The 72,089-nt window shown below is 37.9% G+C and overlaps 1 protein-coding gene across 1 annotated transcript; it reads left to right on the top strand.

The window, feature by feature from the left end:
• Positions 1 to 16,023: 16,023 nt before the first annotated feature.
• Positions 16,024 to 55,854, top strand: LOC146004131 (uncharacterized). The gene is made up of 3 exons (XM_083142799.1): positions 16,024 to 16,157; positions 18,250 to 19,396; positions 55,738 to 55,854. The coding sequence occupies exons 1-3, from the start codon at positions 16,024 to 16,026 to the stop codon at positions 55,852 to 55,854; spliced, it is 1,398 nt and encodes a 465-aa protein (XP_082998925.1).
• Positions 55,855 to 72,089: the final 16,235 nt, after the last annotated feature.

The raw sequence follows: 72,089 nt of genomic DNA, 5'->3' as shown, positions 1-72,089 counted from the left end.
GAAATAAATAGACACCGAAATCGGGAACATCAATTTGACTTACTCTAGATCAATTCCATAGGTAACAGACAGACACTACAGAATAAATTTTATTTATACTTTATTTCATGAAACATACAGAGTGGGGTGAAAAAAGGTAACCGAAACATGGAAATGAGACAGGACTTTGGTTACCTTTTTTTGCCCCACCCTGTATAATGAAAAAATATAACCCAGGAAATTTATAAGAAGTAGTCGTCTTTCTTCTTGAATAGTAAAATTTCTTCAAATATATTCCTCCAGTACTATATAAAAATAAATTGGAAGCACATTGACACGATTGGCAATCTATGAATCGTGATTTTCTTAATCAAAGTTAGTGTAGTAGGGTAACTTAGGGTGAATCGGGTCAAAAAATAAAACAATGTAAATATTTCCTATAGTTTCATTCAAATGTAAAATAATCGGGAATATGGTAATAAGGCAATCCTTTAACTATAATTTCCAGATTTGTTAACTTCGCTTATGTTTGTGCCAGAAGCATTTAAACCAGGGAGTCGTAACGTAACGAAATGGAACGGTATTTTCAATTACGGTTTCCGTTACGTTACAACCAGAAACAGAATAACTTTTTTCGTGAACAGAAACGTTACCTCAGGTATATGAACATTACGTTACAGGTGTGCATAACGGTACCGAACCATAACTGATCTTTAAAGAAGTAGGTCTTCACGTGACACTTTAACGTTACATCCATTGCCGGCAACCAGTAACGTTACAGGGTAAGAAAGAGGTTCGTCACGTATTGACTAGTAACTTTAGTGTGTGTGGAAAGTGATAGTAACGTTACAATTAACCAGTAACTTAATTGAGGTCACTACTGAAAAAACGTTACACTCCTTTTTTCAAAGCAACAACGTTATTTATAGCTGGTATCATACAGACGTTCCGATGTGCAATACCGTGTCCGATGCCGTGTTCCGGAGAGAATAACATAGGTCTCTCGTATAATTGTGCTCGTTACTTTTGTAACGTTACAGTTCTTTTCCTCCACAAAAGTCTGTTTCGAAAAAGTGATACACATATCCGTTACGAATAGCAAATACCGTTATCGAAGGCGTTTTCGAAGAAGTCTCATAATTGTTTGATTTTGATTTGCTTTATTTGACTTCGCTTTTTTTTTGCCACTTTTGGCTAATTCTCGAAGATGGAGATTGGTGATAACAATATGAAATTGATGAATGCACACTCACAAACATCCACGCCCAGGCCGGGATTCGGACCCGGGACCCGTAGCGTTCTCATAATTGTGATCGGCAGCATAGTAACATTACAATATTTTGACACCTTGAAAGTCATTAAGTTATAATACGTATTTTCGTTTTGGATGTCAGTGAAAACATTAAATTGTAAAACAAAACGTTTCATTCGGCGTGACAGAATTCTGGTTATCGGAATTTACTGACTAACTATGTATTTATCACAAATATATTTCTTTTCTGCATACTTAATCACTTTACGTGAATTTGTTCTAATTTGAATATCTATGCAAGATGAATTTTAACATGTGCGTTCACTTTATACAATAGGAAAACAAACGTTTGTTGAAGGAAAACGTTTCTATCTATCTATCTATCTCTCGCTCTCGGTTTACATGTGTTACATCAATTAAAAAAAAATACATTATGTTTTTCGATGAGAATGATTCGTTCTTAGATTAAAATGCTGAAGGACGAAACATAAAGGACCAACCATGGTCGAGCCAAAAAGTCATCCGTGCCACGCGTTCGTCCACATAAGCGAGAGGCAAGCTTTTTCCTATCGGAAGACGAAAAATAATTGCTTGCTGCGCGACCTTGAGAAGGCGAACCGAACTGATAGCAGCAGCACCACGCAAATCGGAAAATCTGAAACTTTGTACACGTGACCTTCGATCACGAAGCATCCGAGTAGACAACGCCCTGAGGCGATATGAAAGGCACTTTTAGCCAGTGGCGGCCGGCGGGTACTGTCAACGTGATCAAGAAATCGAAGAAAAAAAACCTCCGCAATGCCTTGGCCCCCCTCCTTGAGGTTGCCCCACTGGCCAAGATGTATATCCTTGTTTGGTAACGTGGAAAACAGTGTGTTTAAGTAATAACACACTAATACGATTCATCTTCACTCACTAACCTATCTTTAAACACTACAGGACACTTCACTAAAAACACAATTACAAGAGGAAGGGAAAGCAAATCTTCTCACCTTCTCCTCCCCCATGCACACGTATTCCAACTGGACGTTGAAAATATTCTACATTTGATGTAAAAAGAAATTGTCGAAATGCCAAAGGAATTTTTACTTTTATATTTTTAAAAAGTCTGGATGGCCCTCTAGGCGCATCTATCTATTATCAAAATGTTCATTTAACTTCGGAAAAATACTAGGTTCGTTTCTCCAAATGTTGGCAGAAAAGTAGATAGTACCTTTTTCACGAATTACTTCCCCAACGGGTCGTACAAATCCGTCGTATTTAGCGACTTATCTCTGAAGATGGCAACGGTGTCAACACTGAGAAAGTTCCCTCGCTGTGCTAAACGGGCACGGCTGGTGTCTTATGGGCTAACCCCATTGGCTAACACCACCCCCTGCCACCTTCTTCCCGGCTTATGGTGCAAAGGTTACTCGCTGAGACTTCACCAACCCTCTGCACGCGTTTCAACTTGGTTAGGCCAGCTCTTGGGTGGCGCCGACCGCTGCCTCGCCGAGGATACGAAACAGCTGGCGATGCAGTGAGGAGGTTGGGGCGGTTCATATCTAGTCTGTGGTTGGGGCGGTCGTCACGTCAGCTTGACCGATTGAAAGATTCGAATCTCATTGTCTGTAAACTATCAATGTATTAATTTAACAATACTTGGGCTAGGGGCTAGGTATGCATTTCTTCTGAGGGTAGTGCCATGGCACGGCGGCTCTCCCCCTTGAGCCGCCGCTGCTTTTAGCAAGTAGAAAATACGTATAAAGGATGGAATTTGTGTACGAAACAAATGAAACCGCGTTTGCGCAACTGGTCTGTAGCTAGACAGGGCCTTTGGACTCTGAAGTAGGCAACAATTGTATGGAGAGTGATTCTCAAAACTAAGCGAATAAAAGGACAGTACACGTATTTTACAAGGGCCCTCATCTGCTTACAATTTTGAAAATTACTTTCAGTAATTCGTGCCTTTTTGGACAGGAGATGAATTAAACTTTTTGGTGTAGAAACAGACAGAGCGCCTACCACGTTTGAAAGAAGAGCATAGGCAGACATTAAAGTAATTTTCAAGAATGTAAGAACGACAGTCGACATGGACATTGAGCAACGTGTGACTGAGAAATACAATCGGAACAAAGGACAAGATTCTTCAAGAAACAGTAATTTTATAAAACTTCCTATCATTAACTAAGTTCATCCTTTTATCCTCTTTTGTTTCTTCTACTTTTGTATTGTTCTTGTATCGCTTTTCTGCCACTTGTAGATAATCGCGACTATGAACATTAATGATGATCATATTAAATCTATGAAGGGATGGTTACCAAAGAAAACGCTCATGCCCAGGTGTCTACTCGAACTTGAAATGTTTGGTAGAGAGTTTATGAGTGGATCACTCAACGACTTCGGCTTCGAGGATACTGTTTCAGTTGCAACATGCAGTATAATTACGTTTCTACTACTCTCAATTGACCCAAGCATGTGGTATGTGTCCTTCATTTTACTTAAAAAGCCCCCTTGATACATGAGATACTGCAAATAATTTCAGGCATGCCGTCGAATTCACATTGCCTGGCACTTTTTTTAAACTAAGTAATGAAGTGACGTGTATATTCATATTACGACTAGCTCGAACTAAAAACTCTTGTGGAATACTGTGTATATGTTGTCCTTGTTGAAGTGAGGAACTTCATATTTTGCTAAGAAAATATGTATGAAAAAATATGTTTGTAGCTACTAGAAGAATTCAAATTATTATGATGGAATTTCAACTTGCGTATACTCTTCATATAACGTGGTATATAGTTATCGCAGACGAGGTCTTGTTTCGCAGTCAATTTATTTTTAGTTGAGGAACTCGAGAGTAAGTTGCAAATATTTAATGACCCACGTTGTGGTGTGCTGTTCGATTAAGCAGAATTGGAGTGAGAGAAATCATTCAACACGTCAATTTGTAACTGTGAATGCAAGTTTTCTTTGATTTAGCGGGAAATCAGTCTGCTATTGTTGTAAGTAATAAATGGAAACATATACATTTTCTGCTCGAGTAGGAATCCACAGGCGTTATCCAATCAATCAGTTTCTGTGTTTGAAACTTCTGTCTAGGAAAGCTACATAAAATTTGCTTTTAATAACAGCAACTTCAAAATAACCTATCCATTCTTGTCATGCCAAGTAATGTTTGATTTTGATTTGTTATATTTAACTTTGGTTTTCTGCCACTTTTGGCTAATCGCGAAGACGAGGATGGGTGATGAAATTACAAAATTGACGAAAGGACATCACAAAGAAAAATGAAAATGATGCATAGGCTGGGATACGAACTCGGGACCTGTGGCGTCGTATTGCGATGTGCTAACCGCTCCGCCACGGAGGTCTGCAAAGTTGTATTTGACCATTGTACATTGTTAATGAAATAAAAACATTACATATACAGTGGCTCACATTAGTAACCGAAACGTAGCATTTTGTTTCATTTCTTCACAATATTTCACAATTAACAACATGTACATAAATATAATCCATTGTGAAATATTTATACGCATTTATTAAAGCTATATTCCCTGTTACGTTTTTCTTTTTTTTTTTTAATTTTGGGTGTTTCAGCACTTAGGCTATTTTGCACCCGCCACGTTATACTGGGTCCAGCCCCTTACCACAACAAATAACATAACTGTAAGGTCGCATAACTGAAATATGAAAATATTCTGACTTAGGTTAAAAGCTGAGGCTGTAAAGGGGCACTCAGCACACATGACAAAAAGCAGGAGAACATACAGAATTATACTGGCCAGTCGCCAGAGACTTGTTAGTCAGCAAAAGGCAGCCCAGGGTGTACTACGTGGAACTGATTTTGACGATCGGGTGTATGTACTGCGTGGAAGGTCACCCCTTACACCCCTGTTACGTTTTCAAATCTGAAATTAGTTATTTATATTTGGGTGTGAAAAAAAAGATCACTTTAATATTCAGACAAATCTTGAAAGCCTTCTGTTACTGTTACATAGATTTTTACCGGTCAACTACAATGCGGGGAAAGAACAATTCATGCTACTTCCTGACTACATCTGTTATGAGTAACTGCATTGATCCCTGACTGAAGTACGAGAAAAATGGGTAACAAAACAAAAAAACAACATTTGACGAACGACAGCTATTTATATTTGCCGTATCTAACCAAAGGGTGTCGGTACGTGCAAGGAAATTGAAAATGTTAAGTACATGTAAGCGTACCGTGGGTAACGCAATAAAACGTAATGAAAAGCAAAATGAGGTAAATTCCGTATCTCAGAAAATTCAACCAAGATAAATGGGAGAAAGAAATGAAGGAGCTTCGGTATGAAAAATCAAGACCCTTTCCTCACCCCCACCCCCTTCTCAAACCAAGGGCTCTGAAAGCAGCTGTGCAACTTGGAGCAGACATTGGGACTGCTTTACAGACGGGATAAAATGAAATGTACTTCCGTTTTCCTACCAACTCAGAAGCGAGTTGGAAACTCTTCATTGCTCCTGTATAGATAAGAAAGTGGGGGAGGGCAGTAGCAGACAAGGCCACCACGGAAACTTGTTTCCAGCAAGCTTTATGTTGGAGTCTTGGCAGTTTGTGGAAGGATTTTGTGTTCTGCCTTCCCCCCCTCATCTCTCTCTTTGGATTGAAAAACAGGGTGCGACGATTATGCGATGAAATACGGTAATATATAACGATAAAGCTTTATTTGATTGAAGATGATGATAATAATAATAATAATAATAATAACCCGTGACGCAACGGTCCGTGAGGGCCACGTCCTACCTACCGACTGCCGGCTTCACTTCCACCTGCCGAGGTTGGAATTATGGGGTGACGCGTGGTTAACAAGACAAGTCTTCAGCTAATCTGTGGTCTTCAGTCTTTGCAGGTTTCCATGGCCGCGTCACGCTACTAATTTGTAGCTCCTCAATTTCCTCACGACGGTGGATGGCCACCAACCCCATACACAGGCCGAAATCTCAGAACCAGGGGTTCCGGGTTCGAATCCTGGCCTGGCCATGAATGTTTGATCTTTGCAAATTAGCCAAAAGTGGCACAAAAAGCGAAGTATAATAAAAGAAAATCAATCAATAAATTGTTTATTGTTGGTTGACGTGAATTGTTAATATGCCTAAACTATTAAAATACTCTAATATCAGGTTTTCTGTTGCAAATTATTATTTGAATTTTGAGGGCATCCATGACGAAGTGCTTTGCATACTGCTCTATGAAACCGGAGACCCTATGATCGATTGATTGATTGATTTGCTTTATTTTAATTCGCTTCTTGTGCCACTTTTGGCTAAACGCGACGATGAGGATGGTCGATGAAATGATGAAATTAATGAAGGGACACTCACAATGAACACCGAATGAACACAATGCCAAAGCCGGTGTTTAAGCAAGCTGTGCTAACCACTCTACCACGGAGGCCGGAATCCTTCTTAATGTATAGGAGAAATCGTTCTTTGACATCGAACTAAGAACAGTTAATATGCGTCACCTCGGAGTTATATTTTAAATTTCGAACAATCAATTGAGATTTATTCTTCACCATTATTTTGTCCACATCAAAACTTCCACACAATAAGATCAATTACACTAAGGACAACAGCATTAGAGTCTATGCTTTAAGGAATGATTAAGCACACAACGATGACGGAAAATAATTCACATGATTAAAGTGATGCATTACATCAGTGAAACATAAATTTTCGGTCATGAAGAAAGATTGAAAAACGCAGGGACACAATAATCGATGTGTTTATTTATTTTATTTCGCTTTTCTTCCACTTTTGGGTAATCACAAAGATAAGTATGAAAGGTGTGTTAAGATGAAATTTGTGAAAGGACAACTACAAACGTAAATGGATAGGACACAGTCCAAACCCCACAGACCATTATACTGACCTTATGTCATGACGCCAGATCCTCGTTAGTGTGCAAAATGCACTCCATGGTCACAATGACGTAAGCATTCGTAGAATTGATTTGTATATCATTCTTTCTTTTTTTCAGAAAAACGCGAGCTAAACTATTGCGCGTTCTGTGATATGTTCATTACTTCTCAGGAACACTCGCGGCCTTCAACCAGTTTTATCCTTAAACAAAATTGCGGGTTAGGATGTTAACAGATACTTCAAAGACAATATCCAAAAAATTACTTGTCACATACGCAGAATGTAAAACATTTTTATTTTCTCGTTTCTTCTACATCCTTGGGGAGTAAAGACGGCTGGAGCGTGGTGCTGGTCATATGACCTCCAAAATGTCCGAACTCGAGAATATGCGACACCCTACTGCCACAAACCCTTAAATGTGCCTTCATGGCACGGTTCTATACGCACGACGAACTTTACCTTACCTTTACTACTACTAAGTACTCATGCCCGGAATTTTTGTATTTTTGATCCCTCATTATGTCTCCATTGCTAACCTGTTTCATTTCCAGTCATGACAGCAATTAGTCGATGCAATAAAAATACGTCAAACTTAAAATGAAACAGGTGTCGGCGCGCGCACACACACACACACACACACACAAACACAAACTCAAGGAGAGAGAGAAAGGCGGGGTTGGGGTGGGGGAGGAACACAAAATCCTTCCACAAACTGCCAAGACTCCAACAAGACGCTTTGCCGGAAACAAGTTTGCGTGCTGGCCTTGTCTGCTATTGCCCTCCCCCACTTTCTTATCTATACAGGAGCAATGAAGAGTTTCCAACTCGCTTCTGAGTTGGTAGGAAAACGGAAGTACATTTCATTTGATCCCGTCTGTACATCCGAAATGGTAATCTGGCGGTTAAGAAAGCAACGATGAGTATGAGCGACGAAATGGTGAAACTGATGAAGGGACAATCACAAAGAACACTCCTGCACAGGTCGGGATTCGAAACCGGAACCCCTGGCGTCGTAGCGTGCTGTGCCACTCTACCACGTAATATTTTTTATGTACTCATTTTTAGCTACTTCCTTTGTTCCTTATTTTATTAAGTGTATCCGAATATTAATGTTGCTGCTATGTAAAGTCCAACGTTCATAATTTAATATCTGACTAAATTGTATTTTTTCAAAATTGTTCCACTTTGTATCACACATCTACGATACCGAAGATATTTTTTTAAAAAAAATTCTAACGTTCCTTCATTTAAAATGTGTCTGACATGCCTTAAAATGAAAACGTCTTATCTGGCCAAATATTCGAGAGTCTACCTATTTAGCGAAGCGTTTTTCTGTTGTTTGCGACGTGAACAACGTAACGTCTCGAAGGTAGTGAAGTATAAAGACATTTGTAGACATGTGAGCACTTTTGTTATCATATTCACTGATTGTAAATGTCAAATGATGGGGAATTGCAGAATTACGCCTGTTTATTTGATGGAATTCTAAGTGAAAAAGAAGAGAGGAAATGGAGATATTAATACTAACATTTATTGAACGTTTTATCCTGGATGCGAACCCGGCTTCTTAAAGGTAAGTGATCTCACTTTGTATTTGTTGAATATGTATTTAGTGTACACATTTGTGCCTAATAAAGAAGTCCAAGAAAAATGTATTTTTTAGCTAATACGTTTTAGAATTATTATTTTTTTAAGTATTTGTAGGTGTGTTTTACAACAAAAGAGCATTTCGGTATCAAAGCAGAGGGACACAAGAAAGAAAATGCAAGGGCATTAAATGAAAACTCCTTAACTTCATTAGGGGTAACATCTGAAATAAATAAATCAATAAATAAATCTAAGCGTACATATGGTGAGACATGAATCCATAGGGACAAAAGTATATTTTTGGTGAAATGGATTAGAATCACTGCGTGCACCCTAGAAAGTTTGATAAAACACCTCAAGTGTTTTTCTTAAGAGAAGTGTAATACTACCAAATAGGACCTCTGGCAAGAAATCGCTAATAGGCGGTGTGTGCCAAACAAAGAAGACGACGACAACCTATCTCCAGTTCTCAAGGGCATTTAGTGGAATGAGTGATTATAAAGTTTTATTTTGGATTTGTTCAGTAATATGGTGCAGGCGATAATCGTTCAGGTGTGTATATGTATATGATTAATTGAATTAGGTTATTTTTCTTACCTTTTTGTCATTTTAGTATATATATATACTAAAGCAAGATATATATATATATATATATATATATATATATATATATATCTTGCTTTAACCCACGGAAATAACTATTTCTGCTTCTGCATTTTTCAGCAGTGTACAAATACGCCACAAGCTGCTTCTACATGGAGCCAATCAGATTCGCAGTGTTCGATTTAAGGGAGGGGTAGGAGGTTAGAACTACATTTTACAGCGGAGGTAGATGAAGAAATTGGGATCCTTAAAACTAGCGTGAATGGGAATCTCGGTCTTTTACGATTGGTTACAATGGAAGGAGAAGGTTCTTCGCTATCCAAGGGAAGAAAGAGAAAAAATCCCGTTCGCATGTTTTTCTCCTTTGATTACATACGACGAGAATCTCACTGTCTTATTCCGGGCTGCGGAAAGAAAGTTGCGGTAAGTGCAATCTTCGGGCAGGTTGAAATGTTTCAGTTCTCGCCGTAAATTCCGTTATTTAGGATTTCAGGATGGGACTTATCTTAACTTGTCGAATCTCATAGCCGTCCTAGACCGAAGCCACCTTGATCGTGTTATTACTATTTAAACATCATAAGTGTTTTCTATCTTATAAGTTACATTCTTCCTCTCAATTGTTCTGCCAGTGAGGGTCAACGTAGAGAACGTGGTCTCGAAAAAGGAAACTGAAAACAGCTCGTCTAAATGTCGGAGAGCCTTAGTTTAGAGTGCAATGGGGTTATACGTCGTATAGAGCGACCACAACGCCGAAAAGTGTACGCACAGATTTTCCTTCTTCCATTCAGCTCTGGCCATAAGAAAGCATGCTTTACTGTGCCCCTCTCCTCCACGCGAGAGTACGGTGCACGCGAGCCGCGAGTCTGCTCAGGTTTATATCCTTGTGGTCCCACAGTAGTTTCTGTTCATTTCTGCAGGAATTCAATCTTATCATAAAAAACTAACTAAACTTTTTGCTCTGATTGTCGTGGATTAAAAAAATGTTAGGATGCAGGCGAAAGGAAATGGAAAATAATTAACGTTTGTAAATTACACGTAGGATTGTGCACGAGTGCACTCTTGCTCACACATCACATTCTGCTATGAGCCAGCGTATTTAAAGGTGCTTGAAGACTATGGGCAGATCTTTTCATGTCTGCAGGTTTGCCTTGGGAAAATTCAAATGCCTAGTTTCAATACATTAATTAATTTAACTTTATTTGGGATTCTATGAAATTATTTGCATGGAGGTGCATATAGAAACGTTCATTTCATCATGTTAACGTTTGAAAGCAACTGATATAGTCTGACCGTGGGCAATAGTTGCTTCGGCATTTCAAAACTCGGCTCCATATGCATGTGTGGGGGGTAGAGGAGTATTTTATTTCCTATTTCGGCAATTTTACGTAGCTTTCCTACCTCTTCAGTTATTTACTATGTTGAGGTTGAATAGATATTGGGACAAACTCAATGGTACGTCCATACCTTAGCCAGGGTTTCAAATAGCAGCTTAGCTGATCAGTCACGGAGCAGGCAACGACTTTAGTCTTTACGGTGTTCTTCAAGCAGCAATTTTAGTATGGTGTCTTGATACTAATTTTTTCATGGCCATTATTTTGTTGGCCGTGACGATATAAGTTGTTATTGAACATTGTATCTAAAACTCAAAGTTTGCTGATTTACGTGAATGCTGAACTCTTACTCCAAATTGAAATGAATGCAATACTCCTTGACTACTAAAAAGTGATAGCGATACTTGAAGTGAAGGTCGGCTTCCCCGATGTCGCAGTGGTAGCGTCGTCGCCTTGTATTCCAGGGGTCCCGGGTTCGATACCCGGTGGAGGCACACAGTGGTTCGGATCCAATTTTATAAACTGTAGGTTCAGTTCCGATTAGCCTTACTGTGCATAAAGTCTGACTCTTAAACGTGACTCAGTCTTACAGATAAGAATTAGAAGTGGAAAAATGTCGATTTACTTCAAATACCCTTCAGAGGATTTTTTTTTTAACAAAACTGAAAACCGCATTTTTGTAGTTACGTTCGTCTGATTCCCGTAGGACGATAGGTGAAATACGTTTCCCGAGAAATATTTGAAAGGAGTTGTGTTAAGATGTCAAGCATGTAGCCCACAGCCATGCTGTATGATGAAAGCATAGAGGATAAGCCCCACACTTAATCTAGGTTCACAACAAAGATAGCGACTGAGAGGCCTAGCGTAATGAAAGGCAAGGAAAACTGTTAATCATTGGAAGAGACAATGAGTTTCATGTTTAGATCATTCTATCATATGTATAATTAATGAAATTGCTTATAAAAATAAAAAATGGTACAAAATGCTTCAAAGTAATTGAAAATATCGTCTCCAGGAAAAACCGAGAAAAGGAATACGCCCATTCAAACTGCAAACCTCGATTTGCATACTGTATAGAAGGAATTTCCACCACATACTTGAAATTAGTTTGAGAAAATCTAAAATACGAGGAATCCCTATTCTCGTGTTGCTATTTCCTGTCAAATAAGAGGCTGTTGCGGTCTACTTCCGCGCTATACATTGAAGAAACAACGCTTTATACTCCGAAGTAGATACCAATGGTTCATGGACGCCCGCATTTTTTTTCAGGGAAGGGCAAGCAAGGTAGTTTTTTCCAGGGGGGGAAACAAGGTGCATGTCCTACACCATAAGTGTTGTCTTTTAAAAAAAAAACATTACTTTAATTTGAAGTTATGTTCATGCAATAATTAACATATATTATTGTAGCTGAAATGACATTATATGTGATATATATATATATATATATATATATATATAATTTTTGGTTGACTTTCATTTTCCAGGGGGGTCGTCCACCCCTTGCCCCTCTTTCGGACGTCCTTGCAAAGGTTCTATTTTTATTTCGCGTCTACCACTGTTAATCGCGATGATAAAGGATGCGATAGATGATGGAAGTGGTATAAAGACAATATCTTCTAGTCCAGGTTCTAATCAGACTTTAGACTTCGCATTGTATTACGCTAATTAATTTGCCACGGGATCGGCTACTTTGTGTTTGTCTGCTCATCAAATGATTAATTAGTTATTCAAACTCTATAGGTAGCAAAGCGATATAAAATAACGAAACGGAAAAAATCCACTTGACGTCTTGTAGTACTATCATCAACCTACAATTTCATGCTCACAAATCCACACAGGAAACTTCTTGTGGCATTAGTTTTGCGGAATGGCCTTGGGAAATAAAGATCGCCCATTTCCTTGTTCAGCTCTAGACAATTCAGGTGCCTTATCGAAGCTGCTCTTGAGCACGCAGGGTTTCTAACCTACTTCGCCGTAATTCAGTTGTTGTATCTTGATCAATATGCTGCATTGAACATTCCACTCAGAAATCCCATCCTATTCAACAGGGCGAGCTCACTACCATTCACGATTTTCGTCTGTATAAAGTTTGAAAAAGAAGAAATTTTCAGAAAACTCGTGTCTAATGTATTTCATTCTTTGATGTTTGTGTACAATTTGTAATACTATTAGTAATTGTAATACAGCGCGTCATTTTACTAGATATTCAACTAGTCTCTGTAGAAATAAGACAAAAAAGGAAGGAGGCTACTTAATGAAAAGGTGCAAACTGCTAATTTATAAATCTAAAGTCACGAAAAGAGTTCAGTCAAGGTCACGCCGCTCACCTAGTCTTGCCAGTAAGTAGACACATCCATATTTCGTTTTTGACGAAAACACGAAATGTGAAATGACATGCTGTAATGTTAATTTTTCATGTTTCTGAAAGGTGAGGTGCATTTTCCTACCCTGTTTCGTAACGAAATGATCTGCAAAATAAGAAATACTCCTAAACACAAAATTAGTTTATTTACCGATGCGATACTTTCTGAAGTTTGAAATATCCTGAGTTAGGTAATTCACGGAGAAATGATTAATTCTGCTGTAAATATTTGAGAAGCATAAATTGACCCCTTTATACAGAATAGACTTAATACTCTCGTAACTACATAAATGCGTAGCGTTCCAACAGAACTGATATGCTACGAATGTACTATAAGGGATATACTTATTTTGTGTAATAAGTGCAGTTTTTTAATCAAATTTAGGATTATATTCAATTTGTCATTTTATGCACCACTTTTGATCAGATTTTTCACCGCTATAACAACGAATTTTTATTTTATTTAGCGCATTTGAACCCGAAAATTGTACCGAAATTTTGTATTATTTACCAAAAATATATGCCTCTTCTACCAATAAGCAACAATTTCAGCTGACGCAATCAACCGCATACGTACAGTGCGATGCACTAATATTGCTCGGCAAATTGTCCGACTATTTTCGTTATTTTTCTCGTACATCCTATGTGTTTTAAGCGATGGATTTTTATGTATACTGGTGCAGAAGTTGTCAACAGCTTGTTTTGAGTTTTCTTTTAATTCTTGAAGCTCTTATTGGGTCAAATAAAATGCACTAACATGGTGATGGACAATTTGCACGGTAATACTCATGGATCCCACTGTACAACGCGCGAAGTGTCGACTGAGCAGCTAAGATGTGTGGCAACCCTGTAGGACCAGGGGTGTGGAGGAGACAAGGGGAAGCTCAGACTTTGACTGGACTGTTTTCGTGGAGAGAGCAATCGTGGGAAATTCCTACTATCCATTAGCTAGTATATCCATATAAAATTGCGGAGGATGGTTACATTCTAACATTCCAAGTAGGACCTTTATTCCATCACTTGAATTGTTTAGTAAAATTTATTATTTTAATTCGTATATGCAAAATTGGACTAAATTGATCAATTTGATGGAGTGGTAAGTTAAATTTTACGTTTGGTACATACATTATATTTCGTCAGAAACCAAATGCTTTATTGATGGCGTTGCGGGCCAAAACTGAACGTATGAAAATATTTCAGATCAAATTGTGACTTTACTGGAAAGACAAAATATCAGGTTCAGGAAAGATTTCCGTGGGTTGTAGTTTATAAAACACACACCTCTGAATGGGTGTCCAATATGTCCAGGATTGAATTGCAGTAATTGGTTAATATCAAGGAAATAGCGTTTATAACAGGGCGAAGCAATTAATGACCTAAAAATAAAATTTTAAAAATATATCATTTGTTATTAATTCCTTAACAGTTGATGAGTTAATTTTTGATAAATTTAATGGATAAGTGTAAAATGTTTAAATTTACTACAACTTGTTCGGAAAATGGAGTAATACACACTGTTAGCAGCAGTGAGATTAATGCAGAATTGGCAAATACGTGAGATTTAAAATCATTTTTTTTAAAAAATAATTTTATGTTGTATTGTTACAGAAGACAAAAGTTGCAATGGCTTTTCAGAATAAAGCTGAAGTAATATGATCAATAAACACTTGACGGAGATTCTAAAATAAAAATGATTGTCTGCTAGTAAAGACGTGTACAGTACGATACACAAGTATCGTGTGGGAAATTGACAAAGATTACTTTTGTTAATTTTTTTTCTTGCATCGTGCGTGTGTTTGAGAAATAAATGCTTGTGTAGAGATTCAGTTGCTTGTCTGGCGCTTTGTTCAAATTCGCAACTCTCATTGGGTAAAACAGAACAAACGCGATGGTGGATAATTTGCTTAGTAATTAATACTTATGCATCGAAATCAGCATGGAAAAGCTCCTCTATACTCTCATTGAAAGAACTGAAAGATACTGAAAGCAGTGTGTCCTAGGTTTACTTCAGTCAGCAAGAGGACATTATCACATGACAAAATTTGAAAAATAAGGGTAAAAGATATTCAATTAATAAAATGTCAAACTCTACAAAAAATCTTCAGAAAACTACTATAAATGTTCAAAATTACCTAGAATTGACAAAAGTTACTTATCATTACTTAAGCATTAAAAATTCAAAGCAAATTTGCCTGAACAAATTGGCTTTACTGAACAAAGTTTTTACGCACATTGTTCTTGCATTGGAGCAATCTTTGCATCCTTTTTTTAAAATTCAAAATCAAATTACTTGTTCTATTATTATAGTAAAAAGAGCAAAAGTGTGCCCATTCATCATATCACTCATCCCCAACTTCGCAATTAGACAAAATTGGCAGAAAAGCGAAGTAAAATATACTAAATCAACTCAAATGCATATCCCAATCATTGACTTTCAATTTTTCCCAAAATCTCAAAATCCATAAGCACAACTTTCTCCCTATAACCTGTAGAGTTTATCTAGAAGTTAGGCGAGCTTATACCGCAAATTAGTCTTGTTCTGTCACTTATCACCACGCCCCCCTCTATAGTTGCCTCCAGCTCGTTGTCCTGTAAATTCTCCACACGCATTGTAGTCTAGCTTTCCCCATGTTCAAGAATTTCGACGTATTTTATATTGGGGAAGGTCCACTATGTGTAGGGTATTCTATAGTATTTTAATCAGGCGTAAAAAGTGCTGGGATTCCAATTTGTGACTAATCTCCATACATTAAGCATATTGTTATATAATGACAGTTAGTGGTCTCCATATATTTACGTATATGGGTATATTGTACGAATACACAAACTCGCACATAGATTTTACTTTGATATTAATTCTTTCAGTATGAATAAAACTATTTTCTTTATAGGGAGATCATAGTGGTAACCTAGAGAAACATATCAAGCGGAGGCATCAAGATAAGCTGTCATTTCTGCAGAAGAAGAAAATGAGAAATGCTATCTCTAGTAATCCGAAAGCCAATATTCTCCTAAATGTAAAGATGACCGCAGACATCCTCAGGCAGTCTTGCATCCGACTCATCTCGGAGCACGGACGTCCTTTTTCACCGATGAATGACCAAGCATTTCAAGATATAGTGAATCCTCTTTTGGAAGCGATGCCAGCTTCTGACAGGTGCGTATTTTCATCAATGTCGTCAGATTGTCCTTTACATGTATTCCTTAGTATGTTCACATTGTATACGAATGAAATTATTTTCATTGTTAGTAACGGACAGTCTTAATCAGTGTTCGGAAAGTTACTCGAGTCAGTTGCTTGGTTCAAAAAGTAGGTTCGGTGCAGCTACTCAATTTAAAGAATAACTTACTTTTGCAGTTACTTTCTGTTGGATATTTTATTGCGAAAAATTGAACACACCCAATGATCATTAATTACAAGAAAATAAATATTTAAGAAATTTTATTTTGGATTTTATGTCTGTGGTATGTCATCGCATTGTAATATTATGACAACAATCAAGATTAAACCAAACACTGAAGTTTTAATGAGCAACTAGAAATGACGAATTGCAACAAAGCGTGGATGTCCTAAATTCAAAATGGAACGAAGCCCAGCTTTCTTGCCTTAGTAGGAGATTCCGAAAAAAAAAAGGAAACAAAAGCGTCCAGAAAAGAAATAGTTGGAAGCTAAACTACCCCTCTAAGAGAAAGGCCCTTAAATCAATTTGACGTATACAAACAAGACTAATTATTCAAATGCCAACAACTCTAAGCTGATTTTTCAAAGGATGACGCTTGGTCCGCGCATAGTCCATCGCAGCTATTTCTGGCTTTCAAGACAGAACCCACTCCTTAACTAGCTCAACTACTGTCCTCGCGTAGCTGGGCAGGACTGAAATTTTGGAGGGCTCCCACCAGGAATTTAACCCTGGACCGCTAGCGCCAAATGTTAAATCACTAATAATTTGGCTACGCGGGAGCCCATAGTTGAAACAGTGTTGCCAAATTTAACTTTTTCCCCCAACGCTACAAATTTTAAAGTTAAAAATTTGTCTTAAAGAATAGTAAAAGTAACGTCATAAAGTTACATCTATTGCAAAAATGAAACTCTGCTACGGTTACAGCTACCTTCTTTAGTTAGAATTCCTTAGAAATTCATTTCAGGTTACTTCAAATACATTGATTTTATTGATCCAGCCTCATGTAATGAAGGTAGAGAGTTCTGTATATCCTTACAATGTTTAGAAGGAATGCAATTACGTTAAGTTAGTTTTTCAAATAACTGTAAAACTAGTTACTCACTGACATAATCATGAGTAATTTCAACTGCAACAGTTACTCTTTGAATAAGTAAACTAAGTATAACTGTCTGGAAAAGTAATTTTCTGAAGACTGATATGTATGAGACACATTTTTTCATCAAATGATATTTAACACACTTTTGTACACTCAAACAAAACTAATTAATATAAAGTTTTCAAATATTATGTCAAATTTTCCTCAATTTTACAAAGTTGTTACATATACAGTGCGTTCGTTTTAAACTCTTATAACACAGGTTAGGTCGGAATATGTAATATAAATACTGTATAATTGTCTGCATGCTAGACGTTACGGGACGAAAATGCCGGCATCTGTCTCATATCACGTGCTAACTCTGCGCAGAGACAAAACAAACTCACTGTACTCCATATGCCTAGACAGGTTATGCTAACATTCTGTAGCTTTCCAGTGCTGGATGGAACTGAGCATGCAGTACAACTTATTTAGATATCCCCTATATACTATTGTTAATATATTTTAGAAAATAAAAAAAATATAGGTGTCACATATATCCTTTTCACAGCCTTAGGTATATCTGAATGAAGCAAAAAGACCTATTGCCAAAGCCCAGTGCTGTGACCAGGGAGGGTGGTGTTATAACTTCCTCATTAGTTCAAACTTTACTAAAGAGCGTTGATTGCATCAAATAACACTGTTTATTGCATGCAAGCTGCGTTAGTTTCTAGACACACTGATAGAGGTTAACCTATTATGGTTTTAAATAACAATCTTTTTCACTTTCACCAAAAAAGTGTTCTGCTTTCTCATATTTGTAGCATTTGCCTAGTTGATGAAAGCTTGATAATATAATTAATTCATACTATTTGAAAAATATTTTTAAGAATTTTAATTCTATTTTGGGTTTGAAACAAATGTCTTGAAAATTTCAAAAATCAAGAAACAACTTATCAATTAAGGATTAAAGCAAATTTTATTCTCTGCAGGTTTATCGTGAACAAGGAAGGTGTACGGAACATGCTATTCAGTCAGGCCCAGCAGATCAGAGAAACAATACGCGGCGAAATGGAGGGAAAATTGATACATCTAAAAGTTGATTCTACTTCGAAAAATGGACGATCATTCTTTGGTGTCAACGTCCAGTTTGTTGTAAATGGGGCTCTCCAATTGCGTACTTTGTCAGTTCAAGAGTTATTTGTGTCTCAAACAGGTAGCAATTTGCGTTACGAATTGTTGAACATTCTGGATAAGTATAATGTGCCCGTGGAGAATATATATAGTTTAACTACAGACACTGGAGCAAACATGATTAAAGCCGGGAAACTTATTGGGGAAGATCAAGAAACAAAGATGTCTAATATTTCTCAAGACACTTACGAAGATGAAGATATTGAAATGGAATTGACGAGTAAAGATTATCGTCTCCAATCCGTTCGTTGCGCGTCGCATACTCTTCATTTAGTCGTGAATGATGCTCTCAATTCCATTCCTGAAGTTAAGGATATTATTGTGACATGTCAAGCAGCATGCCGTGTCTTACGATCGCCTACAGCACGGCGTCAATTGAATGCAGAATCACTGCCGGTACCATCCCTTGATGTCCCGACAAGATGGAACAGCACAAATGATATGCTCCAGTCACTTTTTACACTTAAAAAGTTCATAGGGGATTACTATCAAGAGCAAGTTAAAATAAAGCAAGAAGACTGGATATACATTGAGGCTATTTTGACGTCACTGGAACCAGCCAAAGTAGCCACAAAGAGGCTGCAAGAAGAACAGCTTCTACTTGGCGACTTCTACGGGATATGGCTGGAGTGTCGCCTTAAAACATCAACAATCAACACAGACCTTGCACGCCACATAGTAGAGGGCATGGACAAACGAGAAAAACAAGCATTATATGTCAATAACGAAGAGAGACTTCCATCATTATTTGAGTATCCAGGATTTCTTGCTTCTATTTACATGGATCCCAGGTACTTTTCTGTTTTAAGTGAAGAAAACATCCATGTGGCGAAGGTGTATCTCCAGAAGTTGTGGTTAAGACTTGAACACATGAAATCCTTATCAGTGTGTGGAGAGGTAAAGAAACAAGAAGATTCCAGCACTGAAGATGATGACAGTGACCATGTCACAAACTACTTAAAGAAACAAGATTTATTGCGGCGGAATACCATATCTGCACCAAAGTTTAATATTGCGTCATTATTGGACACTTACTTTGTTTCAACTCGAAGACTGAAAAGGACTGAAAATGTTCTAAATTTCTGGGAAATTAGAAAATCAAGTTGTCCCGAATTGTACATTTTGGCTTGTATTGTTCTCTCTACTCCTGCAACACAAGTTAGTGTCGAGAGACTCTTTTCATCTCTGAAATTCATACTAAACCCACTCAGGTGTAATATGGCAACCGAAATTATTGATGACATACTTGTTATTAGAAATAATTATATTTTCATGAAAAAAAATCTAACTAAATCTTCATTAAAAAGCAATCTCAGAAATAGCAGCACAGAATTGACTACAAACATTGTAGCAAACTTTGTGGAATCCAATGATACACCACAGAAAGATCTTGTACAACATGTTGAAAATGTGGGGAATATTACTGTCTAGATTAATAATGTATATAATTACTTGATTTTTTTTGTGATCTTATAGTTCATTATACATAAGTAGCTGTAACCAAAGAAAATCTTTTCAGAGGTTCCATAAGAAGTAATTTAATTAAAAGAACAATTTTGCTCGTACTTGTTTAATGTTTCCTAGTAATTAATACATTTAGTTTTGAGTAGCTGTCTTACCTGTTCACAAAATTGCACAGATATACTGATGTTATACAAGAGTATGAAATATATTTTTATTCATGTCAAATTTGTGGAATTCTGTTTAGTTTTAAATTGACACCTGAAGGAAATGACAGTGTATTTGCTTTGTTTTGAAAGATACAAAATTTCTCTAGTTTTTTAAGTAATAAGGTCTTTTTTTTTTCCTTGTTTTAGAATTTACCTTGGAATGATTAAGAGAATAATAAAGATATTCAACAAAATTTTAAAAACTGTTTCAATATATACTTTTCAGAACCTCCGTTCTATTCTTATGCTTATACAGTACGAATGCATACTTTAAATATATGTATATTTACATTTTTTTAAAAAAAATTGAGCTTCGATGTTGTAGGGAGTTGAATATATGGCAAATATTGTTATTCCTTGGTTGGTGAACAAATCCTAATTTTTTTTTATTGTATTAATTCCCATGATATCTATTTCTTTGTGAGAGATTAGTGTAAATTTTTAGATTTTTTATGATAAATTTGACAGCCATTTTAGAATGTACCTCAAAATGTAACATTTAGAGCAAATTACTCAGGAACACCACTCAATAACAGACGTTACTGTTAGCCTCCTAATATGTAACCTAAAATCAATTCTTGTTTTTCAAACACGCTACTTCCTAAGGTTAAGTTTAGTTCTCTTGTTATAAAATTCTCTTAATAAAATATCAAAAAATGGCAACATCATTGTCATTATCTTGTCTAAGTAATTATTGCATGGCATCTGATAAATTATCAAAAGACGCACGCAAATGCAAATTAATGTACATTAATTACCTTGATGGACGCACGTGTCTGCCTGTGTGTGTATCCAAATCAGCATGTTACTTTCTAATGTTCTGGACAATGAGTTTTTGAAGAATGGAAACCGAATAGTCAATCACTCTACTACCAAATCATCCCGTGTAACAGCATGGAATGTAAATGGAGATGACAAATAGCATCCACATATCTTTTGAACTTGACTCATTTTGTTAGAATCAGTCGTTCCACATGTCTTATCGATACCTCAAAAATACTGAACCCACAATTGTAATATTAAAATGGGCTCCAATAACTATCAAAGTTTAATTTTTGCATGGCTGAGTTGGGGTCATGTAAATTCTTGTCCTCGCTAAAGTACAGTATGCGTACGTTGCACAAGACTATATAAAAACAAAGTAAATTTGTTACACACACATAAGTGCGCGCCCGCAATTGCATAGCTGAAAGTCTACTGAACACACACACACACACATCAACTTTCGAGCACTAACGATGACCATTGCCATAAGCACAATCTCTGGCGTGTGTCCAAACATGCACTTCTATGTTCACTATCTAGTAGTAGCAATTTATGGTAGAAATCAATGGTCACTAAAAGTGCATGTTACAACGTCTGCCCACACCTGGGAGTTAGGAATGGAAGACATCGCCATTATGTTATTAAGTGTCCTGTTCAAAATGTCCTTACTTTTATTTTTAAGAAATTTGCCAGAGAACGAAGCGCGATAGTTTTCAATTACATAGAAAATGATGCACCCCCTCAGAGGAGTACCCACAAATTCTTGTCTGCGGGGGGAGTACTTGGATAAACTATTAATAATAGTAGTAATAATGGCACTATTATTATACGTACACAATTTATATAGCCTATATTAATACATTACATAATGAATTCATTCGCCCCCACAACAAACAACAAAAAATATGCCTCTGAAATGTGTGCGCTTCTTCTCCCCCAAACAATTGTTCATACATTTAAGACTCAATTGTTTGTAATAGTCTGACGTACTTACTTCTTGTTACTTCTCCCTCTGGTAATTTACAATGCATTACAGAAAATAAATTGCTAGCGAAGCGATCAAGAAAACTTTTAGATCCAAATTTTTGCAAACTGAAAACAATATTGATTTAATATGGCGCAAAAAAATCATGGAGGCCCATGACATTCTCTTTTACATTTTTTTTTCTATTTACATCGTTCGGCGTCCAGGGCTGACTGCCGCCGTCCCCTATACATCGACCACAAGGAAAAAAACCTTGGGACGAAAAGTCCCCGCGCAGCTTTCCCTTCTTCCCTCCACCTCGGGCCATAAGGAAGCATGGTCCACTCTCCCCCTCCCCTACAAGCGGGAGTATGGTGTACAGGAGTCGTGGGTCTGCGCAGGTTGTTTTGCTCATGGTTCCACTATAGCTAAGGGTTTGAAATTGACAAGACTGTAAGAAAAGCAGATATTGCGAGCGAAACGAGCTAGACAATTTTATATAACTTTATTTACATTTGTATAAAGATATAAATCGAAAGGGGGCAATTGCCCTTCTGTGCCTCCTTGCAGATGCTCTTGACCGTCTGGAAGAAATAATGCACGAAAGACGTGAAAACTAAATCCGTCTTTAGTATCGTTTTGTCCTGCAACTCTTAGATTCTGCAACCTTTCTTTCCATAGTTCAATGTTTGCAACCTTACCCCTTAGAATTGATTTCCGTCCAAGGTTGAGGCCCAATCTCCCCCCCCCCTGTGGTTGCGCCACTGCACCTTCTTTAGCCGTAGTTGTTTTGTGAACTTTCATTGGCTTAAAAATACTTCATTTTCTTCAAGAGCATAATATAGTTTAATAACCGGCGATAAAATTCCTCTCCCCTAAATTTCTGGATTAAAGTATAATAATATAGGGGCATGGAAATCTGAAAGGGGGGTGCGGATGGCCACCTCTCTCCTTTAGAAAACGAATGTCAGCTAAAAGTATATATTTCACACGTATAATTTGATTCCAGTCATAGTAATTTACATTAATTATTATAATGGGTATGCAGGAATGCGATAATTTCGAATTCAAGTGGTGTTTCTTGAGGGGGCAACACTATTATCGGGGTAATATGCCCCATGGAAAAATACCTCGCTTCTCCCTCCGTCGAAAATATCTGCAGACGTCCATGATTAGGGCGGGGCATTAACCCCCCCTTTGGACTTCGTGCGCACGCCTATGGCTACTCATTTCTACACTACATGGAAGGTTTATTCAATTTCGAGCCAAAAATGTAATTTTCAAATCAGGGTTTTTAAACGTCCACGAACCCATCAACTAATGGGTTCTATTGGGTTCCGCAACAATACCGGAACCTGTTCTATCACAGTGTAAATTCGGTCCAAGTTGCGTATTGTTTCATTTCAAATATGGAACTTAGACCGTCTTTAAATTGATCCGGAACGAAGGACCCTGTGCCGTATTTCAATTGATCCAGAAAAAAGGTTCCTGGAACTTATTTAAATACCTTAAACATAAAAAGGCTCTTTACGGTCCAGATCCATTTATGCTTGCTAATATTCCCTGCTGAACCTGAATTGAATTGATTTAAAATTCCTGATCCTTTAACAACCCTGGTGGAAATTCATTAATTTACAAACAACCATATTTTTAACGAAACATTAATCCCACACAATATACTGAGTTATTTTTCGCAATGTTCCAATGAATGGCAAGAGATTTGGGCTATTCCTTTTTCTTCCTTGATGTTTAATAGATTATATTTGTCACGCACCTATAACGTTACTAGCAAACATTTGTGAATTGTTCTTTCCTTGTAACGTTAACATCTACCATACTGAATTTATTTACGTTCCTTATGCAGATGGTATGTACCCAACTGCATTTTGTTCCGTTCCGCTACAGTGGTTTACATTTTGTTACATTCCTATGTAACGTTAATTAACCATATTGCCTTTCACTTCGTTCCGTTACGGAGGATTGCATTCATTACGTTCCTATGTACCGTTATTTACTACCATGTTGCATTTCGTTACGTTTTTTTGTAACGCTAGTATATACCACAATGCATTTCGTTACTACGTTCCTTGTATCCTTGTAACGGTAGTATATACCATATTGCATATTACGTTATGTTCCAATGTGCTCATTTCGTTCCGTTCCTTTATAACGTTAATATCTACCATAATACATTTTGTTACGTTCTCTGTAACGTCAGTCTGTAACATATTGCATTTCGTTACGTTCCATGGGTACCAGCAGCTGAACCATACTCTTCCTCCTACAAAATGGAACGTACCGTGTAACGCAAATTGGGTACGTTACGACTCCCTGATTTAAACTTCAACTCTGCATGACCCTATTCACCCTTAAGATGTGACCGATTACTTTGGGTCACGTAAAATAACGCACGCGTAGGACGAAAGGGTGATTACGAGGAACAGGAATAGTGCTTAGGAAGAGTGTTGGATTTCAGCAGGAGCGTATATTCTAGGCTATCTGCGAAGCCTGAAGTCTAGAGAATAAAATACAGGAGGAAAATCGATCAGAAATTGTAACAGTGAAATGATGATGGTGATTCTGGAGTTCGCAACCTGATTTCTTGTGAGTTGGCAACCTGATTTCTTGTGAGTTGGCAACCTGATTTCCTGTGAGTTGGCAACCTGATTTCCTGTGAGTTGGCAACCTGATTTCCTGTGGGTTGGTAACCTGATTTCCTGTGAGTTGGCAACCTGATTTCCTGTGAGTTGGCAACCTGATTTCCTGTGGGTTGGTAACCTGAATTCCTGTGAGTTGGTAACCTGATTTCTTGTGAGTTGGTAACCTGATGTCCTATGAGTTGGCAACCTGATTTCCTATGAGTTGGCAACCTGATTTCCTATGAGTTGGCAACCTCATTTCTTGTGAGTTGGCAACCTGATTTCTTGTGAGTTGGCAACCTGATTTCCTGTGAGTTGGCAACCTGATTTCCTATGAGTTGGCAACCTGATTTCTTAGGAGTTGGCAACCTGATTTCTTGTGAGTTGGCAACCTGATTTCTTGTGAGTTGGCAACCTGATTTCCTGTGAGTTGGTAACCTGATTTCCTATGAGTTGGTAACCTGATTTCTTGTGAGTTGGCAACCTCATTTCTTGTGAGTTGGCAACCTGATTTTTGTGAGTTGGCAACCTGATTTCCTATGAGTTGGCAACCTGATGTCCTATGAGTTGGCAACCTGAGTTCCTATGAGTTGGCAACCTGATTTCTTAGGAGTTGGCAACCTGATTTTTGTGAGTTGGCAACCTGATTTCCTATGAGTTGGCAACCTGATATCCTATGAGTTGGCAACCTGAGTTCCTATGAGTTGGCAACCTGATTTCTTAGGAGTTGGCAACCTGATTTCTTGTGAGTTGGCAACCTCATTTCTTGTGAGTTGGCAACCTGATTTCTTGTGAGTTGGCAACCTGATTTCTTGTGAGTTGGCAACCTGATTTTTGTGAGTTGGCAACCTGATTTCCTATGAGTTGGCAACCTGATGTCCTATGAGTTGGCAACCTGAGTTCCTATGAGTTGGCAACCTGATTTCTTAGGAGTTGGTAAACTTATTTCTATCGATAGTGAGATAGCCCAGATCTTCGACTCCGTATACGCCACTGGATTTCAGTGAACGTGTCTTGCATAGTGTCGCAATAGAAGCTGTCGCTAGGTGGGTAAGAGCTTGAATGCTATTGGTTAACATTGCATGGTGTGATTATGCTAAGACCAATCACGCCTTAGAGTTGCAATGGGGTGAGTGATGCAAAAAGGACGAGAACATGCAGTTGGGAACAGAAAAGGCGTAACATCAACTTTCTCGGTGAGCAAAGATTTCCGCGATTGGCAGTAGTGCCATCAGACGTCGCGCTGCGAGTTCCCGTGGCTGACCAAACTTTATCCGGGCGTCGAGAAAATACTTTTAAACGCATTGGACGGTAGTTTAAATCGTTAGTAAAGTTAAGCTTGTGAAGAGTTTTTATTGAAGCAAATTGTTACTATTATAATCCCACACCACATTCTCTGGCATAAGAAGAAAAGTTGATATTGATTATTGGAAATACCACTGTTCATAGTGAAAAATGTAGTGAATATTGGATTTGAAGGTTTATTTTCAAATACAAGTTAAAATTAGATATTATTAGTAGTTTATTTCCTTTTGTGTTAATCTTATTTACAGTTCACTAATTAGCTAACTTGAGACTTGAAAGTGACTGGTCGGTCTGGTGCCATAAACCCAGAGCTCGCAAGCAGAATCAGGTTACTACAATCAAAGCAATAATAAAATGAGAAAGCACGTAAACAACCACAGAAAAAAGGTTTAAAAGAGTTCGGGTGAATCGGTTCAGTTACCTAACGTTGGAATATGTATTATTAGTCATTAATTTCCATTACAAACCTTATGTTCAGAGTGTAGGACCTTATCTTTTGCTCGCACATCTTCCACAAATAAACATTATTTTCCCTTGTGCAGTCACACATTTCCTGTGATAACCGTCTTTACATTTTCTTGCCACTGTACCCAATAAAACGATTTCACAGAAATTAGGCATGTGCTAGTACTCCATATAACAGGACCCACAAACAGTATTGTTTCCTTCATTACTGATGTTTTCGGACTCTGATGATGATGAGAGCTTGAGAGCAATTACACACATTCGAACGCAACATTTCTCACATCACTAGGGTCGAAGCAAACACCACACGAACATAATTTGAGTAACTGCAATAACAGCTCATCCTTCTGAACCACGTTCCCTTTTTTCTCAGGGATTTATCCTGGCCACTCTGTATTCCTCTTTGGAGATTGAAATAAGGAACGCTAAAGAGTTCTGTGGCATGTCGTTGGATCCATACTTCTCTAAATGCCTTAATCGCTTTCTGCATGTCCTCCTCATTCCACTAAATTGACGATTTCTTTGTATATTCCCCCATCTGTAGGAGACCAATTAATTTAGAAGCCTTTTTCAGAGCAAATGAGCACATCATGTGTTGACCCTATTCACCCAATTCGCCCAAAAGTGCAAAATTTTTCTGTTCATCAGTTGGATACACTGTATCAACGACAAAGATGGCGGTAAGTCTTATAATCTCTTCTATGACAACTAAATACCATGCACAAATGGTCTTTAAAATATCGCATGTAGTCCAGTACAACGCAAATAAATACAAAGAGTCATTTTTAAAACACACTTTTCCTCGTCTACTTACATGTAACACGAGTAATATTTGTAGTTTTTTGGCAGCTCCAAATACACTACTTCTTGGTAGGTTCAATGCTCAACAGATAGGCCTACTAGAAGTTCCAAACTTTACTACCAGTTCGAAACATTTCCTTCAGTTCATTTGGTTTTGCGTAGGGAGAGACAATTTCAAAAGTGACCCGATTCACCCTAAGTTACCCTGGTACTAGATGTAACGTTTTAGACAAATTTTAGAGTTCGGAAACACATGTATTGCGTATTCACAATCTACAGATGTTTACCGGACAAACTTTCACAGTGTGTAGAAGGGAGCAAGAGCAACAACTTTTCTTAACATTTTACTTAGTGTGGAGGTACGACCCTCGAGATATAGCATTTTCAATCCTGTACGAATACAGATGTGCGAGAGAAACCAAATTTTTGCATACAAGTTAGTGCATAAACGCTTGGCACGATTTTGGTGCCATTTCGAAAAGGTGTGATGTGGGGAGACCTGCCCCAAAACTTGATGTGCCATTTTAGAGTTTCCGCTGTGCACAAATACATTTTTACCTTATCACAACAAGGCACAAACGTTCGGCACTACTTGTATTCGAATCGGCAATGATGATAATGTTGATAATTCCACAACTACGAGTCTGGTGCGGGACACATTCAGCTGCTAACAGTTACTAAAACTAATTTCTAAGCTCTAAACGTGGTCTTTGTAGCCTAACAATTCCTAAATTATAATTCCGCTTAGTTCTAATAATGCATGAGTTTAAGAAGGCCATGTTTAGAGCTCCTAGAAATTTGTTTCAGTGACTGTTAGCAGTTAGATGTGCACCGCACCATACCTGTGCAACTACTAATGTACCAAGGCTACAACAGCCGAGGGTAGAAATCAGAAACTTATCATTCACTTTACTAAATTTCAAGGCATCTACTGCAAACACTTGAAATGAAAAGTAGAACTTAAAAACCTTAATAAATATAATTCCTGGTCGAGTTTCAGTACACAAGAATTGTCAACGATGCTGTTCTCTTCCAGCCAAGATGAGGGGAGTTTCGGGAAGGTCCATATCTCAGATCCGCTCATGTTTGTGTCGTTGTCTATTCATTTTCCACTGTACGTGTTGCCTGGTGCTCATGAAGTATGCACTTGTATTGTGGACTAGTAGATTCATATATGAAGTCAATGTTCTCCTCTCTCTCCTGCTGCCCTCGTCCTATCAGGTTGTAGCTTCCTCCCAGCTGTCTTCTCACATAGACGAGTAGCGTGTCTCGGAAAAAAAATAGAGAAAATAACAATTTGTATTTTCCAGTAAACCGCAACGTAGTTAAGTTAATTTAGAGTATTAACCAGGCATTTATTGAGTTTGAGTTTTGGTTTTAAGTCCATTTATGCACAGGAAGGCTAATCGGGAGTGGACTTGCAGTTTAAAGTGGGATCCGAACCTCTTGTTCCAACACCGGCTATAAAACCCGAGATACCTTGATTATAAGGTGACGATGTTACTACTACGCATTCGGGAAGCGAATCGTTCATTACTATTATTTTTATTACCGTGTAAATTTGGCAAAAAACTATCCCTATAGTTTGAATTGGACAAAATTGGAATATTTTGGAAAATTTTGGATTATGTCAAAGGAAATGTAGAAAATGTTAGTTGCTTAATTGGAAGCACCAGCGTCCAATACAATCTTGATAAACTACACACAAAAAATTATTTTCATCTGCTGCGGACCGGCTGAAGAGTAGGCGTCGGACAAGTGTCCGAACTGCCCCTCCCTTCGACCGGCTCTGGCTGTGTCCACCTACTAGGGGAAAATTTTCTGCATTGGGTTTTAGTAAATGCCAGCTATTATAGAGCATTAATTCAATTTGTAACGTTAGATGGCAGCACAGTTACAATTATGTAAGATGGTTAATACTTCCTCAATTAGGAAAGAAAAAATCTTACGTTTGGATCTTTAATGGTTAGCATTGACAGGTCTTGCAATAATTATTTATTTGTTGTCATATTGGGAAAGTATTAATTTTAAGAAAATACCTGCTTCCTTCTCGTGTTGAGTTCCTGTAAAAATCTGTTGAAATAGAAATGATAATCATCTTACAACAATATATCATTTTATTTTTTAAAGGTGATTTTTGCATAGGTGAAATGGCAACGCACGTTCACCTTACCACAAAGAAATGAAAAGTGCTCTTAAGGTTCCTCAGGATCTTTGGACTGGGCATTGAAGTAGTTTTCGAAAATTCCTCTCCTTTACGAATATCTGGAATGTTTCAAATTATGATAAATCACTTGTTTAGAATTTCTTGAACGGCATTCACGTGAATTTTTCTTGTGGCTTGTTTTTACTGTTGCCTATATATATGATGCAAAATAGGCTTACGTAGCCACGAATCTATTGTTAATATAGCCTACAGTGCGTTCGTTTTCCCTGCGTGAAATGAAATTGGTCTTTCTACTCTGTATTTACAATACAGCAGCACTTTCTTTCTTTGTGGTAAGGTATTTAGAAACAAAATACAGAGCTCCCACCGGGATCCAATCCGGGAATCCTTGAATACAAGGTGACAACCTTAACTATCAGGCTGCCAGAGGAGGCTCAACCTATTGGCTGCAGTTATTTCTTGCTGAAAGAAAATCGAATATTAAGTACACAGTAAAACCTTAATTTCTAATATCCCGATACACCATGACATACCTAGTTTGTTGTATACTCACGTATGCAGATGATCTGGATGTAAAAACCCACGGAAATGTGAAACCCTTCATCATTTTGGATCTGCAGTTTTAATTGGCTAGGCAAATTGTCTTCTTCTGCAAATAATAAAAATAATAATGTTTTATCAGCGAGGTGACACAATGTAAGATGTCCTAATCATGTTCCCCCTTAAATTTTCTATGCTATTTTGTTCTCTTAAATATTTGCCTACAAGCAAAAAAATCTCTTTATAGTTGCGAATATTATTATTTATATTTTTTCATAAAGTGCTTTGCGCACGAGTGTTTGTTCTAGCTCCTTCAATTCGGTTTCAATAGTCATGTATTTACATGAAAGCAAATGCTGACGTTATGTGGGTGAGATGTTACAAAGGTTTCTCAGAAAGAGCAATAATGGAATTTGAATTGTTGTTTTAAGTCCACTTTATGCGCAGATAGGCTAATCGAGACTGGGCCTACAGTTTAAAGTGGGATCCGAACCACCGTGCACTGTGTCTCCACCGGGTATCGAACCCTGGACCCTTTGAATGAAAGGCGAAGCAATAATTGCAGCAAATCTATTATTAATATTATAAAAAAATAAGGGAAAAAGTCTTGACTTATTACTTAAAAACCTTGTTAAATACCACGTTGTTTGGTTTAAAGCAAGTATAAATAACTAACTAACTAACTCCCTAGCCTTCTTAAACCTGAAGGTTCATGGCTGCATCACCACAGGCCTTCCATCTTTCCCTATCTTGAGCAAGTTCTATATACTCTTTTCCATCCCTACCGATTTCCCTTAGGTCCATCTCAACGCTGTCCCTCCATCTAAGTCTTGGCCTTTCTACAGGTCTCTTACCATCAGGTTTCCAAACAAGAATCCTGTAAACTCCTCTTTCCTCTCTTTAACTTAAAATATTTAGTTACAGTTAATTAAAGCCCCTACCACACGGGACTGGATTTCTAGTAGGAATGCTCTAGTTGACGCTGGACTGACTACCCATTTGCTAGTTTTCGCCTCACACGGTACTTGTTATACCGTACTTGTCGATAGTCTTTCGTTCCCATAATGGCGGCCGCGCGAGATGTAAACAACGTTTCACTTCACACTTTTAAAATACGATAACTATTCAACCGAGAGGAATATCGCGTCGTATTAAATAGTTTTAGGTAGAGAAGAATGGCGCTGATAAAATACGTACTTTACAACGTTCACTATACACGTATGGAAGAATATTTTAGCTTTTTCAATTGTAAACACCGTGCACTCAGTCACCATAGATGGTACTCGACATGCCTTTCGTGCTGTATGCACTCGGACACCACAGACAAAAAACGCTACTTTGCAAACTCACAGATTATCTTCACATGGCGAAACTTTGCTCTGATTGGCTGTTCCACAGAATCTAGTCGAAGAATTAGTAGCAATTAGAACATGTCCTATTCCTCCAAACCAGTCAAGCAGTCAGCCAGGCGGCCATGATTGCTACCTAAAAAGTTAGTTCAGCGCCAACTAGGGCATTCCTACTAGAAATCCAGTTCCGTGTGATAGGGGCTTTAGACTAGTTGTGAGGTAAATACTAAGTTTTTCTTGATTACAGATTATGTATCTTGCTCAAAATTTTAATTTACTGACAAAATGACACACAAAATATATTATTATCAGAACTACAATGTAGAGATTTCATGTAGAAATGTCTCTTGAATATTACAAGAAAGAACAAAAAAATTAGTGACATATATTACTGTACAATACTCGAACTAGTTAACAAAAACTCTTAAGTTGAGTTCAAAATTCGCTAACATTCTGTACCTGCAGGTTCATTATTGATTTGAACATAAAAATTAAGGAACAATAATATTTTTGTTTTTCCTGTCTGCTTACTATTAGAGTTTACATTTTCATAACACTATTAAATATTTTAAACAGAAACACAAGTTTTGGTGCTTTCTGTGTGTCTAATCGATTGCACAATTTGGAATGTACAAGTCCAAATGATGAAATGATTCTTTCAACACTTGCTGAAGAAGCCTGTGCTGTAAACACTGTTCAATAATGGGTAAAACTTTGTCATTAAATTTATCAGTGTCATTCTTTTGACTTTTACACCATTCGTAGGGTGTAACCTGTGATGTGACTTCATTCTGAAAAAAGTAACTCTTGAAAAGGTGAGCTATCTATCTGTTATTTGGAAAACCTTTCATTAAAAGGAACAAAGATGGTTTATTTTTTAAAAAAACACACACTTGGTTTCAACCAGCCAACCCTGATCGGCATCAAATCAGGACTTCACGGTCGCCAAGGAATGTGACCTGGTCTGGCTATCCATTTTCCAAGGAATCTGTTGAGCTGCTTCTGTACACACTTTAGCTTGTTTCTGGTTTAATCCTAACAGCAATGTGGCGTTGCTTCCATCTGGTGGGTTGCTTCTTGTCGCTTCACGATTACGCTCAAAATAGCATTGTATGCTGCAACTCGTATTTGAAACTCTAGCAAAGTACTCGGCAACTTTGACTAGGCGTGAGCCTATAATAATAATAATAATAATAATAATAATAATAAGAGAACGCCGGAGTTCTATTTCCTACTCGCTGCACTTCACATTCTGCTCCGAGATACAATACTTCTCGTTTAGAATTTACAATTATCGTGGCATACTCTATTTACCTTTTTAATAGAGTGGTGGTTGCAGGGAAAACATTCTTCATTTCCATTGATATAATGAACACGTTCAGTGGGTAAAGAATAACAGTTAAATATTTCTATCCACGTTGCTTAATATTATTCTAGTTCATTGCATGGCAACAATTAACAAACAAACCATCACGTATTGTTGAAACAAAGTAATAATTAAGTGTCAATCTGGTTCGATTGTTTAACAAAAAAATATATTTTAATGACCAGAGGAAGAAAAACGGGTAAGTGAACGTTTGTCGAATTACAGAAAAAAATGAACTTTTAATTGCAAAACGTTTCTGAACATGTAAATGAAAAAGTACAAAATAACATATGCTTTGATGAATGGAAGTGTCAAATCTATGAAACGAAAAAAGCATGCTGTAAAGAACAGTACAGCATGCACATGGCAGGAAGTAATACCACTACTTTGCTTACGACAGAAAACTGACTTATCTGGGTTTTTTTTCCTACCTCTTCATTTGCATTTGCAAGGATTTGTTCGAAACAATGCGGCAGTGTAGAATTACAATTGGCCTCCTAGATCTAGTAATTATCATATTAATTGGATTACAGTTAAGCCATACAATAATTATTTTCAAACAACATTAAAGCAAATAGTCTTGATACTCTGCATAAGATGATTTCACTGATGTTTTGAACATGGAGAAAAAATTGATGGTATCTTTAAATATTAAATCATGTGAATATTTTAACATTAGGAGGTTCATATTTCATCACTTTTATTCAGTATACTTTCTGCTGTGTAAAGGGCTCATAACGAGGGAAAATATAGCTGTTTTCCAAAAATATAGCTGTTTCAATACCGATCGTTTGAGATATGTATTTTAGGACATGAAATGAAGTTCACATTGTTGCACCTTTTTGTGAGATTAGCACGTTTATCCTATCCTTACCCCCTCTTTCACGCTTCAGCACGTTTTTCCTTCCTCTTCTTTCATGCTTTAAAAAAATTGGACACAAAAGTAAATGATTTTCACTCTTCTGGAGCAGCTAAATAAAATCCTATAGTCTCATTTTGAAGAGCAGAACGAGAGCTATAAAATTGTATAATATAATCATTGCAGCCCCAATAGTTCCCAAGACAATATAGCTAGAGAAAACACAATCTTCAACAAAACCTATTCGGCAGAACCACAGTTCTCTATGGGTCCGCGCGCATTATATACAGAAGGCGAAGGAAAAGAGAGCATTGAATGGAAACATTTCATCAGCACCTTTTTTTGCACTTTTTTGAAAACATTTCCAGAACTTTTTTCCCTTTACCAACTATAATTTTGCACCTTAAAATCCTTTCCCTAGATGACTTTCAACGAGGGCCAGAGGATAATGCAACAAGTGTGGAAATTGCGTTTTGGTGTCCTCCTGTTTAGGTTTTGTCCATTGAGTGTATTTATAGGAACGTGAAAATATTTAGGATAAATTTGAGATCTGCTTAGATATCTCAAATTGAAATGTATCAAATGTGACAGGATTTCTTCCCTGTAGTAAAAAAAATATAAAAAGGTTCAAGACATACACTATACACCTCTTCTATTATTTTAGAGAGTTTCAATATTCTTCTGTTTATGAAACCAAGAAACAAAATATAATTATATAATACTTACAATATTGCGCAGGCTCCTATACCTGGTGGAGGCACATTGCAACAGTGGTTCGGATCCCACTTCAAACTGTAGGTCCAGTCTCGATTAGCATATCCGAGCATAAAGTAAACTTCAAGTGCCTTTCCCGCTATTTTTAGTGCCAATTGTTGTGCCATTTGCTTAAACTTAATTATCCCCACGAAAGTGCTAGAAATGCTGCGTCGGCCATTTTGAATCGAGTGCACCATTTTGAATCATTTGTCTTCTTTACACTTTCGCAGTTCAAAGCAGGGATATGAGATGGAGTAGTGGTATTTGTGGTACTACTGGCACAACAAATGAAGAGCTCATATGATTAACAGATCGATTTGTCTATACTTAAAACTATGTCAAGATGCCCATATGGGTCAATTGCCCAAGTGTGCTATGCTGTCAAAACCCAAGAATCCTGAATTCTAGTGTACAAATGAAGAACCCTCAATAGATTAATTTGGCTACACTTAAAATTGTGTCAAGTTGTCCATATGATCCTATTGCTTAGAGTGTGCTACTCTGTCAAAATCCCAAGAATCCCGAATTCTAGTGTACAAATGAAGAAGCCTCAACAGATTGATTTGGCCATGTGTGCAAAAGCTACATCTGTGAGATTGTTGTCCATAAGCTTGTCAAAAATATGCCCGTCTTGATAATGTTTTGGCTACACTTAAAACTAAGCCAAAAATGCTCATAAGAGCCACCCACACCCACCCACACCCGCCTACAATCACCCACATCCACCCATGCACATACATATTTACTTCCGGTCCACTTCCGGTCCACTTCCGGTTTACTTCCGGTCCACTTCCGGTTCACTTCCGGTTTACTTCCGGTTTAAGTTCAGAAAATTAATATGTTAACCTGAATATTTTATTTGGGCACCAGGCTCAACTTGTATATCTAGTACTAAGACAATGTAATATGCAGAGGCTTTCTAGAATTGCTCTGTGACTCTCTCATTTCTTACATCATAAACATATGATTTTTCACCTATAAGAATAACACTACATATGGTGTCATCAGGGAGTGTATCATGGAATTCACAGATAATTTTAATGTTTGTCCTGTCATTAACCACAACCTGTTTTCTTTTTGAGGTGTTGATGACAAACATGGGTCTCTGTGTTTTGAATTCATCTGGTGAGTCATACATGTCGGTATTGCCAGTAGTGACCCTTTTGTATGCTGTATATGCCTCGTATAATTTAAGAAAATCATCCTTGGACATGTTTAAATTATAATTTTCTCTGGGGAACACCTCATTTCTGCCATTTTTAAGATATATGTTTTTGATGTTGCAGTTATCAAATTTACTTGAATTTTTTTCCTGATTATTGTTTCTTCCAGTCTGAAACAGTACTACCACAAAATCTGGCATGTCATATTGTATACTGGAGAATGAGTTTGTAGCATCAAATTCATAATAGCTACCAGTGGCAGGCTTCTGCACACATTGATATGTATAAAATTGTAAAGGCACCTGTGGATTTTTTAGTATATCTGCTTTGTATTTAAGAGCATAGCTGGCCTCATATTCAACAACCGGGATTCTTAGCTCCATAGTCTGAATAAGGCATTTGCCTTCATCAGGTAGAGTATTAGGCAGAGCTGCCCCAGTAGAGTTTAATGTACTGTACCTCATCAAAGCATTATTATCATTGGCAGCTCTTCTAAATGTAATTCTTAAACCACCCTTCCACATAATATCTTTGTAATCTGAGAAGAATCCTGGCAACAGGCGCATAGGAAACAGCACAGTGTGGCTCTTAGATATTATTTTATCACCAGCCTCAAATCCACCTATTTTGTAGTAAGAAGCCTCGGTCTTGGATAATTTTAGTGTGGCCAAAGCTGTAGAAGTAATACCAGGGTAATCTACTCTACAACACCATGTTTTCTGATCTCAATTTCAGAGAACAGATGTGGCACAAAATTGTCTACCAATCTTATATTTGAGTTATCCGGATAATCTGTACCATCGAGCTTTACAACATCAAATTTAATATATAGGTCTGCTCTGTGGGGGTGTATAAAGCCATCTCCTACATCAAGATCAACCTCAATCTCTGTGTTGGCTTGATTTAAATTTGCAAAGGTCCTCCTGTTTGGAGGGAATGAATGTAGCTCATAACTCTCAATATTTTCCAATTTTTTTTGTATGTATTTTTATTTAAATATTAATTTCTATGATAGCAGTTGTTGTGGCTCCAGCAAAATCAACTAATTCTTCTTTTTCATTAGTGACCATCAACTCAATATAATCTATTCTATTATGTCACACAGGAAAATATAATGTTGGTGATGGAGTGTAGATGATTGGCTCCATAAATTCAGAGTTAGGTTTGAATGTTGCAATGATCCCAGTTTGTTTGTGAGTGCCTATGCCATTTGATTTGGTGATCATACCTCGGCCACATTACAGTGAATATTTAGAGTTTCTATGGCTAAGAATTTAGGTATATTAATAGCAGTGTGTTTGATGGCTGGTTCAAGTTTTGTGTTGTTCTCAAATCCTAATAGTTCTCCTATAGTACCCAGATCTACTGTCTCTGTAGCAGATACAATCTCTACTCTGTGAGTGAGAGAATTTTGAGTTAACACTATACCTCTAGGTAACTGAGCATTTATAGTAGACAGATTATACCGCCCTGGAGTGATGACAATGTTTTGGTCACCAACTGCAATTGTGTTGTTGTGGTGTGTAATATTGGGGATCAAGTACATGCCATAAATTGCTCTAAGAGCTATTGTTTTGGGATATACTATATCATCATGTAATCTGAGTTTCAATATTGAATTTTGGCTGGTGAGATGGAATACTCCCATGATGCTTCAGATACCACAAGGTTTTTTGAAAATTTTCAATTGATGTTTTATTTATTTGAGACAGATATCTAAGAACAGATAAACACAGATGTCCACAATTAACATCTTTGAAATTTTGAACACGGGCATTATTGTAATAAAGATTAGTTGATTTTAGATATTTTACTAAATTCTCAGGTGGAACACCTCCAAATGAATCAAACACAAATGCCTCATTGTTTAAATATTTCAGATAACAGATCCAGTGAGTGCCCTGATTTTTGTTCTTATCCAAATTAACTATGCCACACTCTTTGTTGAGTGGTTGTTCTGGTAAAGAATCAGACATGTACACACCTCTAAAATTTTTGATGCCCAGTGGTTTGATTAAAGCTTCAATATCTTGGTTTGTAAGCGGCTCTTGTTTTTATAAACTTATTCATGGCTCTCTTAACACCTTTGCCTTGTTTCTCCATGGCCAGATTATGGCGCTTCAATTCATCTAATTCTGCCTTATTCTTTTTGGCATCTATTACTGTTTTTGCTATAGCAGCTGATCCCCCAGCCAAGCTCCCCACAGCCCCCAAAGCTGCTAAGATGTCCGGGATACTAAATATAAAGCCCCCTGTATGCAATTTTTTTCTAGATTGCTGTAATTTTTTTAATTGGGGGTACTAAGTAATAATTTCATACCATGGCCCTTGGCAAGACAAGAATTTTTTTCTTGCGCTGCTTTTTAGTTAAAAGACTGATATGATCCTCCCGAACCATATCAAAGATTCGGTCATATTTAATATTATTCTTAATTATTTTACTTTTTATATTCACTATAAAAACGTTATGAAAGATGAGATATTTAATAGTTGAACTAATGACCTAATTCTGTCATTCGAGAAGTTTAGAATTTGTTATTTGCAAGCTTCTTGAAAGCAAAATCTTTCATTGTTGACAATTAGTCAAAAATATGTGTTCTCAGTTTTAGAATCAAAGTATTATGAAAGCCATAAGAGCTAAATTTCAGTTGGAGTTATTAGTAATATAAGCCTTATGGACATTGGAAAGAAGTTTTTAAGAATGTGACAACTTTATGGTAGAGAATATTATAGAAACTTTAAGGATCATAACTGTTGTTTTAGACATAGAAAAATAAACCTTATGGAACATACTGTTTAATCTTTAGAATATTGCCATTATACACAAATTAGTTCTGCATATCACAGCTGTAGCTATGTTTATCTTTTGTGTCACGGGAGGCGCTCTGCTTGACATGCGAGGATATAAATACAGCTTCGGAACCTAATTCTGGGGCATTTTCATCACCGACTCCGATGGATTAACATCTTAAATACTCAGCTCCCTTTATGGGAGGGTTCAAGAACTCAGTCTTCGTTACCAAATTAGCTTAGAGACATGGTTATTCTGTCGTATGGGTAGGTTCGCCCTGTGGACATGCTAACATGTCACCATACGAAAGAATAAGTTAATTTAAACTTTATTTTGAAGTTGTCTGAAATTTTAAATAAAATCTTAGCAAAATAATGATAAATTTAGACTCAGAACTTACTGTTATTCTGACGCATGGTTAGGTTCGCCCTGTGGACATGCTAACATGTCACCATGCGTGAGAATAAGTTAATTTACGATTGCTCACAACTTTGTGATAATTCAGTTTGATTTCTTCGAAACATATACGTAATATATTTTCAATTTTTGCATTATGCAACAGGACTTAATGTTATTCTGCCGTATGAGTAGGTTCGCCCTGTGGGCATGCTAACATGCCATCATACGGAAGAATAAGTTCAGATTATTTCGTCTCCATGATTATTATTTATTGATCAAGTTATTCATTATTGATATCTGGCATGGTTAGGTTTCGCCCTGCGAACATGCTAACATGTTGCCATACCCGATATCAAGTCGATGTCTCTAATATTTTACGAATTATAGCAGTTTGTATTTCTGCATATATCTTGAAGCCAGACCATAATGTCCAATTTATATTAAGATCGGAGTCAATACTTAAAACCTTCGCCAGTCACGTCAAAGTCATGCTTCATTATGTCAAGGAGCGTTCATAAAGTTCCAAGCAAGCGCCTGGTCGTCTTTATATAACTGATATGACAGCTTGATCCATATTCTGTAAATAAACTGCAAAAGTCGCGTAGATTTAATTATAAGAAAGAAATCTGTTCTGTCCTTCATTTATGGAGATCTGTAACTAAGATGTAAATTTATAAAAGTACCTTGAAAATAAACCATCTTCAGGAAAATAATTGCCCATAAAGAAGCCTACTGAAGACGCAGACCTTTCTTCGGAAACAGATGTTATTCATTTATAAAATCTCCCTTTTCCATAGCCTATCAAATGATTTAGTACATAACAGTCGAAGCTTCATATCCCACGTATTTCTACTACTATACCCGTACCTGAGAGGGGTCAGAGTATCCCATTAGCCCACTGAATTAGCCGAGGTGAAGAAACAGATGACATAGGATATTGAAAGGTGATTGAAAGAAATAGGAAGGTAAAGATGAGGATGGACGCTTTGTCTTCGTGATTTCTTTTAAAGTAATAGCTGCGATTGTATAGTTTTTCGAAGGCGATTTATGCTCGAGGACGCTGACGACAGAGGGTGGCCTAAAGGTTCGAGAGAGGAACCGCCACGAAGCCTAGTTCAGTATGAGAGCAGCCTAAAGTGTCGCGATGGATGTTTCCGCTCACTTTCTTCGTCTCCTTCGAAGTTTAGAGCTGGCGATCGAGCGCAGGTCTCTCCCCAGCCATGCAGCTAAGCAATGATGATTTCAAAAGGATGGTATTTGTTTTATTTTGATTTTGAGCGTTTTCTCTCATCAGTTGTTATGTTTTCCTTCCAATTTTGCGTAACGCTATGCGTCGCTCTTCATAGTCATTCACCTGTTGATATGTGCTGATAGGAATATTGGCAGCCCTGAAAGGACTCCCCTGGAATTGGAGTGAAGGAAATGAAGGGAGAGTGGTGGTTCATCACGGCGACGGCGGTAAACGTTACAAGACTATCAATAGTTTTAAGAGATTTAAGACCTGCATAAGGTGTCTGATACATAACACCCTTGGCCTCTTCGCCTATTGCATCGCAACCTTTGGAGCGTGTTCATCTTGATTTCTTCCATTTCTCAGATATGAATTTCCTGATGCTGGTTGACTCTTATTGTCATTGGATATCTGTGTGGAGAGTGAAGAATATGCAGTTTGACAACGTGATCGGTCATTTAGAAGAATTTTCGTCGTGCTTTGGATATCCGAAAACCTATGTGACTGACAATGGCCAACCATTTGCATCTTCGGAGTATTGCTGGAAGAGGAATATTAAGCTTCTTCACTCAGGTCAGTACACTCCCCAGTCAAATGGTCTAGCTGAAAGGAATATTGGGGGTGGTGAAAAACATGCTCAAACAGAATTTTCCGAATGGTTCGTGTATCACTTTGCGAGAAAGGGACGAGTTCATTCTTGAACTTTTGGGTAGATTGAGAAATACTCCAGTGCATGGGAGTACTCCGGCAGAACGCTTGCTTAAATTTCGGCCAAGACTGATATTTCTGCTTTTGACATAAAAGATGATTTAAAAAATAAGCTTATTGGTCCTGCTCTATTTAAGCCAGGAGGAAAAGTACTAGGGGAACGTTGCAAGAAGAAGTTCAGCCATGGTTCTAAATATACTGTTGACGAAATTATAAAATTGATTGTTCGGAAGATGGCTAAAGTATTTGTGGAAAATGGCGTGGTTGTTATTCATCTCTCGAAGTTTAAGAGATATCCTGCCAAGGCTGGAAAAGACACCGTTGTCCAAAAGCAAAGTCTCTCGGCCAGCAACAACCCGATCCTAGTAAGAGAGGAGGACTATGACTTGTCACGTGCCTGTTTATGTCTTCCATCCTGTACAGGAAGTATGGCTTGTTTACAACGCCCACTTTCGACAGCGTTCAGTTTCAAACAAAGAAACTTCGGGGTGCGCAAGGAGACAAGCGTACGATGTGTACAAACAATCAACTCAGTTGCGGATTGTAACCATACATTTGCAATTATTTCGCAAACGGATTCGTTTGCTACCCAATGTTTACTGAGACTTTTATTTCTTCTACTGGTACTATCATGTACTTTTCATTTTCCTTTTGCGCTTTCACTTCTGATACACCCTGTATAAACATAAATCTGCAGGTAACTCACGCCATTGGCAACCTATAAATCTGGATTTTCTGAATCAAAGTAAGTGCAATAGTACTTAAAGTAAGTTTTTACAGACACATTTTAGAGTTTAGAAACATATGTATTACATATTCGCAATCTAAAGATGTTCTACAATGTACGGCACATTGTTCTTCACTGATATACAATTTTGACCATCAAGGTTGATTTTTCTGGAATTACTACCCCCTCTACACACACACACGCGCACAGAGAGAGGTTGTCGCCGTACAACAACTCCGACAAACTTCCATAGTGGATAAAATAAACCAAGACGAGCAACTGTTTTTAGCATTTTCCTTGTTGAGGACTTGTCAACATTACAACCATTGAGAAGTATCATTTTCTATCCTGTATGAATACAGATGTGCGAGAGAAGTCAATTTTTTTCATACACATTAGTGAATATAGGCTTGGCATGGTTTTGCTGTCTTTTCGAAAAGATGTTACGTGAGGAGACTGTCCCCAAAACTTGATGTGTCGAAATCCCAGAATTCCCGCCGTTCACATAACGACACACAAACGTTTCGCACTACTTGTGTTCGAATCGACAACGGTGAAGGACAGGCCAGTATCCAAGATATTTTTAGGGTTGCGGGCAGATCCGAAAATGTGGAACAAAAGGATGACCCAGATGGATGCGTTGGATTCATTGAGTTAGCTTATTCTACATCATTTTTCTTCCATTTTTAGCTAATCGCGACGATGAGGATCAATGATGATAGGATGAAGAAACATTCACACATAACACCCACACCCAGCCCAGGGTATAAACCCCGGAGTATTAGATGTTATGGTAGTATTGCAGCTAGAGTTAAGTGTACACCCAACGGCAAAAGTATTAAAGGTCTTTTCACTTCTTACGGCGGGCGCTCTAGAAGCTGGCAAGGGAAGTGGGGAGCCGGGAAGCGACCAAACCAGCGCGATTAGAAACGCAAGAGTCAGTAGAACGAAGTACACGTAGTTCTTCATACCACCGCGTCGGTCGTAACTCTCGACGCCACCTCTGTTGTCTGGTTGGTCTTCGGTGAAAATCCTCGCTCCCCACTTCCCTGGCCAGAACGAGGATCGGCCGCCGTAAGAGTGGAAAGGACCTATAGTAGGTTCATTGTCCATTATTCATTCAGTCTGTTTTCCACAGTGTAAAGATTATGGATTGAAATGAAACTTCACTAAGGAGACGTCAACATCTGCTTCGTATCAACAGAATTACTTCCTTTAAAACAACACAAAATGTAGAGTAAAAAAAGTGTGGTAATAGTGGCGGACAATTTGCCTACTATTATATTTGCTGTTGTCTATACAATTGTAGAGTAACGGAAAAAGCAACGGAAAATTGACGGAAAAGTAATGGGAAAAGTCACTCATCGATAGACCTCCTCCGCAATGGTTATAAAAGCAAATTACTCAATGTTGCAGACTGTGCACTTCTGGTTCCTGTCTCTTCCACTAACAACCCATGTATTTATGTGAGAACAAAATTGAATTTTGCAGAATGTGAAAAGTCGTCAATGCTATTTTCGTAGTTTAAATTTCGCATTATAATACCGGGTGTCGGGGAACGTAACCCCGTTCAAGTTTGTAATCCAAACTTTCAGTGGTTGGGTAGGTGTGAGACTGGAGAAAGACTCACCTTATGAACAATACATGTTTAATAACAGAAAACTATACCTGCATACATAAAAGCATTCCCTGTTGCACAGATGACAAGGGATAAATATGCACGAACATAACGACGTCTGGCAGCCATGATGCTGCTACCTCGAAGATAAGTGTTGCCAACACCTATTTGACAATTATCGTTCACAAAATGTGTCTTGGCCGCCATATTGGATCCAAGGACATGGTGGGGGCCAAACATCGGGTGTTTCATAAATAATTCAGGGGATACAAAAAGTTATTGCAAGTAAACTATTGAACTTAATGAAACCAGTCCAGAACGACCGAGGAATGCAAACAATTTCTGCGTGTACGTTTTGTTAAGCTGAGAGTTCACATTTCTGCCGCTAGGCGACACTCAAATCGCCCACAGCACTCACTGTCTTTTGTGTAATGTTTTGGTCCCCGTAATCACCGGACCTTACACCGTGTGACTTCTCTTTGTGGAGTTTCATCAAAGACAGGGTATTCGTCTCATCGATGCAGCGTGATATTGCATCCCTAAGGGAGCGTATCATCGCAGCGATGGACACTATCGACAGGCCCACGTTGATGCGAGTGTGGCAAGAACTAAACTATCGTGTCGATGCGTCCTGCGTAACTCGTGGTGCATACATTGGACATTTGTAGGTGTAAAGAAAACGGTTTGAGTTTCTTCGTTCGTTCTGGACTTGTTTCATTAACGCAAATTCAGTACTTTACTTGCAATAAATTTTTGTAACTCAAGTACTTATGTAACACCCTGTATTTCAGAGTTCGAGTGGAGGCCATAGTCTTCACGGCTCCTTCCCTGGGAACTTTTCTAAATGCAACTTATAAAACAAAAGCTTGTTGATAATTCCGCTAGTGCAGCATGTGGCAGTTGCAAAAATTCTCTCTATTGTACAAGCACGAAGGCTAAAAAACAGAAGCACACCATTCACTTTACTAAATTTCCAGGCATCTACAAAAACTTGAAAGGAAAAGTAGAATTTCGAAACCTCAAAAAATATAATATATGCTCCAGTTTGAGTACACAAGAATTGTCAACGTTGTCGTTCTCTTCCAGTTAAGATGGACGGATTTTCCTAAAGGTCCTTGTCTCAGATCCGCTCGTGTCTTGTTCTTCCTGTAAGCGCTGCCTGGAGTTCGTAAAGTTGGTTGATATATGAAGCCAATGTTCTCCCCTCTATCTCTTCTTCCCTCTCCTGTCCTGTCTCGCGTAGACGACGGGCGTGCCTCGGGAATATATGGAGAAAAATAGCAATTAATATTTTCCTGTAAACCGCAAAGCAGTTCAGACAATAAAGACTAATAACCAGCGAACGGATTTATATGTACTAAAAATGTGTAAATATTTAGTCATTTTCACCAAAATTTGTAGTTTGATGTGGACTTAAAACTGTAAAAATTTAATTTTTAATAATATGAAACAGTACACGTCGTACACTACGCTTACAGCGACATTAACTGTAAAACGACACAGAATGTGTTGGTTGGTTGATTTGGTGTTTTAATTCCACTTTATGCACAGTAAGGCTAATTGGGACTGGACCTACAGTTCAAAGTGGAATCCGAACCACTATGTGCCTCCACCTGGTATCGAACCCGAACACAGAATGTGTGTTCATTTTTCTGTTTCCAGAACAATGAATAACAAAATTTTATTGTAAGGATTTGAACGCGAATTTCCTTCTCTTGTCTCTTAAAATGGATTTATATTGACTAATACTGTGTTCAATACCGCAAGAAGTAATGGGAGGGTATTTGAAATTAGCCAGTTATTTGCAAGAAATCCACCCAAATCTTTTTGCCACAGTGGTACATGTAGTTATTGCGCGAATATGGAGTATATGTTGAGAAATGTTTTGAAATATTGAAATAATATATAAAAATAACTAACATATGTAAAATATGAGCCAAAACCTAATATATGTAAAAATATGGTAAATAAAAACTGATTTTTTCGAGTCTACATGCGATGATGAGCAAAGATAATACAAAATAGATATAACTGATTTCAGGTTCATCTCTTCACATATAAATCCGTTCCCTGCTAATAACCAAAAATTATATTAAACATATTATTATTGGCAAAAACTATCCCTACAATTTCTATTGGACAATATTGGAATTGGTTGGATTATTAAGAATACCATTTTCATCTTTTTCCTAGTAATATTTACTTCCTAATAAAGCACACTGCCCTGAAATAATATTTTGCCTACAGATGTCTCCGTCAATAGCAAGACTTCTTTAGTTCCTTAAAAATAATTTCTGTCTTCTTTCATGCTCTGTTTCTAAAGAAATAATTGTAGGTGTTCTTACTTATATAAATAAAAGTATTTAAAACAAAAATGTATTATCTGTAATTCGAATGAGAGATAAGGACACTAAATCCCAGGTGACAACATTTTAAACTCTAATTCAGAAACATTCGTATTAAACAGATGATATGATAACACTATGAATCTTCTGCAACACTTTAGTCCTTGGTTTCAATCAACTTGTTATAGTGAATTACTCTCAACATTTCTATGTTCTCGAATGTACGTCGCTGGCGCTTTGAGCTCAGGAGATCCTTATATTTGGAGAACTACAATATATTTGGGGCTGAAATGATTATATAATTTCATAGGTCTCGTTCTACCCTACAACATTAGACAATAGGATTTTATGAGCTGCTTAAGGAAAATGAAAATCATTTATTTCTTTGTCAATTTTTTTTTAACAAAACATGAAATAAAAGGAAGGAAAAAGCATCAACGAGGGGTAAATAGGTGATAAATGTGTTACTCGCACAAAAAGGTGCATCAAAGTGTGTTCATTTTACTTGATTTCATATCCTAAAATTCATATTTCAAACATGGATATGAAACAGCTATTTTTTTTTGGAAAGGTGCCACATATTAAAATTTGCTCCCTATTCATAATAATTGTAGTTCATAGTTACTAATATAAAATATGCTGCGTAACATTTTGATACATGTACTTGTATTTTGTGTCCGGGCCTGTCCTATATGATCACAATTTAAACATTATTACAATTAATAAACAATTAATCTTTATATTTCGTATTATTAGCGAAAAATAATTAGCAAACATGATGAAGGTTAAAACCAAGAATTATGGGAGGATAATAATAGTTTCTAAATTTGTACCATTCGTGAATCGTTCACTATATTTAATTACAAATGTAGTTATGCTCAGTATCTATGAAAGTGGTAATTTTTAATCATATCCAATAACGTTGTCTCACATAATTCCCCTTTGTCCACTTTTTATTGAAATTTGACACAGTAGTGAATGTACATTCTTTCATATGAAATTTTTCGTTTCATGATTTCATTCTAAAATTAAACGAACATTGTGTAGTAACTTTTTTGATTGACATATTTGAACACGATTTTACGTAGTACTTTGTGTAATTTTAGTAATTTTTGGTGAGCTCCGTGGAGTAGTGATTAGTGCAGAGCGCTACGACGCCAAAGCTCCCGGGTTCGAATCCATGCCTTGCCGTGGGCGTTCCTGTGAGTGTCCCTTTGTCAATTTAATCATACTTCACTTATCCTCATCTTCGCGATTAGCCAAATGTGGCAGAAAACGAAGTATCCGAGTCTTATAAAATCTTGATAAACCGCACAAGGCTTCGGGCAAGTGCCCGGTTGGCCCCATCCAAGGCTGTGTCCACCTGCTAGGGTAAAATTTTCTACCTTCGGTTGTAGTAAATATATACGAGGGTGACTATTTATATTTTGAGCCTTGGCAACACTGGTTGAAGTTAGGCGCGATTTGACGTTTGCACGGAATCGTCTGGCATTATTGACCATAACGTACTTCAAATGTTTTGTCAATAGCTTCATTTGTGTTGTTTATGTTGCCTTGGAGTTGCGCGACAACAATAAAATGGAATTAACTCGTGAACATTTTCGTGCGATGATTTTTTACGATTTTCGACATGGATTATCAAGACAAGAGTGCATCGATCAACTTACTTCCACATTTGGCGATGAAGCCCCATCCTTTGCCACTGTGAAACGCTGGTATAACGAATTTAATCGTGGCCGCCATTCGCTCAACGACGAGATTCGCGAAGGTCGTCGAAAATCAGTTGTTGTTCAAGAAAACATTGATTCTGTGCAAAACCTAATACTGCAAGATCGTCACGTGACATACTGTGAGATTGAGGCAACCATAGGCATTAGTTCCACCAGCATATATAAAATATTACATGATCATTTAGCTGTGAGAAAGGTATGTTCTCGTTGGATCCCACACAATTTGACAAAAACTCAAAAAGACGCTCGCGTCAATTGGTGCAAACAAATGCTCAATAAATACAATCGTGGTGCTTCAAAAGACGTATATAAGATTGTAACAGATGACGAATCATGGATATATGCATATGAGCCGGAACGTAAACAGCAGTCGACTGTATGGGTGTTTCAAGATGAACCCAATCCAACAAAAGTTGTTCGCGCTCGAAGCACATCGAAACAAATGGTCGCCTGTTTTTTCGGGAAAACTGGTCATGTGGCAACTGTGGCTTTAGAGGAACGTAGAACGGTCAACTCTGAATGGTACACAACAATTTGTTTGCCAGAGGTCTTCGGTCAAATACGGAAAACAAACAAACGCCGTCGGATCATTCTTCATCAAGACAATGCCAACTGTCACACATCTCGTCTAACAACCGACTTTATGAACAGTCAAAAAATCGAATTGATAGGTCATCCGCCGTACAGTCCTGATTTGGCACCCAATGACTTCTTCTTGTTCCCGAATGTCAAGAATGAATTGCGTGGACAACGATTTTCGTCGGCGGAAGAGGCCGTTGATGCGTTCAAAAACCATATTATGGAGGTGTCTCAAGAAGATTGGAAAAACTGCTTTGACAAATGGTTCGAACGAATGCAAAAGTGTATTGACCATAAAGGAGAATACTTCGAAAAACAATAAAGCAGTTTTCAATGCCAAATTCCTGTTTTTTCATTGTTAGGCTCAAAATATAAATAGTGACCCTCGTACTATGGTAGAGCATTAATTCAATTTATAAGGTTAGATGGCAGCACAGTCACAATTATAAAAATGTTCAATACTTTCTTGATTTTCATGAAAAATAATTCTATTTTTGGATTCTAGTGCTTAGTACTAACAGGTCTTGCATTAGTTAAGTATTTTTTTTGGTATATTGCGAAAGAATTAATTTCAAGATAATATGCTTTCACTTCTCGTTTTGAGATCCTCTAAAAATCTGTTGAAATAAAACGCAGGATAACGAACCTTTAAGAATGGCTCGTTATAATACGGGTGATTTTTTTAAAACTCATGGTTTTCTTTGTTGTGTAAAATTTGTAAATGAAGTATTATTTCCATGCGGTTTGTGGTAAATGAATAAGGAAGGATGGGAGATTTATTGGAGTATGTTTACCGGTTTATATGCATCCCGGGTAATATCGCCCACGCCTCAACAAAAACAGCAAATATTCACCAGTGTACCCTACAATAACATTGAAGTATTGGATTTTTGCTAAACTGAATTAATGAAAATTTCTTATTTTGTATTCACTCAAACATAAATAAAACATAAAAATTATGGCACAGACATATGACATAACATCTCACCTTTAAAGAAGGTGCTGAAAGTGTCGACCTCCTTCCTGTAAACAAAGTCGAACACGCTGTTCCATGTTAAGGGCTGTCTGACATAGTGTTTCTGCGCTAATGTTCGCAATTTCAGTGATAATGTTCTGCTTCAACATTTCCAGGGATGTAGGGTTGTTTGTGTACACACGCTCCTTTAGGAAGCCCCACAGAAAGAAGTGAAGTTAAGTCTGGAGACCTCGGAGGCCACAATCCCTTTGAAATAACCCTATTCTCAAAGAAACGTTCAATCAGTGCCATACTGTCATGCGATGTATGGCATGTAGCACCATCCTGTTGAAAATAACCCTGTGTGAGTTCAATGTCGTCCAAACTTTCAACAAATTCCATGAATATTGCCCCGTACCGCTCTGTGTTCACTGTTTCATTGAAGAAGATTGGACCCACTATACGTGATGCTGAGACAGCGCACCATACCCCAACTTTCTGCGAGTGCAAGGGAATTTCGATTACACTATGTGGATTTTCAGCTGCCCATATCCGTGTATTCTGAGAATTAACATACCCAGAGAGATGAAACCAGGCTTCATCAGTAAACCACGTTATTTTCAGAATATCAGGATTACGCACAATAAACATTAAAAACCAATTACAGTAATCTACACGTTTAACTTTATCTGGATCCTTCAATTCTTGAACAGCTGTAATTTTGTACGCCCTTAGTTTCGCAGTTTTCGCTGCCTTTTGACATGTTGAATAGCTATAGCCGGTTTCTTGTGACAAACGACGGAGAGATTTCTTGGGCGACCTCAAGAGTCGAGCACTGACATCTTCCACAACACCTGCCCGCGGGGTCCGATGCTTCCCTGTCTCACTCAGAAGCGATCCTGTTTCTTCCAATTTCTTCACTAGCGACAATATTGTGTTCCTGTCTAAGGCAGAACGTGAGGCAAATTTGTTTCTAAATGCCCTTTGCGTAGCAACAACAGAATCAGTTTTCCAAAAACTTTTCACGATAAACACACGTTTCTGCAAGGAGTACACCATTCTTACTGTGTGTCCTGATCACAATAACGCAACTTTTCAGCACAACAATTACGCAAAAGCACACAACTTTCCAGCACAACAATATAACAGCTCAATTTCCTGATTATTGTTGACAATGACAACGGTGCTATCTACAGGAGGAAACTTAAACCTCCGTACTGCATCCAAACCCCCAGACCATATAGACGCGAAAGGTACACTGGTGAATATTTGCTGTTTTTGTTGAGGCGTGGGCGATATTACCCGGGATGCATATAAACCTGTAAACATACTCCAATAAATCTCCCATCCTTCCTTATTCATTTGCCACAAACCCCATGGAAATAATACTTCATTTACAAATTTTACACAACAAAGAAAACCATGAGTTTTAAAAAAAATCACCCTTATTTTGTGTTTGCAGAGGTGAAATGGGAATCCACGTTCCCCTTACCACAAAGAAATATGTGCCGTTACGGTCCGTCAAGATCTTTGTCCCAGGCCAAAAAAGCCGTTTTCGAAAGATCGCTATAATCCTCCAAATTCTAAAAATTCACATCTACTTAGAATTTCTTGTGCGGCATTCATGTGAATTTTCTTGAGATAGCGCGTGAACAACTTTGAACAAATGTTTGACGTTGCGGGACGAACATACCGGCAACTGCACCATGTCACGACATTTCACGAAGATTCGCGAAAGTGTTCTGAAAGGAATTTGTAGGGATAGGGAAGAGACGTAGAGAGGAACGAAAGTAGATTATTATAAAATTCTTGAAAGAATGCTTGAAAATGCAGCAGCATTTTCTTCCTTTGTGGTAAGGTATTTAGAAACAAAATAAAGAGCTTCCACCGGGATCCAACCCGGGAATCCTTGAATACAAGGCGACAACCTTAACTATCAGGCTGCCAGACGAGGCTCAACTTATTGGCTGCAATTATTTCTTGCTGAAAGGGAATCGAATATTAAGTACACAATAGAAACTGAAGCTTGTAGGTTTTGTCAGGAGAAACCTTTTGCATAATTTTTCAGTCTCAACGGTAAATAGGATATGCATCTCACTAATTCGCGCGATGTTAGAATATTGCAGTTCAATCTGGAATCCTGAGCATAAGAATTCGCGATTAAAATTACCACCTGAGCGCTAGTGTCGCTTCAAATATGACCGCTCTATGTAGGATAGATCTTTGTTTACATTTAGTAGTAGTACGTAATAGCAGCGTGTTGTCATTGCTGGTATGGAAGAAACGTTCAAATTACGCGTTATATTTAAATAATGTGCATGTGATGTGATGTGAATTCCAGGAACTATAACGAAGGTGAAGCTGTGCTGAGAGCGAAGCATTTAATTATGATAATAAAAATAACACGGAAAACGCAGACGAAACTAATGTATATTCACTGGTTCTTCAAAGCAGTGCTGTTTCATCTGCACTGCACCACGGTTGTAACTGCCTAATTCGGCCTCTCAGAAATGATTTGAAAATAAAGCAATTGACCTGTATTGCAAAGCTTGGGCAGGAAATAAATGTAAACATGCCGTTGCAGTTTCTTTCCCAAAGAGTCAGGCTGGTTTAATAACAACACCGGATAATAATTATAAAAAAGACAAGTTCATTGAGGCTATCTTCAGTCTTCACTGAAAATTGACTGACTGAATGAAACAGCAACATTAGCATGTCAATTATGTTTTTCTGACTTACGTTATGATTTTGGACATTAATTAATTCTCATACTATTTTCATCTTCGCACTTAATCGACTTGCATCTGTTCCAAATTTCATGCATGTTTTCGAAAAAAAAATGTTATATTCATAAAGAACAATTTAAAATTTACTTTCATGGCAATAAAATCATCTTTCCGAAAGATTATTTCGGAAAATAAAGTGAACAGACTCGTGCATTCTTCGTAATTTCCTTGCCGCATTTCAGTTATGCCAATCTTGTCAATCAGTTATGTTTTCCATGATTTATTTAAACATTTCATTTTGTTGATTCCACGGAATAGAAAACACATGTAAGCTTTTCACTTGTCCTGAACCACAAAACGATTTAGAGCAAAAAGACTGAACAGTATACGCTACTTTTTCGCATGTTCCCCATGCTTTAAACGGTTTCAACACGACGAAGCGCAGCGAAATGTCCTACGTGGAGTGGTTCCTGGAAATCTCACCGGAATCTCATCGGATAATTTTAATCGTGAATTGGGAGGACGCAGTGGAAAAGGTACAAATATAAATGGTCCAATGGTTGTGTTTTAAAAGCGATATTGAATATCATAATAGAAATTATGGAACTTTATGTAGCCATTTCGGTATCAATACCTTGAAATACAGAAGAGCTTTTAATGATCTAATTTTTTTACGTAAATTATTAAGACAAGATTGGTTATCTTCTGAGCTGTTAGAGAGAATAAACTTCCATGTAACACCTTGCAGAGAGAGGAACAGAACACTTTTCTACACGCCATTCTCAAGGTTAGACATACACGAAAACTCGCCAATAATAAGAGTTCAGGAATCGTTTAATGAATTATCCTTAGACCATGATTTGGATATATTTTTTGATTCATGTTATGCTATCAGGCGCATAATTTTGTAAAATATTATATTTTATCGCATTTGTCTGTAAAAGAGTTATAACTGTATTTATATGTTGTCACACCATCATAAATCTTAACATTATTTTATATATTAACATTAACATTATTAACATTTGTGTATTTTGTTAAAATTACATTGTTAAAATTATATTTGTGTACATTATGTTCAGCATAAATGAGACTTCGGTCCTGTGATGGACTAATAAAGAAATGAAATACATTTGAAATATCCCGGTACACCATGATATAAGTTTCTTCTATGCAGACCCTCCCTAGGACCAGCTCTGACTGTGTCCACCTGCTAGGGCAAAATTTTCTGCATTCGGTTTTAGTACGAACCCGGGACCCCGGGTACAGCGCCTTGAATAACGTAGTGTGGAAAACGACCCAAGAAACTGGTTCCCCGAGACGATGACAGTGCGATCGACCCAGGTGCTAATTTTGTTATGAAAGTAATGCGGCTTAGTTAGTTTTTGGAATATATTGTGTAGATTTGTTTCTCTAGAAAGGCGGTAAGTGAATTGATGGAAACAGTTATATTTGTGGAGTGATTTGCAGTCACGAAATGACATTAATTTGGAAAGAAAAGTAAAATAAAAATAATAATTAAATAGCATACGTAGCACAAGAAGAAACATCGCAATGTGATTCCGGACGTCAGGTCTTGGACTGTGTATTAGAGTTTACTTTTCTATGTTATTAGAATATAAATAGTATCCTGAGAGATATTTCATACCGAGGCGACAAACCACAAATGTCGCTTGAAAGCGAGCAGTCGGAAATCAATGCAGCCTTTCGAACCGTAGGGACAAAAGCTTTGACTGCACCGTTTCCTCAAGGAGATTTCACACCAAAGCGACACGGGTCATTCGGTCCAAGGTAACTTACATACCGTAGTGACACATGTTGCTTGGAAAGGAGCCAATCAAGAGATCGTAGCGGCATGACGGGAAGCACAGGCCAGCGTTCGGTTGGTGAAATCCTCAAGCGATAAGTGTTGCGTGCCGACAAAGCAAGACACTCATTGCATCGCGTATGCGCGAACAACAAACCACGGCAACATGTTGCAAGCTATTGAGGAAATGGCCCAGTTTGAGCGACGCAGAAGCGACAAAGCGACACGTGTGGCTTATCGTGTCGCCTAGATCTGTTGTTGTAATGTGCGGTTTATCGTGTCGCCTATCTGTTGTTCGCAAGCAACGCTTGCTAATAGACTGAAGGCACCATGCCGCTTGTCACTTAGTTGGGAACTCCCCCTGTAGCGCGTCGCTTCGGTCTCAGCACCCTTCCCTTAAGGAGCTTTCCGACCGAAGTAACAAGTAGCAAGCGAATACACCATATGAACGTGTCGTTTGCTGTTTGGACCATCATGTGCAATGAATGCTATTTTACAGTCTGGAAGTGTGTGTCACTAGTGTGACAGTGTGAACATCCCGTGTCGCTTGTCCCATTGCTTTGAAAGTTTCCTTACACTCATGTCGATGCCACTAAGAAAGTTTTGTTGGGTTCCCTTTGTCGTTTCATGCAATCATCATTATTATCATCGCCGCGATTAGTTTAAAGTGGAAGAAAAGAGACAGTAAATAACAAAAATACAAATGCTTCAGTGTGTATATCTTTAAAAGAAATGATGATGATGCTAATAATAATGAACCTAATTCATACACAAAAATTTAGTTGCCAAGAGCATTCCACGCGTATTTTTTCTCCCGTATTATTAACGAAAGTATGACGATAACAGGACGTGGTCGAATGTCTAGAATGTTCATTAATATCTTCGCGACCACTGTACCAAATATCATAGCAATTATCACATTCATAGAAATGCTTCATGTAAAAGAATCAGACGTTGCAGCGAAAGCTCCATTTACCTCCATTACGCGTATAAGCAGTCGAACACCAAGCACCGGGGTCAACACCAGCGCCTCTAGCGGATCATTTTCGAGTGGAACCAGCCAGAGAGCGCAGAAGCATGCCGTTTTCCACACTACGTTATTCTAGGCGCTGTACCCCGGGTGTCAGAACCCGATAGTCTAATCACTTCATAAAAAGGGTCCGGTTACGGAAGAAGCAGGAAAGAACTTCCTTGAAGCACATAACACAGACAATCTTCAGTAACCGGTCACATTTTATGAAGTGATTAGACTATCGGGTTTGTCAGCTATTATAGAGCATTACTTCAATTTGTAATGTTAGATGGCAGCACAGTTACAATTATGTAAGATGGTTAATACTTCCTCGATTCAAAACAGAAAAAAACTTACGTTTGGATTTTTGATGGTTAGCACTGACAGGCCCTGCTATAATTATTTATTTGGTTTCGTAATATTGCAAGAGTGTTAACTTTTTTTAAAAAAGTTCTTACTTCTCGTGTTGAGTTTCTGTAAAAATCTGTTGAAATAGAACGCAGCAAGAGAACCGATTTATCGGGTGGGCTGAAAAGTTCGTAGGCTGACTCATAGATGGCGTTACTAGAATTAAATCCATGTGATTTTTACTTAGTACTAACCTTCAAAATATACGTGTATAAATTTCACAGCTGCCGGATAATTAGTTCGTGAGATATAGCATTGTGAGTGAAGAAGCTTTTGTTATTGTGAAAAAATGTATAAAAAAGAATTTCGTGTGTTAATAAAGCATTGCTTTTTGGCGAAAAAAAATACTGTTGAAGCCAAGGCTTGGCTTGATAAACATTATTCGGACTCTGCACCAGGAAAATGAGCCGTTGAGAAGTGGTTTGCTAAATTTAAACGAGGCGAAATGAGCATCGAAGACGATGCACGCAGTGGACGCCCCAAAGAGGCTGTTACCGACGAAAACATCAAAAAAGTCCACAAAATAATTTTAAATGATCGTAAAGTGAAGTTGATCGAGATAGCTGAGACTTTAAAAATATCAAAGGAACGTGTTGACATATTGTGCATGAATATTTGAACATGCGAAAGCTGTGTGCAAAATGGGTGCCGCGCGTGCTCACAATCGATCAAAAGCAACAACGTTTTGATGATTCGGAGCAATGTTTACCGATATTCAACCGTAATAAACACGAATTTTTCCGTCGATATATTACAATGGATGAAACATGGCTCCATAACTACACTCCAGAGTCCAATCGACAGTCAGCCGAGTGGACTGCACGTGATGAACCGAATCCAAAGCGTGGAAAAACGCAACAGTCGGCTGGCAAGGTTATGGCATCAGTATTCTGGGATGCGCATGGTATTATATTCATCGATTACCTCAAAAAGGGCCAGACCATCAACAGCGATTATTACATAGCGTTGTTGGAGCGTTTAAAGGATAAAATCACGAAAAAACTGCCCCATTTGAAGAAGAAAAAAGTGCTGTTTCATCAAGACAATGCACCGTGTCACAAATCAATGAAAACGATGGCAAAATTATATGAATTAGACTACGAATTGCTTCCCCATCCACCATATTCTCCAGATCTGGCCCCCAGTGACTCTTTCCTGTTTGCAGACCTTAAAAGAATGCTCGCTGGAAAGAAATTTAGCACTGATGAAGAGGTAATCGCCGAAACTGAGGCCTATTTTGAGGCTAAAGAGAAATCGTACTATAAAAATGGCATCGAAAAATTGTATGACCGCTATAATCGTTGTATCGCCCTCGAAGGCAACTATATTGAATAATAAAATCGAATTTTGTCAAAAAAATATTTTTTACTTTGTTAGCCTACGAACTTTTCAGCCCAACTGTTACATCAATTTTACTTATAAATTTATTTTATTTTTGCAGAGGTTAAATGGCAACGCTCGTTCACCTTACCACAAAGAAATGAAAAGTGCTCTTAAGGTTTCTCAGGATCTTTTGGACTGGGCATTGAAGCCGTTTTCGAAGATTCCTCTCCTTTAGGAAACTCTGGAATGTTTCAAATTATGATAAATCACGTCTGTTTAGAATTTCTTGTACCGCATTAACGTGAATTTTTCTTATGGCTTGATTTTACTGTCGCCTATATATATGATGGAAAATAGGCTTACGTAGCCACGAATCTATTGCTAATATACAGTGCGTTCGTTTTCCCTGCGTGAAATGAAATTGGTCTTTCTATTCTGTATTTACAATACAGCAGCACTTTCTTTCTTTGTGGTAAGGTATTTAGAAACAAAACACAGAGCTTCCACCGGGATCCAACCCGGGAATCCTTGAATACAAGGTGACAACCTTAACTATCAGGCTGCCAAGGGAGGCTCAACCTATTGGCTGCAGTTATTTCTTGCTGAAAGGAATCGAATATTAAGTACATCGCAAAAACTTACTTTCTAATATCACGATACACCATGACGTACCTAGTTTGTTGTATACTCACGTACGCAGAAGATCTGTATGTGTAAACCCACGGAAATGTGAAATCCTTAATCCTTTTGGATCAGCTTTCAAACTCTGCAGTCCCAATTGGCTAGGCAAATGGTCTTCTTCTGCAATGTGTAAATTCCTGCAAATAATAAAAATATCAATGTTTTACCTGTGTGGTAATACAATGTAAGATGCCCAAATCATGTTCTCCCTAAATTTTTTTAGGATATTTTGTTCACTTAAATATTTGCGTACAAGCAAAAAAAAAAATCTTTATAGTTGCGAATATTATTATGTATATTTTTTGCAATAAAGTATTCTGCGCATGAGTGTTCGTTTTAGCCTCTTCAATTCGGTTTCAATACTCATGTATTTATATTACAACAAATGCTGACGTTATTTCCGGAAGTGGGTGAGATAGATAGCCTACCATATTTACAAAGGCTTCTGGGAATGAGCAACAATGAATTGCTGTGTAAGTCCACTTTAGGCACAGATAGGCTAATCGAGACTGGACCTACAGTTTAAAATGAAATCCAAAACACTGTGCCATGTGTCTCTACCGGCTATCGACCCGAGACCCTCTGGATTACAAGGCGAAGAAATAATTGAAGCAGCAAGGTGATATGGTAGTATTATAAACAACATAATGTAAAAAGTTTTGATTTGTTAGCCCTCACTTAAATACTTGAGCAAATACAGGGTGTTCCAAAAAACTGGCCCGGAACTTTAATTTCAAGTTATTTAATAACATTCTGAGCCATACCTGTATGTAACTTTTTTGTGGAAGCACACTGTTCAAAGTTTTATTACTTTTAGTGTAATGCAACGTGTGCGCCATTTACGTCCCTACAAACATCAAACTAATGTTCTACTTCGGTTCACACTCTGATGAGCATATCTATATGAATTGCATCTATGATTGTGTGTGGTTATGCTTTGGTGCAGGTGGTCAAGTGACTGGACTTTTTCTCGATACACAAAATCTTTTACGTAGCCTCAAAAGGAAATATCAGTTGGCAACAAATCTGGAGTTCGCGGTGGCTAAGAGATGTGACCTGCTCTGGCTATCCTGGTAATCGGTTGCGCTGCTTCTATGCACAATAAGGGGGGGAACCCCCGAATACAACCAAACCTCCAACCGTATGCATTCGAGGGCATACGCTTGTCCCAGTGCCTCTGCAATAAACTGGGACGTCTTTTGCTCGAATTACGGTTCCCCCGTTATCGTTGTGCACTACTATTTTATTGATAATTGCAGATACATAAGACTGAAAATAAAAATAAAACAATACAAGATTAAATAACATAGTTAATAAATTGAGTTACATTACATTACATTTGTAGACAGTACAATGCTATACATTTTTCCACGTGAATAAGTATCTTCCGTTACATATTGTTTGTATTACAATTTTAGGTGATATGCTGTAATGTGTGGTGATCTAGCATGTACCGGATCCCGGGCTCCAGGATCTATGAATGAGAAGTTTTTGGAGCTCGCACGCCCTATACATTACATAATATTGTTTATTGATGCATCTTGCATCAGGAGCCGGCAACCGAGAGCGGGTGAGCTCTTGGTTTAAGACCATTTATTTTTACGTTTTGCAATTATTGTTGTCAAAGAATGCTCCACCCCAGAGGCTAGGTGTTCCGCTGTCGGTGTCCAGCCCCATCTGTACAAGAGTTTGGGATTTGGAGTTGGTAAAGAGTGATTATAGCGCGCGCGAGTTTCCTTAGAACGGGTATGTGTGGTTTCTTAATGCTTTGGGATAAAAATTATATATGAGATAATAATAGATATAAAAATTTAAAAGAACATAATAAAAAAGAAGAAGAAGAAAAATATTTTAAACACTGGAGTTCCAGCGTAGTGAAAACATGGTGATGAAAGTGTAGATATATGGTGATAAATATGAGACTGAAATATAAGACACTGGAGTACCAGTGCAGGGATAAAATGTGTAAAGTGCACTTTAGCTTGGCAATTTAAAGATATGTGTTTTGTTTGCGTCTGATGAGGATATTTATATGAGTTAGAGGATTAATTTACATGTTTGATGTTCTGGATGCAGCCACCCTTATAAGGTAGTCTTTATGTTTCTCACCAGGCATTCTGAATGGACGAATTCTCTTACGCTCCTCATCTTCCTGCCTTCCCAGTAAGACAGCGAAGAATCTTCTTCTAGAAGCATTTTCCGGAGCTTCCTCCACTTCTTACACTTCGTCTCCTTCTGCCTCCTGTTCGTCCAGCCGAGCCGGTGCGGGAGGCACATTCCTGGTGTGTGAATTCCTTGCCGGTTGAAACCTGATATTCCTTACTTCTTCATTGTGTCTTGCCGGGATGGGCGCTTCCGGTTGGGGATTTTGGAGCCGAGTATTAAATTTTCTTTGTTCTTCTAATGATACTGCGTTCGCCAGGGCTCTAAGCTTGTCCAACTGCTGAGGACATAAGAGTGTTTTGATGTCAGTGGTTGGTAGTTCCCGTCTTAGTCGTTTGATCTCTTCACCAGCTGCCTGGCAGAAGAAGACTTTGTGTTCTGGCGTATCTCTTATCACACCACATGCGCTGCACGCAGGTGTGCGTCTGCTGCCTATTCGGCAGAGATGCGTACCATATGGGCCATGGCCTGTCAGAAGATGTACGAGTCCTCTTGAATATTGATTGCTGGCTAGTTTATTGTATCTGATGTTTTGCACAAAGCTATATACTCTTCTTCCATTCTCAGCAGTTTCCCACTCCATTTGCCATTCATTTGTCAATCTTGCTCTTATATCTTGTAGGGTAGGGAGGAAGATTCCAACACATTTCGTCAATTCCTGTTCATCTCCTTTCCTGAACTGGTATTTGGCTGCTCGCCATCTCACTTCCTTATGCTTCTATGCACAGTTCAGCCTTTACAGTAATGCGGCAGTGCTGCTATCTGGTGGGAATGTGTGAAGTAAAACTTGCTTGTTGTCGCTTCACAACCGCTTCAACCGCGGAGTTCTTTTTTGGACACGCTGTACATGGAAACATTCTGCTGCGCGCTACATTAGTTCTCGTTAAGAATTTTCAATTACCATCGCACACTCTATTTACAAACACTTCCTTTCCGCACCATTAACATAAAGAACATGTTCAGTAAAATATTTTTGCCCACATTGGTTCATATTACTATAATTCATTCCATAGCAACAATAATTAACACAGAAACCATTGTTGAAACAAAGCAACGATTAAGTATCTATCTGGTTCGAACGTCAAACAAAGAAATATATATTTGAAGAGACAGAGGGAAAAAGCTAGGTAAATCAACGCTCGTCAAATTCAAGAAAGATGAATGATTAATTGTAAAACGTTGCTGAACATGTAAATTAAAAGGTAGCTACAAGAAACATTTGCTTTGACGAAAGAAAGCGTTCAACAACATGGCAGTAAATGACACCACTCCTTTGCTTACAACAGAAAATTTATTTACTTAGTTTTCCCTCACCCTTAATTTACATTTTCAATTATTTTTCCTAACCAATATGGCAGTGCAAAAGCACCAAGGGCCTTCTAGATCTAGTAAGTATTATCTTGATTGAATTACAGTTAAGCTACACAATAATACTTGTTCAACAACATTAAATAAAATAATGTCTTGATACTCTGTACAGTTTGATTTCACAGGTTTTTGCAACATGAAGAAATAATGGACCATATTTATAAATATTAAATTATATGAACAGAGAACATTTTAGCACCATAAAAACTAGAATTTTATTTATTACAGTATTCTTTCTGCTACGTGAAGGCGGTCATGACTTTCATCGAGGGAGAGAGAATAAAATACCAAGTGTGAAAATTGTGTTTGGCACTCATGTTTAGTTTTCCCCACATGGTTGATTTATGGGAACATGAAAATGTTTAGGATATATTTGAGATCCGTGTAGATATCTTAAATTGAAATATGACAAAGCTGACAGGATTTCTTCAATGGAAAGACATTTAAAAGGGTTCGACTTCTTCATATACACTACTGCACATCTTCTATTATTTTAGAAGGTTTTAGAACTGAGAAGCTTCAATATTCTTCTGTGTATAAAAACCAACAAAGAAAATATAAATATATAATGCTATTTCCGTTAACTTCCGTTCATACTGCAAAATCTCGCAGCCTCCTATACCTGGTGGAACCACATTGCGCCACTTCAAACTGTAGGTCCCGTCTCGATTAGCCTATCTGAGCATATCTTCATACGAACTTCTACTTCAACGTTGTTGTTGTTAATGCTATTGCAGTATTAAATTGGTGGGGGGGGGCGTGGAGTTTGAATCTCAGGCTGTTGTAAGCCTATTAAAGGCTTTTCAGTGCATTTCCCGCTAATTTTAGTGCCAATTATTGTGACTTTTGTGCAATATTTTAGAGCTTCCTGCGGTGGCTCAGTCGGTAACGCGTCTGACTACCATGCTCAAGGTCCCGGGTTCGATCCCCGGTCGGTTCAAATCCGGGAACTTTTCTAACGTTGGAAGCGGCTCCGGCGCCCACCCAGCGTCGAATGTCATGGGTACCTGGGAGAAACCCTGGGGGGTAAAGGCGGTCAGAGGCGTGATGCTGATCACCCCCACTCACGACCGGCTCAAGAAAGTGTGGGGCGTTACCCCCACATCCCCTATACGCGTTCATGGCGTGGTGTTAAGCACAGGGGAGCACTTTACCTTTTTACCTTTGCTTGCCTATTTGGACAGTTTTTAATGCCCAGAAATCCAGGGTGTATTGTGGACATTGGTCAGCCCTCTTCCACGAAGTACTAAATCAAAGTTCGAAGCCCAACAGTCCTTTGAAAGTTAAGGCTTGCTAAGGTGCTTGTTGCTGGTTAATTAGTGTATTTTCTTGTTCGTCGTCGACATACGTTGCTTTTTTAATGCATTTGGAGAAAATAAATCTTCAAGATAAATGGATGCACACACTGGATGCATTTTATACTTGGATCCGAAATGTAATGCATTTTCTTGCATTTATATGCTTCATTATATCATGAGCTCATATTGACGGCTTATTTTCATGCATGACCTCCCCGATGACGTAATGTTAACGTCGTCGCTTTGTAATCAAGGGGCTCCGGTTTCGATACCCGGTGGAGGCACATTACACAGTGATTCGGTTGGTCCCGATTATCCTACCTGTACATAAAGTGGACTTCAAATAAGAAATCAATAAATCTATTACTTTTCATGCATTTTTCTGTTAGCCGCTGAGCGGTACGGGCGTCTGTCTAGGACACAGGAGACCCGGGTTCGATTCCCGGGCTGGCTGATTTCAGTTAGGGGATTTTCAAGGGGCCGTGGGGTTGACTGAACCTGTAATAAGTGTGTACTTGCGAGACGGAGAGTGGTGCTGATCACATCACCTCTAAAATGGCCGGGACAAATGGATAAAGTACTACGACAACGGCTACTTATAATGCTACTGTAATAATAATAATAATAATAGCAATAGAAAATTACAACAATGACTGTATTAATCACATCAATAATTTCAGCCGACTTTTCCAAACTCCTGTCGAAATTAAGCTCCAAATACGGAAAAGTTTACCCCTGGAATGGGAAAATAAAGTTTACCTTCCGTTCCATTGTCTGCTTAACTTTCGCGTACCGCACTGAAGTGTGGACTGACATCTCGGATTCCGTTTTCCCGTTGCAGCAATTTCACTCCGTCTCCTCCGGTGCTGACGGAGGCCAGAGAGGATGAAGGGGGAGGGCAAAGAGGAGGAGAAAGAAACAGATTTACCTTTTTCATAGACTCCGTCAAGTCTATTAACCTCCCTTCCTCTTCACAATCTGTTACCCGGTAACTCAATCAATTACAGTCAAACTGCCAACACTCCAGCGAGCAGCTTTGTCCTTGCCATCCTTTGCAACATCCCTCAAGTCTCTCTCTCTCTCTCTTGTTCTCCTCCTCTCCTCCTATTTACGACCCGCTTCTCTTGCGTCAATTAAATTAAATTTCAAGCTCGTTTATCGATCCTTACTGCAAGGTTTCAACCCGGGTTTTGCCGTTGGACTGTGTCTTCTTCCTCCTGCAACTCGTGTCTCCTGAGCTCATACACCTTCACAGTTCGATGAAATCGCTGTTCCAGGCAAGTATATGAGATGGCAAGGTGGAAATGTTAAGGGAAACTTAATTATCCCCACGAAAGTGCTAGAAATGCTGCGTCGGCCATTTTGAATCGAGTGCACCATTTTGAATCATTTGTCTTCTATACACTTTCGCAGTTCGAAGCAGGGATATGAGATGGCATGGTGAAATGTTAAGCAAAGCTTAATTATCCCCACGAAAGTTCCAGAAACCGTGCGTCGACCATTTTGAATCTAGTCCACCATTTTGAATCATTCGCCAATACACTTTCGCAGTTCGAGACAAGTATATGAGAAGCCAAGGTTGAAATATTAAGCTAAGCCTAATCATCCTCAAGCAAGTACCAGAGACAGTGCGTCGGCCATTTTGAATCGAGACCACCATTTTGAATCGATCGCCTACCTTCCCAGTCGAATCCTATGAAATATTTCCTCTAACGACACATTCAGTTCTCCTTATGCGTTCTTCACCTTTCACTTGAAGCATTTCACTTGAAGTCTTTTGTCATTTCATGACTTTCGCATTCCAAAACTAAACATCCATTTTGTTATTTGACACCATTTTGGGTGTTTGTCTGGAAATTCTTTGAAAATAACATCCCTAAAATATGTCTAAACCCGCATGTCTGATAGGTCTTACACTACATGATTTCAAAGACTTCAGAAATATATATCGAAGATGGCACACTCTTTCCAAATGGTGGACAGTCTTCATCAGTAATTACTAAAACATTAAAATACTGACCAAGGCAGAATTTATTGTATTACAAAATATATTCACTAAAAAAGTTAACGTTTTCACCCTCTATCAGGGTCTTCTTCAGACGAAAATTCACACTAGAATCAATTTACATTTTTACAATAATTTACAATAAATAATTTAGTGTATATATTTTTTTATACAATAAATTCTGCCTTGGTCAGTATTTTAATGTTTTATTAACATGGAAGCAAGGCTTAACAGTGTTACCAGTAATTACTGTGAATATTTGAGATTGTTTGAACTTTCCACAATAGGTCGTGCTTTGTTATTTGAAGTGTCTTTATTTGGTTAATTTTAACCACAATTTGACTTGGCTGAATGGCAGGTTTTCGATGAGGAAGGGTGTTGTTATCACTGGCGTGCGCAGGATTTTTTTTTAGAGGGGGGAGGCTGGAAGTGTATAGGTGTAAAGCGGTGTTGTAGGGAGGATTGTAGCAGGACACGCCATAATATATTTCCTAAGTCCCAGCATTAACCTTTGTTTTAAAAGTTATTCAAGGCCAAAAATTATAATCCGGGGTAATTCTAAGGTGGTGGGAGGCATTCACCACTTGGGCTCTTCCCGAGTTCTTTACGCCTTGTATTTGAAAATTTTGATTTGCTAAAAATTCCGGAAGGGGCGGTGGCCCCACCAGGTCTCTGCTGCGTACGCCAGTGGCTGTAGCCTCTATTAACTCCCCTGTCCACGTCTACTAATAACTAGGGCACGGATAGTTATGCACTAAAAATATGCAAAATATGCATGCAAATATGCACGAAAAAAGTGTAAAATATGCACTTAAATATGCACTTTAAAAAAACCTGTTTAATTTAAACTATGAAAGATTACATGCCAGGCAATGAATATGCATTATTCTGAATGCTCATTCGCTATACAATTTTTTTTTCAATTATTATGGTTATGCGTTAAATGAAACACGATACATTACAGATCAAGATCATGATTGCATTTGATAACAACATGATGTCTCAAATTTTCGAACTTGAAACTCTTCAGTTAGAAAAGTCTTATATTCAGAAAACACACGTTCCACTTCGCAAGATACAAGTGGACTGTATTTTAGGGCAACAAAGTTAGACACATCAAGTTCCAGATCATCCACACGTTGCCCATTTATATGCAGAATATTGCAAACTTTCACCATTGTTGCAAACCCACTGTTCTGTTTCAGTACTGCATCCAATTTCTGTCCATACACAGGATCTTCAACCTGGGCGAGGGCCTCTTTAATGTCTTCTATAATTTTGATGCTTGTTTCAAGTTGTAACCCTTTGCAAGCAGCATTGGCAGCTTAGCTTAGAGGTGAGAATGACGTACTTGCCATATTTCATACAATCCAGAAAAAAGGAAAGAAGAAAGACAGAGGAAAGATAAAGTAAAGAGAAGAGAAGCGAGGAGAAGAAAAATAAATACAGTATATGCTCGGTGTTGGTTGTGGGTACAAAAGTATGCACATCAACAACTTATTTTCATACATTTTCACCTGCATATGAAATATGCATTTTTAGTTAAAAATCCTTAAATATGCATTTGCATATACGATATGCAAAATGCATAATTATCCGAGCCCTACTAATAACTATCATCCCCGCAGTAGCATAGCATAACAATGTTGACTAAAATGGCACAACATCGGGTGAAATATAACAAATGTGTAATAATATACACAAATATACGGAAACATGCAAGCTTTATTTGACGGAAAATAATGAAAATTGTTACCGATAATAGCGTTCATCTTATTAGGAACTTCAACAAAAGATGGCGACGTAATTGTATTTTTTTTAACCATTATCATTGAAGTTATAAATAGTTTAGAACTACAAGCCTATCTCCAGCTATTACGAGATTCTTTAAGCTTATCCAATAGCCATGAAAGTTACTATTGTAATTTATTGTTATACTAGATACTGTCTTATTTTTTTAAATTCTCGCTAAATATTATTGAGTATATTCTCTGATTTTACAACTAATATATGCAACTAGGTTTCGGAAAATATCTCAAGTTCAGTTCCGATTTGTTTTTAGTAATACAAACCAGATGTAATGTAAAGTAATAGGGAATGTAACCGGACACAAATGGCTCATTCTCCTCGATCAAAAATACATGCGTAGCTCAAATGTACTAATCCAGACGCAATGAGGGAAATAGGGAGAAACTTGAGCTGTATTTAATTTGCGTGTATTCGGTTGCTTATTATCGCTACCTTTTCTATCTAGGTATATTGGGATTGGGATGGCTGTTAAAACCCGAAATAAGTGGAACAAAGACAACCAGCCTCATCCTTTGTATTCAATTTGCAGCCGTCACACCCATTTTGCCACTGGACTCGTCCAGTTCGCGCATGCGCACTTGCGTCGGTGCTTGCGACTAACGGAGACGATCTCTAATAGAGCAGAGTGCAACAGACTTGGTTTGACAACCCCCAAAGTCCTACTTTTGAACAAGAAACTACTTTAATGACCCTGTAACTTGCTTTTTGATCAACCGAGCAACATAACTAGATCTCAGGGCATACTTTTGATCATTATAAAATAAGAAATCTAGAAATTTGCCAATTTGTTGCGAAAACATCCCCCAACTACAAGGTCTCAGAAAACGCCTGAAACAAAATGAAAACACCCTCTCGCCCCCTTAAATTTCTGTTTGAGTTTATGATTGTTTACATGCTTTCGCGCATTTATCCGTTGGAGAAAATCATTAGGGTCCCTGAAGCCAATTCTTGCTCCCTTGGGCCCTTAGTGTTTCAGAGGATATTAATTAGGATTTATAATTCCCCCCCTCCCCCTCTCTCTCGTCTCCCCATCACAGGATTTCGTGCTTGCTCCAAGCAATTAATTAAAACAGGACATTTTTTAAGTCCTTTTAGCTTCGAACAACATATTTCTTAGGGGCAAGTTATGGTTCCGCTCAGCTTGGGCCGTAAATTTATTACCCACCCCCTTCATTGATTTTCTTCCTTTTAAAGCAGCCTGCGTATATCGATTGTAATGGTTCGGAAGAGTCTTCATTAGGAGCAGTGGAAAAAGCTTCATGAACTCTCTTTAATGGTTCATATTGCTTGTCAGTTTTATTGTGGTTCATAATTAATAAGCAAAGTTATTAAAGGATGAGCGCTCGCAGAGAATTTTCAAGGGGAGTTTAAAATAATAATAAACATTGTATTATGAATTGAGATATTGAAAATCGTGTGTCATGTTTAAGGGTTATCTACAATAGAAATATTGTAGTAGCAAGGGGGAAAGAAGAAGAGATAAATAGAGAGACTACGAAGGAGAAAGACAAAAGAAAGAAAGGAAACTACAAAGAGTGAGTGATTTATAGCGAACTGGAAAAAAAGCGAAGAGATAAAGGGATCTGAAGCAGAAAGAGAGAGAGAGAGAGAGAGAGAGAGAGAAATAAAAAAGAGCTCGACAGGAGACATAGAGAGAGCGAAAGATAAAGTAACCGAGAAGAAAGAGAGATAGAAAAAAGATGAACTCGACAGAAAGTACAGAGGTAAATGAATCTGGGATAGGGATAGAGGGAGAAACTGAGAAATTAGAAGGAACTCCACATGGAGATAGTAAAATAAACGAGTTCCTTAGGTAGAAATTAGAATAAAGGAGAAAACAAGACAAAAACAAAAAGGAAAATGTCGTAGAGTGATAAATAATTAAAAAAGAAAACGATTTTTAGACGAAGAAAGGCTAAAATATCAGTAAGCAAGAATATTTTCCATATATTAGGGGGCATATGCTCTTCCGCCATGTCCCTGTGGAGGTGTGGAAGGAGATAATATAGTGAACAGACCTGGTGTCATGAATACTTCGTAGCTATTGGTGATCCGTGTCTTGTTGAAGGCTAAGCGAATCCATAAAAATCAATAACATCTCGCGTTGCAAAGTCAATACTTCAAGTGGTTAATAGGCTACTTATGACAGTTTTAGGTGCAAATCTACGATATTATGAATACAAAATACTAAAATATTTTCGAGCACTGCGTGTAAATCCGAAACACAAGACATTTATATGTGTGTATTGGGTGTTCGCAATTTTAAACAGATCGCTTCTGCTTTCTTCGGAAATTTTCGGGAGGCTGCTCTCGACCGATGTCTATATGCTAGGTGAGTGGTTATTGAGATCGCACCATCATTGTCAGATTCTGGGTAGGTCAAGCAAAGTTAATTTAAGCCCCTATCACACGGAACTGGATTTCTAGTTAGAATGCCCTAGTTGGCGATGAACTGACTTTCTGGCTAGTAATCATGGCCGCCTGGCTGACTGCTTGACTGGTTTTGAGGAATAGGACATGTTCTAATTGCTACTAACTTCTTCGACTAGATTCTGTGGAACAGCCAATCAGAGCAAAGTTTGGCCATGTGAAGATATTCTGTGAGTTTGTAAAGTAGCCTTTTTTTGTCTGTGGCTTCCGAGTGCATACAACACGAAAGGCATGTTTACAATTGAAAAAGCTAAAATATTCTTCCATACGTGTACAGTAAACGTTGTAAAGTATGTATTTTATCAGCGCCGTTCTTCTCTACCTAAAACCATTTAATGCGATGCGATATTCCTCTCGGTTGAATAGTTATCGTATTTTAAAAGTGTGAAGTGATACGTTGTTTACATCTCGCGCGGCCGCCATTATGGGAACGAAAGACTATCGACAAGTACGGTATAACAAGTACCGTGTGAGGCGAAAACTAGCAAATGGGTAGCCAGTCCAGCGTCAACTAGAGCATTCCAAATAGAAATCCAGTTCCGTGTGATAGGGGCTTTAATTCAAGCATTTACAATTAGCTCCGAGGTGACGGTGCTGTATCAGTTCAATTGTAACTGTTGTCCGAAGAGACACGAGACGTGCCGGAATTACCCGAAGAGTTCTGGTGAAAACTACATACAGGCTATAGATCTTAGTAACACGTATTGCTTGTCTTTCTTTTCATCCCAGTAAACATGCTTTCCTTCCCTTAACTTCAATGGCAATGCTTTTATGCACGCAAGTAGCAAGGCGTGAAGAGAATTGCGAAGCTTGAGGATGTGCGTGTGTAACCCATATCCCAGCTTGTGACTTCACCTGAGCTTTTGACAGAGGGGATCCCAGGGCAGGATGCGAGCCCTCGATTATCCACTGGGACCCCCAGGGCGATACTCAGCAGTAGGAAAACCTTGCTGAGACGATAAGAGATCCCCTGCGGCGATCTCTAACGAGTTTGCAAAGGTAGACTACGTGCAGATGATGTGTGGACATGTATCCTTCCTCCGAGTTTACGAAGAGCAATAAAGTTACAGTTGAAGAATACGTATTACTTGATTCATGATGTAGAAAAATAGCATCCAGGTGACTAAGAAAAGTTTTACACAAAGAAGATACGACTTCACTTTTCTGCCACTTATGGTTAATCGCGAAGATGATGAATGATGAAGATGAAATTGATGAAAGGACAATCGAAAACAAACATGGATAACACACAACACAAATGCCACAGAGGATTATAGTGGCTGTGAGTCCAGACGCCAGGGCCTTGTTAGTCTGCAAAATGCAATCCAGTGTGGAACAAGATACGAACTCAGAACTGTCACTCTGCTGGCCGAGTGCTTTTAGTGGTCGAATTTCGATCTCGCCACAAAAAAACCCGGGTTCGAGTCTCGATATGAGCATGGGTGTTATTTGTGTTTCTTCATAGATTTCTCCTAACCATCCTAATTGCATGAGCCACTAAGAAAGTGGCGGAACTTCGATGTAAATTAACAAATACACTAACTCAGAATTGTAATTTGAGGTAAATGAGCGGCCGGAATTTCTAGGGCGGCTTGCAAATTCAGGCTTTTTTGTGTGTGTGATGGTGTGTGTGTGTGTGTGTCTGCCGAGACAGGCCCGTAGCCAGGATTGTATTTCCGGAGAGGCTCATCCCTTATGAGCAGCCACCAAATAATGGCGAAAAAGTGTTTGTGTGTGTGTGTGGGGGGGGGGGGTAAAAGCCATGAAGGTGAATTTCTCAGTGGTTTACAAATTATTATACAAGATGTTTAATCCTGCTAAGGAAGTACAATTAATACCCACTATACACTATTTAAATTAGATATTTGTAGGATTTCTGGGGGGGGGGATTCAGCCCTTTTTAGCCCTTTTGTGACAGGAAAGAAATGTTAATGGCAACCATGTATATGATGTATGGACGCAAGCACACAGGATACAAATACTGCTTTTGAGGGCTCGTAGCGTCGAAATGAGACCTAAACGAACAAAACATTATCAAGAAAAGTTGTTCACATTGATGTCCGCTACACATTGTGAAAGTTTGTCGTTGGTTCACAGCGATTTCGTGTGTATGTGTATATAAAAATGTGTTTGTGTGTTACTTAAAATATTTACCATTGCTCTAAGTGGGGGGATGTCGGGGGATGGTATTACCTAGAAAATTTTATGCAAAGCATTCCAACAGCTATCTCCAAGGCTCGAGTAATATCTCTCACCTCACAATATTCACTTATATTGTGAAAGTATGAACATTTTATATGGTATGGTATGCTAGAAGGATATTAATTTAGATGTTTGCTTGATTTGGTTTATTTTACTTCTCTTTCCTGCCACTTTCAATTTTATTTGTATGAATGTATAAAAAATGTTATATTGGCATGAGAAATGATGTGATTCACTATGTAGTCTTCATTTGTTTCACCATGAACCATTCCAGATTTCACCACAATTCGACATTTTTGTTTATCAATCTATTTAATTCTGAATAAGGGCTTACAATGTTTCATTGTAATTTTCATTTAATGTTACATAACTACTAGAACTGAGCCAATGTCGATCCTGATTTCTTAAAATCATAACAGCATTAGGTGATACCGGTAGTGTATCTGTATCAATAAAAATATGTTGGAATTTAATCACCAATGATTGTCCATACTTTTCTGGAGTCATTGTACAGTCCACAAAAATGCCATGCCACACTCTCGCAAAGTCTAGATATCCTTAAAATTATGCAAATTTCATAGTGTTCTTTATTTTTGTAACAAAGATTATGGAGAGAGATGGCTTTTGCGATTAAATTATTATTTTGTATGAAATTACAATTTAGTTTTTCCCCCTATCAACACAAATATTTGCAGCCTCGTTAACGTTCCTATCGGGCTGTTTATAGAACTCTTTTTACCACTTCCCTTTTTCTAAACTTAGGTTTCAGGTCCAGAACATGCTCGGAAAGCCCAGTCTTCGGTGATTGTTCATTTATATCGTTGCCATGCTCTTTCCAGTGAGTTCCCATGCTTCTTCCGGTTTGTCCTATATATGCTTTACTACATGAACAAGTTTTTTGATTGTTGTTGCTTTTTACTGTGGACCCCTGGCAAGGGGTTATTTCCCACCCTGTATTTGTCTTGTGTAGTATCGGTGGTGTGTATGTATGTGTCTTGTGTTGTAGTTGTGCTGTCTAGTATGTTTGTGTAGTAGTTGTGCTGTCTAGTAGTTTTGTTTTGCGTAGTAGTTGTGCAGTCTAATTTGTTTGTGTTTGTCTTGTGTAGTAGTTGTGGTGTGTTTGTGTTTATATTGTGTTATAGTTGTGAAGTGTTTGTGTGTGTCTTGTGTAGTAGTTGTGCTGTCTAATGTGTTTGTGTTTGTCTTGTGTAGTAGTTCCTCCATTCATATTGGGGGTTAGGCGTAGAGCTGACAACTCTGCACTGTAAAAAGCCATGTCAAGAATCAGCAATATAAGGCCATGGATGTTCCCAAGGTAAAATATTCCGGAGGTAAAATAGTCCCCCGTTCGGATCTCCGGGTGGGGACTACTTTGGGAGGTCCCTGGACTAAGGATAAGATCTACGTTAGGAATAAGAAAAATATTAAATTAGGCACCTGGAATGTTCTGAGCCTTTACCGGCCTGGGGCATTTCAGTGTACAGTTAATGAGATAGTCAAGTATAAATTAGATGTAGTAGCTGTCCAGGAAGTTAGGTGGCCAGGAGAAGGGAATTGTAAAACTAAAAATTATACTTTTTTCTATGGTGGTACTGAAAATCATAATTTTGGAACAGGCTTTTTCATAAATAATAGAATTATCTCGGCTCTTAAAACAATAGAATTTATTAATGATAGGATATCATATGCAGTTTTACAGGGTAGGTGGTGTAAAATTATTTTAATAAACATACATGCACCAACGGAAGATAAAGATGATAATACTAAAGATGATTTTTATACAGAGTTAGAACAGGTCTTTGATAAATTTTCTCAGTATGATATGAAAATTCTGTTAGGTGACTGTAATGCACAGATTGGGAAAGAAGAGACATTTAAACCCACGATTGGTAAAGAAAGTCTTCATGAATTAAGTAATGATAATGGTATAAGATTGATTACTTTTGCAACCTCAAAGAATTTAATTGTGAAAAGTACCACTTTTAAACATAAAGATATCCATAAATATACCTGGTCTTCTCCAGATGGTAAAACTCATAATCAGATAGATCATATTCTCATTGATAAGAGAAGGCATACTAGTATAATTGACGTTCGTACACATAAAGGTGCTGACTGTGCCAGTGACCATTATTTAGTAATTGCTAAATTAAGAGAAAGACTCTCAGTGATAAATCATAAGCAACAAAATCTAAAAGTTCTAAAATTTGATACAGGAAAGTTTACTGATGAAAGAATTAAGAAAGATTACCAAATTAAACTGTCCAATAGATTTGATGTTTTGCAGGATTTAAATGATGATGAAAATATAAATGAAACAGACATAAATAAGAATTGGGAGCACATACGTAATGCAATAGAATCAGCAGCTAAAGAAAGTATAGGATACCATAAACCGAGAAAAAGTAAGCCATGGTTTGATAATGAATGTCATAATCTAATAGAAATAAGAAATCAGGCTAGACTTAGGTGGTTAAATAACTCTGATGATACAAATCTAAACAATTATAATAG

The sequence above is a fragment of the Lepisma saccharinum genome, chromosome 21 (assembly GCF_977018435.1).
Source record: "Lepisma saccharinum chromosome 21, izLepSacc3.1, whole genome shotgun sequence".
NCBI classification, from domain to species: Eukaryota; Metazoa; Arthropoda; class Insecta; order Zygentoma; family Lepismatidae; genus Lepisma; species Lepisma saccharinum.
The sequence above is the reverse complement of the archived record's forward strand: the minus strand, read 5'-3'. Positions and strand labels throughout refer to the sequence as shown.

What these genes read in the sequence shown, in the direction of transcription:
- LOC146004131 (XM_083142799.1), top strand. Translation starts at nt 16,024, where the DNA reads ATGACCGCAGACATCCTCAGGCAGTCTTGCATCCGACTCATCTCGGAG. An exon ending in GCGATGCCAGCTTCTGACAG is followed by an intron (nt 16,158 to 18,249) that starts GTGCGTATTTTC and finishes TATTCTCTGCAG; the next exon opens with GTTTATCGTGAACAAGGAAG. An exon ending in AAGATGATGACAGTGACCAT is followed by an intron (nt 19,397 to 55,737) that starts GTCACAAACTAC and finishes TTATTTTTGCAG; the next exon opens with AGGTTAAATGGCAACGCTCG.